General features: G+C 31.0%; 6 protein-coding genes across 22 annotated transcripts in view; all 6 read right to left on the reverse strand.

The window, feature by feature from the left end:
* LOC114184899 (villin-2-like) overlaps positions 1-2,093 on the reverse strand; it is a 14,121-nt gene extending 12,028 nt beyond the window's left edge. The window contains exons 1-3 of the mRNA XM_028072290.2: positions 1,787-2,093; positions 1,657-1,696; positions 1-7 (exon numbers count right to left, since the gene is read on the reverse strand). The exon at positions 1-7 is cut by the window's left edge and continues 91 nt beyond it. The gene's annotated coding sequence lies outside the window, so the exon portion shown is untranslated. The remainder of the gene's footprint in view (positions 8-1,656; positions 1,697-1,786) is intronic.
* A 10,949-nt stretch (positions 2,094-13,042) lies between these two features.
* Positions 13,043-15,217, reverse strand: LOC146888878 (uncharacterized). Its single transcript, XM_085666610.1, has one exon. It carries the CDS (start codon positions 15,215-15,217, stop codon positions 13,043-13,045), a length of 2,175 nt encoding a protein of 724 aa, XP_085522736.1.
* A 96-nt stretch (positions 15,218-15,313) lies between these two features.
* LOC146888879 (uncharacterized) lies at positions 15,314-17,173 on the reverse strand. Its single transcript, XM_085666615.1, has 4 exons — positions 16,442-17,173; positions 16,167-16,350; positions 15,434-16,097; positions 15,314-15,344 (listed from the first exon to the last, which is right to left on the reverse strand). The coding sequence occupies exons 1-4, from the start codon at positions 17,171-17,173 to the stop codon at positions 15,314-15,316; spliced, it is 1,611 nt and encodes a 536-aa protein (XP_085522741.1).
* A 9,956-nt stretch (positions 17,174-27,129) lies between these two features.
* Positions 27,130-33,860, reverse strand: LOC114196061 (DTW domain-containing protein). 13 transcript variants are annotated; one of them, XR_014994152.1, is made up of 5 exons: positions 33,025-33,860; positions 31,726-31,802; positions 31,591-31,640; positions 31,380-31,430; positions 29,990-30,690 (listed from the first exon to the last, which is right to left on the reverse strand). XR_014994152.1 is itself a non-coding variant. In XM_028086640.2 (2 exons), the coding sequence occupies exon 1, from the start codon at positions 33,765-33,767 to the stop codon at positions 33,030-33,032; it is 738 nt and encodes a 245-aa protein (XP_027942441.2). In that variant the 5' UTR covers positions 33,768-33,860; the 3' UTR covers positions 31,870-32,392; positions 33,025-33,029. The 13 variants fall into 13 exon arrangements, 1 of the variants encoding a protein (XP_027942441.2); XR_014994142.1 differs by having other exon boundaries at positions 29,990-30,874; XR_014994147.1 differs by having other exon boundaries at positions 29,990-30,874; positions 31,726-31,821.
* Positions 33,861-35,576: 1,716 nt separating this feature from the next.
* Positions 35,577-38,379, reverse strand: LOC114193048 (protein FAR1-RELATED SEQUENCE 6-like). 5 transcript variants are annotated; one of them, XM_028082760.2, is made up of 3 exons: positions 38,163-38,379; positions 37,734-37,831; positions 35,577-37,645 (listed from the first exon to the last, which is right to left on the reverse strand). In XM_028082760.2, exon 3 carries the CDS (start codon positions 37,640-37,642, stop codon positions 35,672-35,674), a length of 1,971 nt encoding a protein of 656 aa, XP_027938561.2. In that variant the 5' UTR covers positions 37,643-37,645; positions 37,734-37,831; positions 38,163-38,379; the 3' UTR covers positions 35,577-35,671. The 5 variants fall into 5 exon arrangements, with proteins under 5 accessions (XP_027938561.2, XP_027938550.2, XP_027938557.2 ...); XM_028082749.2 differs by having other exon boundaries at positions 37,730-37,831; XM_028082756.2 differs by having other exon boundaries at positions 37,730-38,002; positions 38,163-38,324.
* Positions 38,380-48,890: 10,511 nt separating this feature from the next.
* LOC114162354 (Adenine nucleotide alpha hydrolases-like superfamily protein) lies at positions 48,891-59,619 on the reverse strand. Its single transcript, XM_028046213.2, has 7 exons — positions 59,264-59,619; positions 58,769-59,117; positions 58,364-58,450; positions 50,893-51,014; positions 50,632-50,710; positions 49,959-50,353; positions 48,891-49,329 (listed from the first exon to the last, which is right to left on the reverse strand). Exons 1-7 carry the CDS (start codon positions 59,557-59,559, stop codon positions 49,281-49,283), a joined length of 1,377 nt encoding a protein of 458 aa, XP_027902014.2. The 5' UTR covers positions 59,560-59,619; the 3' UTR covers positions 48,891-49,280.
* Positions 59,620-60,948: the final 1,329 nt, after the last annotated feature.

Here is a 60,948-nt window from a genome sequence, read left to right on the forward strand (position 1 = left end):
CTAACACCTGCAAATTTCAAAGTAACCACTGCATCAGAGGAAACCGAGTTAAGAATGATTTAGCAGACAAAATTAAGTATTGTATCACTATCAAGCACAGAGAACAGCAGCAGCAACAATTTCAGTGGCATTTAGCAGGCACTAGAACAGAATAGAGGGTTGTTGTATTCTATGTTTGGTGACTCTAAAAGTAGAAGGAACATGGTGTTAAGAAATAGTATAATTTGATTCCACCAAAATGGGAGCAGCTAACAGAACAGAACGTAAAGTTTGATTGGATATACTTAGCAGTGCCATTGTGCTGTATATCAGAATAAAGCAAAACTAACTACTTAATTAGAGGTATAACTCGAAAAGTCATATCCACAACTCAAACACTTACGTATAGTGGCTGGAACATACATTTCAGTCCTATCAAATTAAGGTTGCATTACTATACATGCACTGAATCTATGGTATAAAATTTGTGAGCTAGCCTACTTCAGGACTACCATCATATAAGGCTTTGACCTGACATTCTATTTAGTATCATGCAGTATACAATTTCCAAATTACTATGATTACATGGTCTGGTTAGACTCAAGCCTATACAATGAATCTGAATGCTAATGCTCTCAATGCACAAGATATCTTGTTCCAATTCTTCAGTAATATTCTCTCACAATTACAGGAGAAATATGAATTTCTCCTTCCACTTTGCATTCTCCAGAAGATCTTCTAGCACAGCCCTTCTCAGTGAGATAAAATATCCGCTGTTTATTGATTAAATCCCTTGTCACACTGTGTATGTGCACGTTTTTCAACACTAAATGGATTTATAAAATTGGAAAGTACTGAAGTTTAACTGTTGAACAAACAGGCAAATAGATCGAACAAGGCCTCTGTCTATCAATTATCATCCCAACACAAGATTACTTCTGTATAATAGTAGGGCAACAACTGATCCTGTCACATTGCAAATTGTTCACCACTCCAATTAGATACTGCAAAATGGCAACAGCACTATAAGATTGAAGCACTCTACATGTGAATTGCTGCAAAGAGTTCAGCCAATATATTGCTCTTTCACCGCTTGCTCCTTCATATAACGTGTTTCAAATCAAGTCCGAGTCATTAATAACCAAATAGATTCAGCATTCCGAATTTCAGTATCTGAAATCCAAGCTATCTAAGATCAGAAAAATAGTTCATGATCGCCATAGCTATGCACCGGATAAGAGTTGTTCACTTAATAGTTTTTACTAAAGATCAAGAGATTTTGACCACACACTTGATCTGATTCTGAGCTGACAATTAAATAGAAAACACTGCAACTAAGCCGAAACGAATGACGAATTTTGGATCATAATGTAGGGGATCAACTTGATTTGTTGCCACAGAGTTGATTACTAAGATCTAGTGCTCATTTAGCCATTTATCAGTTCAATTAAAATCTAAAACAAAAAAGACAACAGTTGATGAAAGCTTGATTAACAGAACAAGAAGCAATGCACATGAACAAAACAGATGGACAGAGAAGTGGTGAGATCACCAAAAGAAGAATCAGATGGATGATCAAAGAGCTAAAAAGTGTAAAAGGGAGGGTGCCCAACAGATCAAAAACCTGAGTGATCACCAAAACAAAAGGCAAAAAGAAGAAGAAGCGATCAAAGTTACCAGAATATGGGGCCGAGCCAGATCAGCAGCAGCCAAGACACTGAATGAGAAAAAAAGCATGAGAAAGAGCATTCTGAGATAAGATGGTATAAGAAGAGAAAGAGTGAGTGATGAGAGGAAATGGACGTACCTGAGATCTCAATGCGTGATGATGGTTTGGTTAGTGTGTGTGAGAGAGATAAGAAGAAACAAGGTATGGGGGAGGACAAGGTTTTGAGCTGGCAATAAAGAGAGAGAAGAAGAGACTTGTTGGAAAGAAAAGTGAATTATTGCAGTGCCTGTGAGAGAGTGGCCTTCTCTCTCTCTCTCTCTCTAACTTTTTTCTTTATAGCCTTTTGAGATTTGCAAGAATTGAGAGTTGCAGAGAGAAGGGTATGGATGAATTATGACGACGAAGAAAATGAAAGTATGATGACATGAAAGGCCAAGGCCAAGGCCAAGTTGGTGAAAGGAATGAGAGAAAAGAAAAGAAAACCAAACAAGGAAATTTGAGTGTGTACAAGAAAAATGTTTTTTTTTTTTTATTACATTAGACGCATCAAAGAAAGTCGTTATTTTAAGGTAAAGATTCCTGCAACTGCTAGTTTTGGCCTTCTACTTGCTTACCTGGACTCTGGTTTGGATTTTCCTTTCTTCTCTCTCTCTTTCCATATCTATTCTCATTCACCATTTATCCACATTTTTTCACCAATTACTGTAATTTAAAAAGTGATTAAATTACTAGAATGAAATAAAAATAATGCTTGAAGATAAAAGGAGTAAAAATTAAGATATTTAGTTGAGGATTGAAGTTTACATATGTAAAAGTTTAAAACTTGTAAAATCATTTTATGTCTTACACGGTAGTGTCATGTGTAGGCCCTTAAACTTGATACACAACCTTCATTTGCCTCAAAAGGTATATCATTAATTCAATTCAAAATAAAAGCAATAACTCTGACTAATTCACCACTACTTTTATTGGTTTTGAACTGGTTTGGTCAGTTTTCTTTAGCTGGCAAGGTTTTGTGAGATGAATAAATTTCCCAATGAAATTTTAGGAATGGTTGATACACAAATTGACTGCAAATTTGAATGCTAATTAGAACAACTGATGGAGATCCAATTAAATACAAATGTCCAAGACATATTAAATAAAAAATAATGGAGATTCCACATTCATTTTTCCAAATTCTAATATAAGTGGCAGTGAAAGTCAAAACTATTAAAAATAAGACCGATTCATAATATAATATAATATAATATAATATAATATAATATAATATAATATAATATAATATAATATAATATAAATAAAGTGAATGAAGATCTTATTTTATAAATTGATTTTTAATAATTAGGTTTAAATTTTTTTTCTCTCTGTTTTCTATTTTGTAATATTAAATTAAATATTCACTTTTTAATACGGTTTTCTAATATGAATTAATTAAATTTACTTTATCAACAATTATAGAATTTTCTTTTATTTATATATTTCAATATATTTCATATCATGGATATAAAAGAAGTGTGAAGATTTCAAATCGATTAGAGTCGATTTTATAAGATTGAATTAAAATTTAATGAAATATCGAAAAATAAGAAAAAAAAAAGAATAAAATAAACTGATTTAAGTCTCTTAAAATAAAATAATTATGCATTGTAAAGTTACATTAAAGGTAAGATAGAAGGTTTAGTTTGTTGTGACATGGATTTGCCTATCTAATTTTGCGTATAAAGCATTGGAGTGCTCAAAGAAGCAACATGGTCCAACACTCACCCAATAGGACTCACATTTGTCTGTCCTCAGAATTTATAAATAGATGAAACTAATCAAGACCTTAAACGTTGGTAAAAATAAAAGGGGTGTAAAAACAGGGTTCAAATTCAATAAGTGTGGTAGGTTTCTAAACCTAATAAACCTACTAAATTAAATTCTCATGTGTTTGATTTTTCACAGATTGGGTAACTGAGTCATCTGCATGTGAAGCATCTAAATAGTGTTCATAAAGTTTTGGGGCATATAAATTTGGTCATCTAATGTGACACTTTTCGATTTAGTAATATGTTGCATAATAAAGGAAATTTTTATTAGATGAGTGCATATAAATATATTAATTTGTTCATTCTGAATTATTGAATACGATTAGATCAATTGTTTATGAAGACAAGTTAATATCCTACCTTTCAAAATGCTAGTTATTAGTTATTAACTTATAAGATTGGTATTAGCTTTGTTTTATTACTATACCATTTTGTGTTCCAATCAATATTTTGAGTTCCATATCAATCAATAATGTAAATTGACATCAAGTCATCTAAAAGATAGTTTGGTGTGTATTTTTTTTTTTTATAAACCCTAATTCTAATCTCCAATATTTGTATCGATGAGTAACATCATATTAGTTAATGTGTAATTAAAAATACTTAGAGAAAAAATTACACTAGTTATATTATTAGATTTTCAGATAATGAGACAAGCTATTAGTTGGAACATCATTAGTGGGTATTTTTATTTAATAATAGAAGAAAAAAATGTTAATAGAAAGGATGTTTAAAGCCTACGCACTACTAATTTGATTATAGAGTGAAATTAAAAATTATGCTATTTGTATCGGTCGATGTAAATTGTACGGAGTTGGATATAGTCGATCGAATGGTTGAGAAGAAAACCAATCCGTCATTGCTAAAATCAATTAAACACACAATTAATATAAAAAAGTCATTTAGCAAACTTAAAGGGAATTGGACTATAATTAGGTCATCTCAAATCAAAATCCTCTGGAGAAATTATAAATACATATTAAATGTATGATTGTCGGTACCTTCATTATGTGTTTATTATAACATTAACTGTTTTGATCAATTAATCTTAAACTGACTTTAGTATCGAAATATGTTTAGCATGTATCCCAATTGGTTGACGAACAAACTATCTTAGCACGGAAAGGATAACATTGGAGTGTGAATAATATAAAATTGTTTAAGGTGTATGTTTAACTCTACACCCAAACAAAAATATTTTAAAGTTAATAGATGTAAAATGCAGTAAAACCTTTATTTTGATTTATCTGTTTTGCAATGGTGGTTAGGTCAATAATAAATATGAAGTTCTGAAAAAATAAAAGAAGTGTGAGGATATTGGCATGTAGCAGAGAGTGGAGAGATATTGAAGAAAAGTGGAAAAAGGATGAAGAAGAAGAAGAAAAGATGAAGGGTCTACCATGAAGTTGGGAAAGATGCCTCATCAGACCACTAAAATCAAATGGGGTCAAAGAATGTAGCTCTTTATGTTAAAAGGAATACATCAGATAAAGTCATAAAGTAATTTGATGTGTATTGACTAAACAGTGTTTAATTATACAATTAATTATTATTTAAATCCATAAAATTTCTTCATGTTGGACAAACCATACATATAGATCTAAAAAACAGGTCATCAATCATGAAATTGAAATAGTGGCAAAACTAGTTAAAGGACAACCAAATTAAGGAAAGTTAGATAATCTTGTATTGTCAAATGTCAATAACACATTGGTTGGCAATGTCAACAAACTTTTTTGTTGCCCTTGTATTACCTTTTAGGTTCATCTATCTTCTTAAAATTAATTTCAATGAACACTCTTGAAAATAGTGTATGACCTTAGAAATATATTTATATATCAATGGCAATGTGTAAATGTTAGGAGAATTTTACTTTAAAAAATTATTGTATATTTTTTCTACAACAAACTTAGTTTCCGTAATTCTGTAATCCATATAGTTAAAATTGAATATAATTTTTTTTATATGAATTATACGTAAAAATTATATGTATATATACAAACACAGGTGGTCTAACTAATCCATCGAATTAAAATGTTTATTAGAAAGAAAGAAATGTGAGTCAAGTATTTTAGTCCTTATCAAAACAACTTAACCATATTAAACTTTTAGTTTGGTGTTCATTTTATCTGTGCAGAAATCATGGAAGATTTTGGTTCATGTAATCCTTATCATATTTAAATATACCTTAGAAATACCAACAAGATCAGATACAGAATAAATGTATATCAACAAATGGAAATCGAGAACTGAACAACATATTATAAATTTATTAGAATATGATGCTTGATTACAAACTTGAATTTTGAACCTGATGTAACTTTGTAATCAATTTATATAAGTGTACTAAACAAAGCATTAACTAAATTTTGTTAAATTTAAGTATATGATATCTACAATAAATAAATAAATAAATACTTTTGTAATAGAATAGTACAACAAAAAAAACTTTGTATTTTTTTATATTAGGATATCTATAATTCTTTGTTGATAAAAAAAAAATCCATCAAATTAAAAGAAGTTATTTAAAACATAGTACGCCAACATTGACTTCTGTTAATTGTTTAAAAACTTTTTTAGTGTATTCAGAGGATATTATAAATCTTTAAAAAACAATACTAAATTATACAATTTCATAAAATCTCATAATACTTGCGTAATTGAGTATTAAAATTAAGCAAAGATAACAAAATAAAGATAGTGTCATCTTATCATTTTTCTTGCACAGGTAGCACATGATCATGTGAAAGTGTTAATTTTTCACTTGGAACAAGAAATCACAAGAGAATTGCAGTAAAGTAATTTAAAAATAAAATAAAAGTAGCAAGAAGTCACGTGAGACTCGTGAGACTTGTTTACTTTACTACCTTGGTAGACACTTTCCAAACAACAATGAGTTGTTTTCTTAAAATAAATAGTTATTTTAATGTTTTATTATTTTTTTAATTTTATCCCCTTAATTTAAATTTTTTTTTAAAGAAACAACTAACATAAATAAAGAATAATAATCTGTCACAAGTTAAAATTGACCTTTTGACATAAGTAATACGTGACATGGGTAAGAATAACAAATGTGATGTGCAAATGTAGAAATATCGTTATCCAAAATTTGATGGTGTAAATATTACACTTACAACTAAATTAAGACCATACAAAATAGTGACTTTAAAAAATTATTACAATAATTAAAAACTAAAACTATTTAACTTTTTTTCTTATAATTTTTCATAATTGTAAGGACAATTAATTGAAAAAAAAAAGTAATAAAAACTAAATTACTATAATTAATAAATATTTCTATTTTAAATAGTGTGATTTTTAAGTTTGATTTACTCTGCATCAAGTTAACAAATTATTTTAATTTGATAAGAAGTAAAAAAAATAAAAAAATAAAGTTTATATAGAAAATTAAAAATAGTATATATATATATAATAATAATAATAATAATAATAATAATAATAATAATAATTGGTATATAAATTATAAGATAAATGTGTATTTAATCAAATATATTTTTTAATTTTTTATTATAATATTTTTATTTTTGAATATAGTTAATATTTTAAATAATGTATCCACTATAAATATAATGTCTAATTCAACTTAAACTCATTTAACTTACAGAAACAAACTATAACTCAATTATTTTTTTTAGGTTAACAAATTTCAAACCCGTTTTATAATTTTATTGGACTAATCTATCATGCTGAAACTATTTAACAACTCAAATTTACTAACAAAGCCTACATTTTGTTTATACTATTCTTTAGGGATAAACAATTGTCATCAAGAGTATTTTTTTACCTACAATAAGAGATATGTAAGTATACAAAAATAAATTAATAAATACCTACCATAAATTCTTGACCTTAAAGTGAGGTTTTGTACAAGATGCTTAAATTTGTATGCATCTCATTCTCAACCTTAAATTAAGTTACTCATCATTCATGATTTATAAATGATCTAAAATAATACAAATCGAATTAAATATATATATATATATATATATATATATATATATATATAATAGTTAAATTGAAAAGATTTCATACTTAAAATAATTAATAATTGATGAAAAATATATTCAGTCACGGTATATTGTTTGTTATCTGATTCAAAATGAATTTATTATCATTAATTAAAATAAATATTATTGAAAATTAATTATCATACATCTTAAAAGGTTTAAAAATATTTTTTTAAAGCGGAAGTTATAATAATTTTAATAAAATATTTTGTACTACTTTAACAGCATCAACTTAAAAGTAATATTAAATTTGTATATAGGAGGTAGGTTGATCCTTACTAGAATATTTTATGATATTTGATAGGGAAGTTTTATAGCATGCGTGCAACATATCTCTCTCATCGTGCTCAGACCACAATCATGAATACTAATTATAGTAAGAAATTAATATATAGCGCGAAAGGTATCTCTAATGATGTACTATGTTTGTTAATAATATATTTGATCTCTATTATTTTTATTGTATTTGTTTAAGTTGATTTTCATCTTATTTTGCATTTAATTAGATCTTTATCTTTAGTCAATTTAATACAAAAATGTTTAAAATCTATGGAGGCTTTGAAAAAAAATGAGAGTAGGAAAAATTGAGAGATGGAAACCCAAGAAAACATTGTCACTACAAATTTTACTCACAAAAATAAGTCACCTGAAAAATAGCATTTACCAACAAATTTTATTAACATGAAAAAATCATCGAAAAAATACAGATTTCAGAATTTTAATTATCAATAAATATTTTCGTAATTAGTGAATTTGTCAATAAAGTATGTTGGTAATACATAATTTTTTTATTGTTGACGGATATTTTTATTAATAAAATTTGTCGATAAAGATGTCAAAATTTTCTTTTAACTTTGATCATGTGGTGATGGTAAAATTCATTAATAATGATTTTTGTATATTTGTTAGTAAATCATTCGATAATTAAATCTTTTAAAATCTATATCAAATTCATCGGTAATTGAATTTTTGAGAATCAGTTAGTAATTACAATTTTTTAAAATTCATCGATAATTTAGTTGATAAATTTGTTAGTAAAACAATAGCCAATTATTTTTACTAAACTAACAAAGTATATGTTATAAATTAAAGGTATAATTAGTCGCAACGTACCCGTTCCAATGTGTCTAAATGGTACTCGCTTTTAACTTTGCATATACTTAGTACCCAAATTAGTTAATTTGCATCAATGTGGTCCCTTTTCATTAACTCCGTTAAATAAGATAACGTTTGACTGAGTTGACCAGTTAAGTGAGAAAAAAATGTTATGACGTGACACGAGAGTAGTGTGTGATGTGGAACAGTGCAACGTAAGAGGAAATTGAAAAGAAAAAAAGGCACGAATTGGGAACATAATAGAATAGGGGTTTTCTGGAGTTAGGATTTACGGAATTTGCGCCATTTCATGCGTTGTGGACGAAATTGAAGGTGTAATTGACATCAAATTGGCAGCTATTTGGGATTGCAGGTGCACAAACCATTTGTTTTTGTCGTTGATTGCATTATTTGTTGTTGGGGTTTAGGGTTAGTGGTTGAATGTTGTGTGTGGTTTAATTTAATGGTGTTTTGGGTATTCTGAAGGAGATGGGTTATGCCAATGTGAAGGAGATGTGGTATTTCACCCACGACCCAGATACAGAACTAGGAGAAGAAACGTTATGGTTATGTGACCCACACGAACAAGATGACCATGACTAAAACCATGCGACATTTCCCACTTCACTCGCCACCTTACCCCTGCAAAGAAGATGAAGATGAAGATGGGAATGGGAAATTAGGGCTTTTTGAATGGGGACAATCAATTCAAATAGGGCATGACACTTTATCCACAAATTGCCACTGTACAATTATTTTCATTGACACGTATCCGTTCTGCAATGCCACATCACTGATTTGTTAACGGCGTTTCTGAAAACTTAACGGGATGGACCACATTGATGCAAATTAACTAATTTGGGTACTAAGTAGATGCAAAGTTAAAAGCGGGTACCATTTAGACATATTGAGACGAAACTGGGTACGTTGTGACTAATTATACCTAAATTAAATTGAGATGAGTGAGAATAAGAAAAGAAGGAAAAGGAAAAAGAGGAAGAGGGACACAGGAGGTGGAGGAGGAGGAGGAAGAGGAAACAATAACGACAATGGCGGTGATAATAGATGTGGTAGTGGCGGCAACAACAACATCAACAATAGCGATGGAAGATGAGGAGGAGGAAAAAAAAAAGAAAAGAAAGAAAAGAATGAGGAAGAAGAAAAAAACTAAATCAAGATATATTGATAAATTTTACTAACAAAAAAAAATATTTCAATAGAAAGATGAAGTTTATGATATGTTAATAAAATTCATTAATAAATATTTTCTCAACAAATTTTTTATTGTCAATAATTTTGTTTTATTAACGAATTTCTACGTGCTCACACTTAAATTTTATTTGTCGAAAAATTTGAATTTTTTTTATAGTATGTGTAATTCCAACTATTCGATGACTATAATTTATGATTAATGCAACCTTTCACGTGTTTGAATTTGGTTTCTTCATGAAGTATAAATCTTGATAAAGTAGTGTCATTTCAACATTATAATTTAATATATGCTAATAAAAAATGGAGGATGTTAGATTAGTAGTGTCTTAAACATCAAGTCTAAATTTGTCAAATAAGTTCACAATCTCTTATCATGAAAAATATAGATTTTTTTTTTTAAAGTTTTTCATAAACACTAACTGAAATCTTCCATTATCTATTCAAGAGTTTGACAGAAGAAAAATAAAATATCAAAATATGTTAAAATTAAAGAAAAATAAAAAATTTGCGTAGAATCTAATTAACTTCAGATATACAAAATTCATCTACTATCCTGTTAACCTAAACACACCAAACATTCAATAAATGAAATACAAAATAATAATTCATGTACTAAAATTGATGGATCAATATCTTATCACTATTAATATTACAATAGTGTGATTTTTTAAAATATTTAAAAAAATTTCAAAATTTTGAATAAAATCTACACAAAGCTTACTTTTTATATAAAAAAAATTGTAGGAAAATTCGGAGAAATATTAAAAATTCTAATAGCCCTTCACAAAAATAAAATTAATTGAATTCTCATTATAAAAACCATAAAAGTTTTAAAAAAATTAACAATGAATGAGTATTTTGTTAGTGACAACGAAGTCAGCTTTAAGAGAGCACTAACACAGCAGATCATGTGGATTCTGCCATTTTTTCTTTCTTCCAAATAGCAACAATGGCCTACACTGCCCATTACTCTTGCCTCATGCAGAATAATGCAAATAAAATATGTTTTTTTTTTTTATATTTTATCATAAGATATTTAAGTTAAAAGCTAAAATGCTGCATCCAGCTTAATTTTCAAAGGATACAAGAAGAGAGTTGTTGGAACTGTAATACATTTGGCTTAGGTGGATGTTTACAAATTTAATTCCAACTCATTTTTAAATTTTAATTCAAGTGAAGTAAACATTGTTTTACTAATTTTATCATAAAAATAAATTTGTTGTAAAATAAGTGTTTGATATCGGCCAACAAAACATATACCTAAGTGTTTTATTTCTTACCGTTAAGAATTCAAAATGATTTAAAAGTTATATATATATATATATATATATATATATATATATATATATATATATATATATATATATATATATATATATATATACTGTGTGTATGCATTTCTTAAATATGCGTGATATTATATTAGTAGATGATAATATTATAATGTTATTAAGTTAATATATATATATATATATATATATTAAAATTATATTTATTAAAAATAAAGTGAAATATATCAGAACAGATAAAAGAATAATCATTAATAAATAAAGAAGAAGAGAAGAAATTATAAAAAGTTTATAAAAGTAACGGTCAATTTTTAAAAATTTATTAAATTATTATATTTAAAGGGTAAAATTGGTATTTTGAAAAGTGGACACAAAAAAAGGAATCCCCTTTATATATACTAGCGAACACATAGACGTTGTAATACTATTTATTAAAAATTTTAAAATTAATGGTTATTTTTACCTATTTTCTATAAAATAAAACTGTTTATCTTTTTCTCTTTTTTTCTTATTCATCAACAATTAATTTTTCTATTCATTTCACTTTATTTTTAACATTTCACTTCATTTTTAATAAATATACGTATAATATTAAGAATAATCGATTACAATTTATGATGGGTATAAGTAGATTGGTTGAAAAAGAAAACAGTAAATTACTAAGTCGTAAAATTATATATCAACTAATATTTAATACATTTGATCAAGAGTTGGAGTTAATGAGTTATATGTGATGGAGTCAATGGTAGTTGTTTATAAATATACAAACTATTTTAGTAGGTGTCTATAAATATACATTCACTAAAAGAATGAAATATATATTTCATACATACATGATGCAGAAAAAAATAGTAAATGAATGTATCATATATTGACATCCTTAAACATTTCTTTAATTGGGAGGCCAAATAAAGATTGATGTCTAGGATGTGTTTCAGCTTCCCTCCATTGTAAAAAAAGTAAATATTATTGCTAATATATATGCAAATAACAGAAATATTATGTAGCAATTGAATTATGTATAGATAATAAAAAAAACTTTATTTACCTTTGAAGCAGTCTTCTTAATTCTTTGTAGAAGACATGGTCCATAAGTTGTTGAGTTTTAAAGAACTAAAAAATATCATTGAATAATGTTATTTACTTATGAGTCATTAAATGTATATGTAATGGTATACAAATATTGAAGAAATAGTAATAACCTCATTGATGCATATATTTTGATAAACACAAAGATTGTTGTTGTAGCGAGTATGGATTGGTAATGATTTTTGTTGTTTCCTGATAATGGAAAGAAGTTAAATAAAAAAGAATAAAGATTTTTTTGTGGTATTATAGAAGAATAATGGAAGAAAGTATAATGGAAGAAAGTAAATAATTTTAAATGTGCATAATACCTGCATGTCTTTTGAGAAAGTAATTCTCGTTTGATTAGATTTGAAAGTTGTGTTTTATCAGTTATCACAATGGATCCCCAACCAATAGAATAAATTTTCAAATGATGAATCTACAATTGAAGAACAATATATGTAAACACGATGCACAATATAGTTGTATTGATATATGTAAACATGACATATTATAGTTGAAATGAATTAATTTGATTACCTTGTTGTCTATTGGCCTAACCAATGAAAGTGAATATTCATCCTTCCAAGTGTTCCATTGGTTCATAAATTTTGCATTCTACGAAGAAAATGTCAACTATTGCAAGATTGGGAACTAAACTTTTAAAACTACAGTTATCGCATATCACCTCTTGTGGTATAAATGTGTGGAAATGACTTACATGTAATTCTTCATTGAGGTGTAAGTTGTCCTTAGTTATTATCGTACCTGCAAGGTATAAAATAAATATGATGAATTTTATTATCGTAGTTGTAAATATAAGTATAATTAGGTAGAATATGAAAATATAGTCATTTTAATGACATAAATGAAGTAAAAAATGAACAATACCTAGTTTTGAGATAACAAAATTTCCTTATAAACAACATTCTTGGTAAAAATGCCTTCTTGTCCTTCAAGGTGTCCTTCTTTAATAAGGATTTTTGTGGAAGTTTGAGAAACACCTCTTGATAAAGCAACATATAATTGACCATGGCTAAAAACATGTCGTGGAAGGTAAATTCCAACGGTAGGTATAGTTTGTCCTTGTGATTTATTTATAGTAATTGTAAAACTCAATCTCACAGGGAATTGTTTCCTAATAAGCACAAAAGGAAGACCTGCACTCTCTGTTGTTTTATGTTTAATTCTTGGTAAGAAAGCTCTTTTTCCTGCATGGTGACCTGTCAATATTTCAACATCCAGCATGTTCATATAGAACCCACGACATAATAATCTTGTCCCATTACATAACCCAGATTTAGGGTCTATGTTTCGCAACAACATTAACGGTGATCCTTTTTTAACCTTTAAGTTATGTGGTGGCAAACCTCCTGGACAAATAGTGTGTAAGTACTCATGTTGGTATAAATGATATGTGTCTCCTTCAACCTCATCAAATGACAACAAATTACGATCTTCTCCTGGAAATAGATCGATAATTATGTCATTAAGTTTTTCTACATCTTCATTTTTTGGAGTTAGTATGGCTCGTTCAGCCATATAAGATGCATCCCATATATGAAATTGTAACTGAGGAAAAGTTTGGTGTATGAGGTGTTGTATTGAGGTTTCTCCTTCCCATGATATTGCTAGTTGTTGGGGTATTTTAACCATGTCATCAACTTGTGTTGGTTCAATACCATTTCCAATGCGCATGAGATATTCAACAAAATTGTGATCTTGTAATGATCTCATGTTTTGTTGTAAATGTAATATCTTTGTGTTACTCCATAAATGAGAGTTAATAATACAGGCAGAAATCATTTGTGCTTTTGTACCTTTTTGAACAACTGGCAATACCTGACGAAAATCACTTCCTAATATGATCACTTTCCCCCCAAATGGAGCATCAGAATCTAGAATGTCCTTTAATGTTCGATCTAGTGCCTCCAAAACATATCTGTTAATCATGGGTGCTTCATCCCAAATAATTGCCTTTGCTATTTTTATTAGTTTTGCAAGATCTGATTGTTTACTTATAGAACAAAACGAACCGGCCTCGACATTGATAGGTATTTTAAATCGAGAATGTGCAGTTCTACCACCCGGTAATAATGTTGCTGCTATACCAGAGGAGGCTGTAGCTAAAATAATTTGACCGTTGCTCCTACAATGTGCAATTAAAGTACGATAAAGAAATGTTTTACCGGTTCCGCCTGGTCCATCCACAAAAAAGACTTGACTTTGATTACGGTTGATTACATCTAAAATGGTATTGAAGGCAATGAGTTGGTCATGATTCAATCTGTGTACATTGTCAACATCTTCATTAGGTATCTGTATTGATAATTCTTCTTGTATAATTCTTGGTACTGAAGTAGTTGCCAATGCATCATAAGATAAAGGTGGCAAATCAAAATCCTTGATTGTTTTACCATGCTGAATTAAAAGGTCATTTAAATCCCTCAATAACATAGGAATCAAGTTCTCATTGACAGAAGTGTTGGTTGAAGTATAATCTTCTAGCATATAGGTGTGGAAGTGATTCCAAAGGCTTCTAACATCAGTTGGTTCACAAAAAAGTAATATGGTCACAAATAGTCTTCGTAAAGCATATGGCATTTGTAAAGTTGATGCTTCAACTAAGCATTCATGAATACTATTGTCACTTTCTAAAAATCCCCATTTCTCAGCCGCCTTTTTGAATGTGTGACAATATGTTTCATTTGGTGATAATAGATATTCCCAACTGGTTGGTCCTCTTATGTGAGAAAGCAAAACCCGCAAGAAGAACTTATCTCCTTCAGAAGGAGATACAGTATACATTCGGCCGATAACTTTCTTGTTTGACCTTCTTGGATACCATTCCTTATGTCTATTATTCCAACAATAATGCTCTGGAATTTCCCGATACAAAAATGTTCTAGATTGGGGATCTCTTTGATTGAGTGCAAAAAATTGTGTGAGCATGGCTTTGGAGTTGTTATCATCATTCAACACGTCATTGATGTTTTGGTGCTTATAAAATCGCACTTGTTGTCGATTTGGTAAATGAATTTGCAATCTTTCAACAGCTGGATTCATTCGATAGATTGTAAATCTGAAGATTTTCCATAAAGCCTCGGGAGCACAAATCCATCTAGCATCGAGATATTGCTGGACTTCACTATAATTGGTCCTCTATGAATCTCCATTGCTACTCGATCCGGTCCTTTGTAAAAATACTTATACAAATATTTAATACTTTTGATGCTGCTGCAGACCTCAACATTTATATTACAGTCGTATTTTAAGAGTAACCAAGGATTATAAGGAACCACCCATCTATTGTCAACAGTCACATTTCTATTTATGGAAATTGGTTCATCAAAACGTCTTCTATATTGTGGATATGAATCATTACCTTGTTGTGTTTCTTCCAAGAAATCCTTGGGAAATCTCTTTTGGCATTGATTGCGCTTCATACATGGTGATCTAGGATTGAGAGTTCCGCAAGGACCATGTATCATGTGTTTCAACACAGCTTCATGTAATTGTGGTTCTTCTGCCTTATTTGGTATTTCTGCCCTCACAATGCTATCATAATCTTGTGGATCACGTAACTTATCATTATTATCTAAGATCAATAGCATATGTACATGCGGCAACCCACGTTTTTGAAATTCAGTAACATACATATAACTATTAACTTTTCTGAGGACTCCTTTATTAACAACATCTTCCTTCAATTGCTCAAATTTTGCTCGAAAGATTCTTGTGAGCAAGTCAGGGCGATCTTGTGGAGTTTGTTGATTTTGTAGTTCAGAAGAAATTTCACTCCAAGATGGATTGCATGTCATTGTAAGAAAAATATCAGATTTTCCATTGTGAGCAACAATTGCCATACCATCTTGATATCGTTGTGTCAAGTCTCGACGACTACCAATAAATGACGATGGTAATATTGTCCTCTTTCCAACAGTATCTTCAAAGAAATGAAAGAGTGAATGATAATATAATTAGATGTAATAAATGTTGTTTTAAATATATTTACCTGCGTGAGTTTGTCCTTCATGCAAAGCATCCTGCAAACCTTGGTACACTTCAGCACGAATGTTGTTTTGATGATTACGAATCCATCGTAACCTTCCGGTCTCAATCTTAACGTAGTTATCTACAACATATTGTTGTAAAAGTCGTCCCGCTTGTAATATTACAGACTGATCATTTGGACGAATCTACATTAAATAATCACGTGTTTCTAAAATATGTTAGCCTTCTTAATATTACATAATTTAATGAAACTGGGATAATTATGATAGAAGTTACCTGAAGCATGAAACTATAATATTCTCGGCAAGAGATACTTTGGCCATTATGATTTTTTGTGTTGGTGTCCCAGCCATATGTTCCAAATGGAAATAATAAAGGATATTGTAAAGGATCATAATATCCTACGGTTTCTTGTATGTTTATTAAATTTCCATCATGACCTACAACTTTAATATCTCGGCCACGTGCCATTGATTCTGTGTCTGCAGTAACAATAATAGCTGCTACTTGAGATGCAGTTGGAAGATTATACTGTGGTTGATTCGCAGGACGCTCTTTAATGAGTAAAGAACATATCTGAATATTTGGTTCTTGAGCAAGTTGTCGAAATACATGCACAAAAGGATTACACCGGTGTAATATTTGTTGCAATTTATGAACAATAGTTTGATGAAGTTGAGGGTTTTCCAACATCCTATTTTGTAATTCATGTTCAGTGTCATAAATGTACAACTGCAAAAACCGGGGTCTGGACCCATCATTTGGATAAAATCCTCCTATCCTATGATAGATTGCACCTTGAGCACGAAAACTATATATACCACGACCATTTGCTACTATAGTTTCATCCATATGAACACCAAGAGAAGTGAATGAGAAGACATGATTGTAACTTCTTATATGTTGTCTAAAATGTCTACTTTCAGATGTTTGATCTGAAAATATTTGAAGAAGCTCATGTGGAGGAGGAACACGTGGAAGTAAGACTTTCCCACCAGAGCAACACATATCGCGCGATTCATGATAAAATAATCGTGCATGACAATGTGGACATGTAGTTGGTGTAGACAATTGAAATTTGAGCATCGGAACCGTATTTAAAAAATTTCTAGCACTATTATGTGTTCGGGGGAATCCATGTAGCATATCTACATTATTGTGATAAATTGGAGGAATAGTAAATAATGTAGTATTATAAATTGCAAAAGTATGAAAAGTGCATTCTTAAAGCACAACATGTATTAATTATGGTAGGAAAAAGATACAAATAAGGTTCAATGGTACCAAAATTAGTATTAACTATTGATGGAAATAATTTACTAACCATGTTGAAGGGCACTGACGTGTGTATTACTTTGTCCTGCTTCATTATGATTACATCCTTCCAATCTTTGTGTAGGAAAACCATAACCTGTGTGGTATTAAATCAATGAAAAAAAAGTGCATAATAAAAAACCAATATCACTGTAATAAATAAAGAGAAAATTAAAAACCATGATAGTTGGTAATAAAGTATAATCATATCTTGATACATAGAGAAAAAAAAGGAAGTAATTGCGAAAATTAATGATACTTAAAGGTGTTTTATTTTTCAACATCGTAATAAATTATATCAAAATCATAATTACAAATCCTATAATAGTAAATAAATAGAATGAAAATATTTTTTGAAATGGAATGTAAACAACATAAATTAACTATTGATGAATAAAGTTGTCTAACCATGTTCAGTGCCAGTAATGTGTGTATTACTTGGCCCTGCTTCATTATCATTACGACCTGGAAACCTGTCAGTAATGTGTGTATTACTTGGTCCTGCTTCATTATCATTACGTCTTGGAAACCTGTCAGTAATGTGCGTATTACTTGGTCCTGCTTCACTATGATTACGTCCTGGAAACCTTTGTGGGGCAAAACCATAACCTAATATTTAAAAAATAAGATAAATTATATTTGAATCAAATATATACTTTACAGGAAAGAACTAAAAAGAATGTAAGCATACTCAGAAGGATTTTCTCGACGAATGACATACAATAGTGATGAGGTGGGTTTAAACCTAAACAAAGAAGTTGTATTATACTTTTTTGTATAGGGTTAGATATAATTTTACATTTAAGCGTAAGTAAATGTAATTATTTATGAAGTATTTTTAAGATTGTTAGAATACATTATTGTTTATATATGTCTTTTACTGTTGTACATAATACAAATATAGTGTACTAACCACAATCTATGTTACTGACAGGTGAAGTACTTGACAATGCTTCATGTACATTATATTCTTCAAACCTTTGCGGTGCATGAGGAGAACCTGTTATGTGAAAGCATGAAGCATAATAAATATAAATATGTAAATATTTCATAAAATGGTAAGTAAATAACATGGATTAAATATTGATGAATAAAATTGACTGACCATGTAGAGTTTCAGTAATGTGTGTATTACTTGGTTCTTCGTCATTATCATTACGTCCTGCAAACCTTTGTGGAACCAAACCATAACCTAATATTTAAAAGATAAGTTAAATTTTATTTAAATCGAATATATAGTTTACATACAATAATGATGAGGAAAAATGTGATGTTACCTGCATTAGTTACGGACCGAGCCATTTGTCGAATAGATGTCATTCTCAATCGGGGAGCTCTGTTTGGCATTTGGACAATGTTGGTTGTGTTTTCAGGATTATTTTTCCTTCTTTTAGACTGTTCAATAAGTCTTTTAAACAAAAAATAATAAATAATAAATCCAAAATTAATATAAATTTAAAAATGTATTATTTGGAAGAAAGTAATGAATGAAAAGAAGGACAATGAAAGTAGTGCATAATATGTACAACAAATAAAACTAAAAGAAGATAATGATATAGGAAGAAATACCTAAATGTGTGAGTAGAAAGACTACAAAATTTGATTTGATGTAACAATGAAGAGCAGCAATGCAGATGATGACAGGCTAGTTAGCAAGTTACTGAAGAAAAAAAAATTTGTAATTAAAAAAAGTAATTTGTCAGTTTTAAAATAACACAGAATGTAAAAAAGTTGCTAATTTCTAAAAAAAAATTGCTTAGTATTAGTATATTCTATGTTCTGTTTGGACATAAAGCTAGGGACATAGAGATTTGTACAATAATAAGAAGAAAATTACATCTTAAATTTCATATTAATACATGATTATACTGTTATAATTTATTACTTTAACACTAATCTTATTATCAAATGACCATTGTGACCATTTACATTTTTTATTTGGTAAAATGATAAAATAAATAATACATGAAGGGGTAGTGTAATGTAAATGTAATTGTTATATCACAAAACAATACATTGATTAATTTTTATTATTATAATTTTAAAAACCAATATCAAGTGTCATAAATTTTTACGTGATAAATAACGAAATAAATTGATAACCACATTACAAAGAGACTAATGGATATAAAATGTAGGCTGAATTACAAAGTTTATAAAATATGTTTTAATTAGAACATTAAGATGTATACTGGCTAAATATAAATAAATCTAACATTAGTACCTTAAGTTTTTTTTGTTTCCAACCGTATTAAAATTGTTCAAGCATCTATTTTTAAAAATATTAAGTTTTATTGATTTCTATAAATAATCAAACTTAAAAACCGATGAAAACTATACTCTTCGATATTCTCTGTCACAAAATTGAACTTTAAAACATATTGTGATAACTATGGTAGCTTTTATGTCAAGTTTATATATGATATAAACAAACACACCCCTCTTATGTATAAGAATATTATTTTTATATTGAAAACCCTGTTATTTCATTATGCACCTGTAGTAAATAAAGTTTGATATGTAGTTATTTGATAAAATTAATTAAAAATAGATATAAGTTAAAAATATATTTATAATTGTTACTGTTTTCTAAAATGATGTTTCTCTTCTTTTTCACTCCTGCCAAACATTATTCTATTACCATCTTCACTCATCTTCCATCTCCACAACGAAAAACTTTACATTGTTCCTTTGCACAGTGCTTGATAATTTAAGAATTAATTAACTTTCAAATTTCAAAGTTAAAATAATTTAATCTAAATATATAAACTACAGCTTTTGTTTAGATAATTATCTTATAGTGGCCACGGTACTTTTTAAAATAAATTAGAATACATTGCGTTAATTTAATTTGAAAACAGATATGAAATATATTACAATGTTCCAGATATGAAGTATCCTTAAGTTGGCTTTGAATCTGGCATGTTTTGGAGGTTCCGAAAGTAAGTGCTTTTGTTGTTCCTTTGTTCATTCATCTCCTTTTCATGTTCCTTTGTTCATTCATCTCCTTTTCAGGTTCGTTTCGTAACATTTTCATTCGCTACTTTGTTTCATGAATTTAATTTAACATTTTGATGCGTCGTTGTGCAGAAGTGATGGTCAAACTTACTGAGTTTTGCGGTTCGTTCGTGATCTTGAAGTGTCAATTACCCAAGGGAGACTTGGAGACCCTGATTTCCATCACCAACGAAGAAGATCTCGCCAACATCTATAACATAAATGAAAAAAGGAAATTGGACAATTACCCAAAGCGAATAATCATAAATGAAAAGGAACAATGGAAAATACCGTTATTGTTTTCTCCAATGAAATCAAATGAAGATAAATAACATCGACAAAGTGAGTGTGAAAACAAAGACAATAAGCAAGGCAAAACAACTTCACGAAAGGAATAGAAATGATGTGGTTGCAGAGAAAAACAAACTGTAAAATAACGGTTACTTTTGAAATAATTTTAAAAATAATAAATAATTTATTATATTATTAAAAAGGGTAAAATAGGAATTAAAGAAAGTGGACACAGAAAGGGGAATCCCCTTTATATATTGTTATAGATACTAGCGAACACATAGACGTTGTAATACTATTTATTAAAAATTTTAAAATTAATGGTTATTTTTACCTATTTTCTATAAAATAAAACTGTTTATCTTTTTCTCTTTTTTTCTTATTCATCAACAATTAATTTTTCTATTCATTTCACTTTATTTTTAACATTTCACTTCATTTTTAATAAATATAAATTTATTTTATATATTAACTTAATAACATTACACTATTATCCATATCTATAACTATAATTATAACTATATATATATATATATATATATATATATATATAAAGAGAATTTTATTTGTGTTCACATTTCATGATTTCAACTTTATTTTACGATATAATTATTTGTAAAATTTTAAAAAATTAACGGTTACTTTTATAAGTTTTAATAAAACTATTTACTTATTTCTTTTTTTTCCTCCTATTCATCAACCGTTATTTTCTCATCTTTTCTTCCTAAATTTCATTTTATTTTTTATAAATATAATTTTATTTTGTTTATTAACTTAATAACATTACAATATCATCTATTACTAATATAATATCATCTATTACTAATATAATAATAATAAGAGAGATAAAAAAGAAAGTAAAAAGAATATATATATATATATATATATATATTAAAAAATACGTACACAATATCATCTATTACTAATATAATAATAATAATAGATAAAAAAGAAAGTAAAAAGAATATATATATATATATATAATTTTTTAAGGTTTAATACATGAGCAGGTCCCTAAACTAAGTGAAATTTTTTAATAATATTTTTAAACTAAAAAAATTGTAATTAAATCCCTGATGTTTTTTCCTAATTTGTGATCGCATTTGTGAAATTAGGAAAATCATTTTAAATTATTGTTTTTCAAGTGATTTCAAGCTTAATTACGCACTTTACTAATTTTGAATGGGAGAGAAATCTAACCATAAGTACTTTCACTTAAATTTAAATCCAATCATCTTTGAAATAATTTTCTTATAAGTGATCCTTCTTCTGTCTTAAAATATTTGCAATTTAAAAATCTTCACATAAATTTAACTACGAACTAAAACAAGTCCCACTTACTGAAAATTTTTATCAAAATAACTTCACTTTATCGATAAATGAAATACTTTTTATGTGTAGTAAACATAAATATTAAAGTAATTTATCTGAGAACAAAATCAGAAATAAACTAATTAATATTTTATTGAAAGCTAAAAATTTCCTAACACTATTTTCATTTTTGTAGACAAAGACAGTATATTGCTATATAATTGATACTTAATGAAGTTAATGATATATCACTATATATAATTGAAAAATGTGTTGGAAAATTCTACTAGCAATATATCAAAACTAACAATCTTTTTAATATCAGCTTATTGTCCTAATTTAACACCAAAAAGCAAGAACTTTTTCTCGCAAGCTACTACATTATTTTTTTCAAAATCAATGGAAAAAAAAAAAAAGCACAAGAAAAGAAAAACAGTAATGAAAGTTTGGTACTTGCCTTCCCTTCGTTATTTGTATTCTTTATCTATGTTGAAATAGAGATGTCAATTTGGTCTAATCCACAGAACTTAATCCTGATCATGTGGATTAGGGTAAAAAAATCCACATTAAAATAAAGTCCTTATCAAAAAAGTTTATAGGACTAAAACTCTCACAAAAGTCCTGTAGATCAGGATTAAAGGACTTTCTTCTTCAATATAAAAATATATATTATTTTTTAAATATATTATTATTGGTATCCGAACAAGAATGACTATCCGAATAGTTAGGGATGGCAAAATGGGTCGGGCCCGACGGGCCGGCCCGCTAGCCCGTCAGTAAATACATGGGCCGGGTCCAGAAATTCAGCCCGTCAACCCGAGATAGCCCGGCCCGTCAAGCTCGCTGGCCCGTCGGGCCAACCCGCGGGCCAAAACGGGCCGGCCCGCAGGCTGTATCACTTAATAAAAAAAACAGCACGTGCACATTTTTTCAGTATCCTTCCCTCACACACACTCTGCGCCGAGACACCTCACACACTATGCGATTGCGTCTCTTCTTCTCGACTCTTCTTTGCGCTCACTTCTCCTCCACCCACGGCGTTCTGGTTCCATTTCAACTTCGTAGCGTTCTGGTTCCATTGCAGGGCTATTTGTGTTGTGATAATTTTCTTGTTTAATAGATCATTGTTGTTGTATTCTTAATTGTAGGAGAATTTCTTTTGGTAATATAAAATTGGGACATTATTCAGTCAACTAAATTTGAAATGAAAAAAATTAAAATCTGATTGGGCCACAAATTATACAAATGAGAAAAAATTGGCGGGCCGGCCCGTCAGCCCGCCAGCCCGCGGGCAGGGCTCAAAAACGCAACCCGTTTTACCATGTCGGGCCAGCCCGGCCCGACCCGTTTAATACGGGCCAAAAACGGGCCAGGCCAAAACGGACCGAGCTAGCCCGTTTTGACACCCCTACGAATAGTTAAAACGACTAAGGTTAAGGCTATGTGATCCTTACTGTTGTGATGTGAACAGAGACATTGAGCATATATGAAGAAAAGAGAAATCACTTTCTTGAAGTGCTTTTATCCTTATGCATTTCTTCATCACGAAATTAAGCAAAACGGGAGAATACTTTATTCATTCAGTAATATTTTTTGCCTTTCTGGTTGAGACACCATGAAACTTTCCCACTGTAAGACCCTTGGCACGAGTACATATGAAACTATAAAAGCGTTCTTGAGTTTTCCCTCATTAAATATTATAATACTATTTTTACATGTTATTTAATTTATCTTTACTTATATATTTATTTTTTATTAAAATTATATTTATGTCATTTAATTTATTTTTAATTACGTTTTATTTTTTTATTATATTTATAATTACATTATTTAATTGATTTCATTCATATTATTTTTATTAAATTTATAATTATATTATTTAGTTTATTTATTTTATTACGGATTGATCTTGTATATTAATTTACATTTTTGTTAGTTTATTTGTTTATGATATATTAATTCATATATAACCACAATAAGAATGAGTATTAGCTACCATAAAATAGGACCGTACAAAAAGATATTATTAGAGTCTATTTGGTGGATTCTAAAACAACACAAAATAAAATATAAATAGCATGTGCTTAGTTATAAAAACATTACTTTGCGGAATGTTATAACATTCCGCAAAATAATGAAAAAAAAATGAATGTTCAAAGTCAATGATAAAAAAAATGATTTTTTATTAATATAAATATGACTCTAAGTAAGAAAATTAAATAAAAAGTAAGGATTTAAATATTTTGTAATCCTATTTTTATTGTATTTTATTAATTTGGTCATTTTTATTTTCGTCAATTTTAACCATTTTTTTATCAACCGTAATTAAATAATTAATGTTTGTTAGTGCATCGCGTAAGTTACTGGTTTATTATTATATTTTTTTAATTTAAAAAAAATTTGTCCACGTCAATTTCAGTAATTGTGTTATTTTTTTTAATGTAATTCTTATATTTGTTATTAATGTTTAATTCAATTCTAATTCTTATTAAAATAAGATGATTTTATCCTTTTTCAAATTGAGACTAAATTTAATTTTTATATAAACATCATATTAGTATTTTTATTAACATTAAAATTTATATTAATTATTTTTTAAATTTAATCATAAATTATTAAATTTGATAATAAATTGAATATAATTCCTAGATTTAATTATTAAATAGAAAATAATTACTTAAAATATTATTAGAATATAATTACTAAATATTTTTTCTAATAAATATATACAAAATATATTAATAATTTTAAAATTGATATTTAAAAATATTAAAAATATGAGAAATATTTTAGAAAAATAAACTAATATCTCTAAAATTGACATTTAAATTTAAAACATTTTAGATTTTAATATCTAAGACACGATGAAATATTAAATGGTTTAGATTTAAATGTCAATTTTAGAAATATTAGTATATTTTTCTAAAATATTTAATAATTATATTTTAATAATATTTTTAATATATTTAAAAATGAATTTAAGAATTATATTCAATTTATAATTAAACCTAATTATTTATAATTAAATTTAAAAATTAATTAATAAGAGTGTCAATTTTAATAAAAATATTAATATAATATTTATATAAAAATTAAATATTATCTCAATTTTGAAATGATAAAATTTTATTATTTTAATAAAAAATAGGACTAAATTGAAAAAAAAATATAAAGACTAATTTTAACAAATTTTAATGACACAACTATGAATTGACTCTAAATTAAAAAATATTAAGAAAAAAAAATCATAAACTAACATGTGGTATGCATTCTTTATAGCTATTTAAACATAACATGTCATGTAGGTTACTAATTTATTGGATCCACGTTGATTTAATCAAGAAAAAATAAAGAGGAAGTATTTTTTTATGGACTCCCAATCCATTATACAATTTAAAATAAATATGCAACCATTGCATTAGATTTTTTATGAAAGGAAACTGTGTGAAGAGACATAGAGATAGAAGTTGGGAATGCTTTTGGTGAGAAAAGAAAAGAACCTATCAGAGAAGGTGAAGAAGAAGAAAAGACCAATTAGTTTATCCTAGAAGAAGAAAATATTAAATAGTTTATTCTGTGCAAGTGTATGCAGAGAAGTTATCTTGGAGTAAATGTTTTATTCCTCATCTCATATATCAGGGTTCCTTCTGTTATTTATCTAGTGTACTCATTGGGGTTTGTTATCACCTTAGTTGGTAAAGAGAATAGTGCTATGTTGATATTTCGAAACTCCAAGAAAAGTTGTGGTGTATCCATTAATTATTATTGGAAGATTTTACTGAACTAGGTTCCATGAGATTTTTTCTTGTTTTGTGTTTGTTGACTCCTCTCTTCTTTATTTAATGTATTTTATTATTTTTCATATTATTTATTTAGGAAAGATTTGATCTAAATTTTATTTTCACTTATTTATTTTTTAATTTTAAAATCTTTCCAACAAAAATAAATTTATTAATCATAGCATTAATTAAGTACACAATAAATAGTGAAAAATAAAAAGTTAAATATATGTTTTGGTCCTCGGCTATAAAGTAAAAATGGAATAGATCCATATCAGAAAAAACTTTAATTTTATTTAGTCTTCTGACCTTTAGAAATGATTGGACTGGTGTCTCTCGCTCAATGGTGCTAAATTTTCTTTGATTTATCAAATTGCATTTCCATCGTGGCATATAAACGGTTTACACACGTGGTAACCTTCTTCTTTATCCCCTACCATTCTTACACACAGAAACAATAGCCATCACCATTCACCTCCATTTCTCCAATCATCATCTCCATTATCATTCACCTTTATTTCTCCAATCATCCTCTCCACTACCATTCACCTCCTCTCTTCTGCTTTTCCCCTTCACCATTATCAAATTTCCACTTGTCTTCCTCACGCACATCACACACAGAGATAATAAGAACAACATCAACCAATGTAATTAAAATCAAGATTACGATCGTAAGAGGTTTATAACAAACAAAATGTTTTATTTTAATTGGATTTTATTTTAATCGATTGAAATTCAATGAAAGTGAATGGAATAGAAAAAAAAACACCCTTTATTTTTAATTGGATTTAAATTTTGTTTTAATTAAAATTCTACTAAATTGAATTTTATTTTAATTGTAATTGGTAGTGACAATACCAATAAAATAAATTTCTAATTGTATTAAATTCTATTTAGGTTAAACAAAACAAAACATGAATTTTAATTGTATTTATTTTTAATTTGGGGTGTTGCAATTGATAATACACATTACAATGAATTTTTAATTGCATTAAGTTTTAATTAGGTTTATTGATAATTACAGTAGGGAAAGAGAGTATATTGCTATATAATTGATAATTAATGAAGTTAATGATATATCACTATGTACAATTGAAAAATCTGCAGGAAAAATTCACTAGTAAATCAAAACTAACCATTTTTTTACTTTTAGCTTAGTGTCCTAATTTAACACCAAAAAGCAAGAACTTCTCCCTAGCTACTACATAATTTTTCAAAAGCAATAGACAAAAAGAACATGAAAAAAGAAATACAACAATGAAAGCTTCGCACTTGCTTCCTTCAGTATTTCTACTCTCTTTGTACATGATACTTACACTTCTGATGTGAACACAGACATTGAGCATATCTCAAGAAAAGAGAGATTACTTTCTTCAACTGCTTTTATCCTTATGCATTTCTTTATCAGTAATTAAGCAAAACGCGGTAATACTTTATTCCTCTAATAAACTATAAGACCCCTTGCCACTGGTTCAGATGAAACTATAAGATCATTGTTGAGTTTTCCTTCATTAAATATCATAAAACAACCCAATCTTGTCCCTTTTTTTCTCATACATGTCAACCTCACCTTCAACAAATGTTCAACCACAGGTTAACTCTACATTGAACATTCCTCCTGACCCAGGAAACAGCTCCCAAAACCCTACTAATTTCTCTTCAAATAGCCATGCCACTACTAATCCACAAAATCATAATCTAAACCAAACCAGAATCACTTTTACACATGTATTGCGTTACTATTGGAAGGGTGTTAATCATAACATTCATTATCCAACCCCACCCCAGATATGGTTAGCACAAAATGTGTATCCTCTGGTGACCCCAATGCGTGTACTTTGTTTCATAGTGAGTCTAATAAGCTTCATGTTAGCATGTTGCTTCTTCATGGAAACCGAGCTTTATAAAACACATGTTAGTGGTGGCCATAACCATGCAAGTCTTGTGGTTTTTGCTGTGATTGTGGTGCACTTTCTCTTCGTGTTTTTTCTTCTCTTCTTCAGCTTCTTCACTTCAGCATACGAGAGGTTCAAGAACCACTTCTTCCTCAAGTCCATAGGAGAATTTATAGTTATGAGGGTCATGTCCCTTTTGATTTCGGGAATTGAACAGAAGCACCAAGATGGGTGTTCTGAATGGCTAACATGTGCTTTTCTCACCATTGATTCACTCTGCATAATCATTTTGCTGAAGCCTGGCCATAACTACTCTCTGCTTGATGCCTTTTTGACATTAACATTGCATTTGGGGTTGGAGGGAGAAGGAATATATGCCTTCACTGCTGATGCTTTTGTCTTTGTGATCATGGCCATCAAGAATTTTCTATGGCTGCACATTGCCAACATGCATGGTAGAGATCAAGAACAACTTCAATTGGTTTGGTATGATTCACATCAAATTGATCATTTCTCTTCAGTGTGAAAGCAGGAGCAAGTAGCAGTAGATAGCAGAATGAAATGTTAATTTGGGTTAGAAAATAACAGAAACAGTGTAGTATTCTATGTAAGCTCTATCTTTAATGACATGTATTATTTGTTGAAATTTATTGAAAATTAAATAAAAAACTTTATAGGTTTGAGTCTTTGTTTAATGACTGCATTCATGACTATGTAATTCTTTTTATAAAATTTCACTGGTAATAAAGTGTTCCTAAAATTTCTCTCATATATGTGCTTTATGAAAGTGTAAACATTAAGTGATGTAGCCACAACACCTTTGAAAAGAAATCAGAGATAGGAAAAAAATTAAGTAACGAGTATGATATGTGGTAGGAAATGAAAGAGAGATACAATGGAGATGTCAATATTAAGCTGTTTGAAAAAATTAGAGAATAGATAACTTTGACTCGTATATATATTTTTATTTACTTATAAGGTGTTACGTTGCACCTTAACATAAAATAATCAGTTTACAATCTCTGAAACTGATTGGTTTAGGAAATTTCTGAAATGAAAAGTAAAAGCATAATTATTAATTAAATGCAAATCGTCATTAATATCAATAAAAAAAACAATACAAGAGGATATTGAACATTAAGTTATAGAGAATTCTTTGGTGTTCAACATTTTTCTTTTTAACTTTTAATTTTAGAATACTGTCTAAATCTTAACATTACAAGTTGAGTCCCGCGTAAGGTGGTATAAATTGAAGCCAATGAATATAAAATTCTCCGTGTTGTACTTTTCGAATTATGCTAACTGGAAATCAAAGTCTGGAAAACTTCTAGGTTGAACAATCTAAAAATTTAAAAGTTTTAAATTATACAATATGGGGATTATTCTTTTCTTTAAAAATTACATAATTTAGAAATAATTTTTTTAATACTTTTATATTACATAATTCAAAAGTCAATCCAGAAATTAAAATTGATTAATCTATAATTACATATAATCTGAAAACCATAATGGTTTCCAAATTGTACAAATCTAAAAGTTAACTTTTACGTTCAAATTACACAATCTAAAAACCACTTTTTACAACAAAAATGAAAATTTTAATATTTGCGGAGTACTGGACAAAAATATGAAGGTGTAGAAAGAATTTGCCTACATTGGATGTGAATATGGTTTTTTTTTCTAGCTTTGGGGATACCAAATAGGCCATTCTTACCGTGCAAGTTACATAAAATATGTTTTGGTGCTTTCTCCACGTGTCACCATTCATCATCTAACATGTGTTTTCATTTATACGTCATTTAATTTATTTAAAATATTGAAATTAATCCCTTTTTATGAAAAATTAATAAAAAATCAATTTTATAGATAACATAAAAGGTGAGTATCTCTGTATTAAAAATAATATGAAGGTAAGTGTCATTTCTAAATACTCGAAGACGTAGACTTATATAAACATTATAGAGTATGAATGATGAATATTAACTTCATGTAAGTGCAATTTTTCCATAAAAGAAACTGAAAGACAAATGCTAAAAGTAGAAGTACACATGCATCTGAAAAGTTAATAAAAGAAAACTAAAGCAAGAATATATATTAAAAAGTAAAAAAAAATGAAATGCTGGTTTGACAACTTTAATAAGAGCTTTAATATTATAGATAAGTAGATAGATGCAAATTGTAATTAAAATTTTTAGAATTTATATCTTAACTAGCACTAATTACAAAAATAAAAGAAGTGGCCATGCACGTTACCCGATTCTACTCTCGAATAGTCCTGTCCTTAGGAAAAGTATAGCATGGTAATCACATTCTAGACTTTGCAGCTAAATATTTGGGATTTGAATTTTTACAAAACTTGGAAAATGGAGACACAAAACAAGCACCTGCACCTCCTTTTCGACAAGTATCAAGTATTCATTATTCCTTTCCTTCAGATGTTGATTTAGATTTATACTTCCCTTCTCGGTTAGTATTACGGTATAAGATGCTGATTGCTCTACAACAATTATAAAAACCTACAATAAAGACGTCATTCAACACACATCACAATTTCCTAAGCCTAAGCCATACACGCACCTTGGTAACACATCCAAGTGAATCCAACTCAACCCATTTCGTATGCCACGTCCAAACCCAAACTATGATGGTTTTCTGCAAACCATATGCAACTCAACCCAAGATCATGTTAGGAATGATCCAACTTTTCACTAAAAGGGAACGAGTAAAGTGTTTTAGGAATGGGTGGCTCTGGCAATTTTTAGTCCATTACCATAGTTTGGCGGCTAATTCCAAGTATGGTAATGTCTCTGGAACGAAAGATCCAGTCATCCTCTGATGACCCCAATGCGCATATTTGAATTCTTCTGTAGTTTGTTGGGCTTTCCTGTGGAACTTTCATGGAAACCGAGCTTTAAATATCAATTATCAGCTGATCTGCCTAGTCATTGTAACAAGCAGGCGGCATCAGGGACATCGCTTCTATGATGGCAGACACCAGTGGTCTATCTTTGAACAACTATGGTATCTTCATCTAGTTTTCTGTTATCAATTATCTCTTTAGCCTCAGCTTATTACGAATGGTACATGTGTGGGTTTTGACAGATCATCCATCACGAGTGTACCTGGTGCAATATACATAAGAAACCAATTCCCCAGCTCCTTCATGAAGTTGATCATGTTTTTTCGTTTTTTACAAATCCTGAATATGGTATCTCATGCCATAGATTAGTAGCGAGAATATGAGCTTTTAGGACTAAGTTGATTTTGACTTATACAGTGCCTCATTGTTTTCTTTCATTTTTTTGTCTCTCAAAAAAATTATGTATAACTGTCTTGGAAAAACATTAACATGCAAAAGTAATTAACCTACGTTATTACAAGTTATATATAACTCTCTCTCCCTCCCTCTCTTCACACACACACATACATATATATCACTTATTCAATTTTCTCCACTATCCTTTCCTTCAAAACTTGTTTGACACTATCTGTAAATGCAATGACTTCATTTCTTATTTGACAAAAAAGGCACAAGTTAGAGGGTTGCCCAGCACCTCAGCTTTGGAAAGATTGAACTATATACATAAGGAATGTACAATTAGAATGAGTAGAGATCTAAAAAAATACCTGAGGAAGTCGATGTCAAAAATGGTCTGCAGTCTCCTCTCATGTCTTAACCTACGCTCCACATTCATATTGATTTTGATCAGTAAAATTTGTTTTTTCCTTCCCTATTTTTGAAGTGTATATATTCATGAAGTGATGAAGAAAAGCAAATAAGAGGAATAAATAGTTAGAGCACCATATTACTCAAATCAACTTAGTCCTAGAAGCTCACATTTTCACCATCTAAATTCTTCCATGTGAAATCTCAGCTTCATGAAGAAACTGAAAAACAATGAAGATTCTTGAGTTTCACTGTCACCCGTATCATATCTTTTCTAGAACACAAATTTATTTCATGTTATAATACCTCAAAATGAGACGAACTACAACACTAGTAGGCACAGCCCGTGAATCCCAATTCCTCTCTGTTTTGTTAGCTTATCACTGCAAACGGGAATGTAAACTGTTTATTTGTTATGAGGAAATAGTAAGATTTCTTTTGCCATAAATGTTAATGTAATTTTCAATTGCAATCCACAGCACTAGCTGGTAATATTCTCTCTTTCGAGTGAGGATGAAAATTACTCTGTTTCTACATTAAGTGCAAAAGCTTAAATTAGCAAACCATGGCCATCCATTTATTTGGTGTGTGCACATGATATAACTTCAACATATTTATACCTTCCTATAACCTTTGTAAGCTGTTGTGTGTGACTTTCAACATAATTCAAACTTAGTTTTGAACCACTCGAGTTTTAAAAATGTAGGTCATCAAGAAATTGATGATTTTGGTTTGAGTGTAATGTGGAACTTCAAAACTATATCGTGTAAAATTTTAGGCCTCTCTATCAGCACATCAACAACACACAGGAAAACTAGAATCCATTTACCAAACATGCACTAACAAGTGACATAGCGTGACTTCCAAATAATGCATACACTCTCTTATCTCGAGTTCAAATGTCAGTATGCAGATATCATTGAAATCCAGGACCATATGAAGGATTTGACTCCTCTAAGCTGAGGAGATGCGCCTAACAGAATAAAGGGCAATAACAAATCACAGGTTTAAAATTAAAATTACATAAGATTAAAGATATATTTAACAAAATTTAAAACTAACTATAATTATAATCACAATCTTTAATAGTCAACTACTAATTGCACTTTGATTCTCCAAAGTGCAGTTCCATCACTTCAAAGGAGCCAAATCTCCATAAGAAATCAGATAATGGTTGATGACCTTGATAATGATGCATACAACTATCAACTAGATTGTAATGCAATGTAATAAATATTCACCCCCATAGTATCATATTTCATAATGCCTAGGAAATTTTGAGGAATACCAGCAACACACTCGTAATACACTCTTCAGAACACAATAATTTTTATCAGTTGAAATTTATTAAAAATCTCAAAATTTTATGAGTCTCTCATCTTAACGATCATTTTCATGATAACTTCTACTTCCTTTTACCAAACATCCATATGGACAACAACTACCATAATAAACCAAGTTTGCTTAGTTGAATTGACCTAATGGCATCTATAATCTATAATTATTTCTAAAACACAAAAAAATGTACTCATCACATAAATCCACAAATCCAAATGCTACGATTACAAGCAACCCCAAAAGAAAGAAAGAAATCTACTAACTAACCTCGATCAGGAACCCTCCTTCTTTTCGTTTTCCTCGGTCTTCTTCTTCAACAACTTCGGCCTGGGCTTCACGGGCTTCAAGAACCCAGCCTGCAACCTCACCATCTCCCTCAAAACTCCAACCAGCTTCTCTTCAATCTCGGGCCCATTGGGCTCAAGCACGCGCAAGGCCCGAGCCACAGCCTCCATTGTGCTAACGCACCCCGCGAAAGGCTCCTTCCTCAAAATCAATTCGGAGTCATAAATGCTTCCGCCGCCAACACTCTCATCCACGTCCAGACAAACCCTAGTGGCGAACCCGGAGAGGAAATCCTCGCTGGCCCGCACCATCTCTCGAGCGTGCTGCCACGTGGCGTCGAAGGCGATGAGGACGAGGTCGGCGGAGGGGTGCACGGCGGAGATGTGGAGGGCGGGGGTTGTGGAGGAGCTGGAGGAGGGGAAGAGGTAGAGGGCGGCGGGAGAGCGGTCGAGGATTGGGGAGAGGCCGCGACGGAGGCGGCGGGAGGTGACGGAGGAGGCGCGGAGGAGGGACTTGTTGAGGATTGGGGTGGTGGAGAGCTTGTGGCGAGCTTCGTGAGGGTGTTGCACGATGAGGATGCGAGTGGCGGTTTGAATCGGAGGAAAGGGAAGCGCGTGGCAGAGACAGACGCGCGTGGGACGGTCGCAGTTGGAGCAGATGGAGCGACGCTGAGGCTCCGGCGAAAGAGCGTCTTCTTCTGCTTTAGGCTCCATGCAATGTAACATTATAACACTTGCCCTTCCTCCATCTACACACTCCTCGAAACACAGGTCATGTAACAGCCTAACAGCACAACGCTCCGCAAGACATTATTAACTTTTGTTCTAACATTTAAAAAATAATTATTTTGAGATGTATCTAACTTCGTTCAATTTTATAGAATTTTAGTCATCTTTTTAGATGTATTAAACTATCTTATATTAAACTTGCACAAAATATAAATATAAGTATAAGATTAAATATGATATAATTATATGCGTTTAGAATTAAATATGTTTTTATAAAAATCCAAAATTCATTGTTATTTAGTTTTTAAGTTTTAAAAATTTATATATATATATATATATATATATATATATATATATATATATATTCTTTTTAATATTTCAATATAATTGTAATTATATTAACATGTTAACCAATATTTTTTTACATAGCGTTGGAGTTATTTATAATTTTTTTTACACATTAGTAATTTAGAACTTTATTTTTAATACATAAAAAAAATTAATATTCTTAAATCAAAATGATTATATCATTTTTAAATTGATCAACATAAATGTGTTAGAGTTTAAAAATATATTAAAATTTAAAAATTACGAAATTTAGTATCATGTTAAAATTTATTATAAATTATAAATATATTTAATTCATTTATTTATTCTGATAATCTTTCTATATCTTTTATGTTCTTTTTTAGAATTTTGTATAACTTATTATATTATTTATTGAGCTTTTTCTATTGTGTCACTTAATTAGTTAAGATCGATGATTAGGATTGAATGATTCGTATATAATTGTAAATTGTGAAAACGTAACACGGATCCCAGATTTTACTTTTTATTTTTATACAAACATAATACATATTATCACACGCACATCCATAAAAATAAAATTAATCCTTTGTCAATATTTAATCAGTTTACAAATTCATCCTTCTCTACAACTTCATCAAGCTGAATTCGTCTAATATAAATAATTCAAATTAAAAGAAAAACTAAAAGATTTTCATTAGTTCTATCTCCTTTCCTCCATGAAAAAGAGGGATAACAAAAATATCATCTTCTTGACCACCGAAAGTTTGACCATCATCTCCATTTAATTTGGGAGCATCATTTAAATATATATTTTCATTCTCTCCTCCTCCTTCAACATATGTCAAGCTCAAATATACATTGTCAAGAAATATTGATGACCTGAAGTTTAAGTAGTAAATTAAATAATTGTTTAAACTTAATTCATTCATTGTTAATGCAATTTTCGTTTTTTTTTTCATTTAAATATTTATGTTGAATGGTTTTAAAAAATTATGATGTTATTCTTGCATTTATATTACAGAAATTATCAATCATAATTGATTATTAGGCTTAATATTTGTGGTTTGTTTTATATATTTCATTATTAGGCTTAATATAAATTTTATAATTATGAGACATTCATTAAGTTAGAATTATGACTAACACAAATTTATAATCATCAATGTAAATAATAAATAGTGTGGTAGAAAAGGTATGTTAGTGAAAACATTGTAAGTATTTTGTCCTTGTTTTGCTTGATGACAGTTCAAAATTAGGCTCTAAGCTTTATTTTTGCACTTTGTGTATGCTACATTTATTGTTTTATGTTCCATTCCTTTGTGTGCTAAAATTAATTTTGCAAGAATTTTAATTTATTCTCTTATTAAGTTTAATATATAGTACAGTTGCTAAAGCATCTTTACACATTCTTTATGTCTGTCTCGTTGTACTGCACAAGAACTAGTTAAATCCATTTCATTAAAAAGTATCAACAGTAACCATTAAAAAAGTATAGAATTATGATAACCAAAATCCATAAGACAACTTTTGCAACTAAAGTTAGTCATATTTACATGAATTCAAAAAATATTTTATCCTTAAAAACTTCATGTTCAATGTATCATATTATTGTGTTTCTCTACATCCACAAGAGAAGAGCTTATCGGTAACGATGTCCATGAGTCAAGTTTCTCCTTCAAGTTGCAGAGGGTATCCTTTACAAAAGAACTTGTACCCTCAAATTCAGCAGCAGCAGCAGCAATACTGTTGAATTGTTTGCATAACAGATCAAACCTCTGCACTTGAGGTTCAAAATGCACAACACCATAGCTGGTTTTTATACAAACATGCTTCCTCAGAATATTTTTCTTCCATCTGTCTAAAATATATTTACAGGGCACCTCCTTCACTCTCTCTTGTGACAGTACTGCAAGCGAGTGCCTACAAAGTATACCTCTCAACTCAAACAACCGACAATTGCATTTTATATCACAATCTTCCCTGTTATATATGACTTCAACCACGGATTCCTTAGGCTTATCCTCTGTTATCATATCCTCTATCACATTGTAGCGACAAATAGAACCATCTTCACAAGCAACAAAAACGTTACAATCAGCCTTTCCAACAAATTCACGTTGAACCTCCAGAAACTTGGCATGAGTGTAAGCAGATTGAAACTGCCTCTCAAGTGGAGATTTGGTAACACAAGTCTGACTGTTACTGGATGAATGTATGTCAGCTATATACTCCTTCTCAGCCTTATATTGCAAGGCATTATTGTACTGATCAACAAATTGCTTCAAAGTTGTTTGTTGGTTTATAAATCCGTCAAAAATTGCATGCCTACTTTCACTTTGCGGATTAGTACACATTCCAGCCCAAAAACCACCTCGTACAAAGGAAGGAGCCCAGCGATGTCGCTCAAGGAACAATTCCTTCAACCATTTATTGTCTTTGAGGCCAAAATCCTCCACAATCTTCTTCCATTTCCCCTCAAATTCATCTGTTGTTGGTGTGTCATAGACTACACTATGCATACGATCTCTTAAGGACTTGCAATTAGCATACTCATGGATCAGTTGGGGAAGCTTTTCCATTATATTTGACAAACACCACCGATGTCGAATGGAGGGGTATACAGTGTCAAGTGCTTTCTGCATGGCCCTGCAGCAATGATCTGTTACGATTCCTTGTGGGGGTACACCAGACATGCAATGCAACAATGATTCGAACAACCAAGCAAATGCCTCTGAGTCGTCAGATGATAACAACCCACAACCAAACAGCACAGATTGCCCATGATGGTTAACTCCAATGAAAGTTACAAGTGGCACTTTGTAGTGATTGGAAAGGCATGTAGTATCAACTGTCACCACATCACCAAACGATTCATATGCAGCTCTACTCCTTCCATCAGACCAAAAAACATTCTTCGCGCTGAACATATCATCCAAGTCAACTGCATAGAAGAAGTTTCTATCTTGTTCTTGCATCCTCACCAAATACTTCTGTAGGGCATCACCATCTCCATTTTCTCTAATCCAATGTCTTTCTATCTGAAGGTAATTTCCGCAATTATTTTGCTCTGAGATCTTCTTAACACCCATGTCAATAACTTCTGGATCCAATTTCCTTATACACTTCATCTCAATAGTAATTCTCTGAGAACCCAACTCATGATTATGACCGAGAGTAACTGCACTAATTTGATAGGTTCCATCTTTGCGTAAAGTCAAATTTATCCTAGCAGTACAATACTGTTTCTTTGATTCATCAATAGCAGTTCTTGATCTCTCGGAACATACAAGTATCAAATATTTAACTTTGCCTTCACCTCCCCTTTTTGAGGTTCTAGTCTTGACGCTGAAGCCCATTTGGTCGGCATATTTTGTGTAATACAGTCTTGCCTCAGCTTCTGACCTAAAGATCATTCCAGGTCGTGGCACAGGATAATCATCATCATTTTCATCCAAACTAATGGATCCAATCTTACATTCTTTTGGCAAACGAGAGATCAAGTGTTCCTCATTCCCAATGGAAATAATATCTAACGGAGCATCTGAATGACATCGTTCACCCATTTCCTACAGGAAAAGCAACCTAGTCAAAATTCAAAACCATGAATTTAGGAATGTAAGCATGTAATTACAATTCATTATATTTTTTACCTACAAGGTTTTAAGGAACACACTGCAATTAGTATTTCAGCCACAACCCCTAGGGTTTCAGAGTCACTGCAACTGCAATTGGTCACATTTATCCGTAATTTCCTACAATATAAAAATCTTTATGAAACTGTAACTGGCACTGTGATCACAATTTTAAACCTTGTTTACTCAAATTATACTCGGATCTAGAAAATATCTTCTTAGCACCAGGATGAGGGCTACAGTATATAAACATTTTGTTGCGGATGCTATTCAAAACACAAATTAACAATTCTACAAGCAAGAAGCAAATACAGGATTAGATAAAATAGTTAAAAAAATCATCAAAATTTGCAGAATTTGCCTTACCAAGACGTGTAAAATTCTTTAAGGGACAATGAAACTGAAAATTGTTTTAGACAAGAAGAGTAAAAAGGGAGAAGTTCATAAATACCCAAAGCTCAAAATGGTGCTGGTTTGGCCTCTACCCTAATTAATATTAGTCTTCACTTCCTCTGAAACTCTCTCTCAAAGCAGTGTTTTTTCGTTAGGGGAGAAGGGAAGGGCTTTGACGCACAGTTTCTAAAGTTTTAGGGCATTTTTTGTTTTGACTTTTTTTTTTCGACTTTACTCTGAGGATCGAATGTTTTTTTTTTTATCAACAAAAACATGAGGAGTGAAAAAAAAGTGAGTATGGTCAGTATGAAATAAAATCAGAAAAAAAAAAAAACAGTCTCGTTAATTGTGAAGGAACACGTAAAGACAGTAATTGAATTTTGTAAAGATTTAAATATATTTTTAATATGTATAGTTTTACATATTTTATTTCGTATAACTTTTTTACTGTAAATTTGATTCTTTAATTTTTTAAATTAAATTATTATAGTAAATCATGAATATACCATTCAATCCAATGTTTGACTAAACTTCTTTTTCTTCTAAAAAATAAAAATAACATTAAAGCATCTAATTTTAAAAAGGCAAATACTTATATGAAGAAGAGACTAGTATTTCAAGATACAAGCTCTATCAAAAAATCTATTTATCTCTAAACAACAATAATAATAATAATAATAATAATAATAATAATAATAATAATAATAATAATAATGCAATTTTCTTTCTTCTCTTGTCCATATTATGTTTTCATATCAATCTTAATTAACATTACTAGTTTTAGCATATTTAATATCTGTTGTATAAATTTTCTCAACAGTAGTTTATCTGGAATGTTTATGGATTAAAATTCACAAATATGTTAATGAATAGTTTTTTTAATTTAAAATTGGTAGGATATTTTCTACTCTGTTTTTTTTAATCTTTAAGATAGTTTCTTATGAATTTTTGAGATCAAGAAACTTTGGAGGTAATTTTCTATACAGTTACAATTCTCAACAAAATTAGGTGACTTTTTACACATTCTTAGCATTAAGTAATTTTCATGAGAATTTAAAGTTTATAATAAATTCTCGAAAACTTTTTGTAAGAAAATTTCGAAATCTTTATTTTTTTCACTACAAATTCCTAAAATATTGAAAATTGCTTATGTTTGGCATACAATCTACGAAGTATGTTTTGTATATACATTATCTAATTAGCATACATGTACATTTTCATGGGACTTACTGGACATTTTGATAGAAACATTATCTAATTTTTCAAGTTTTTTTTTTAAGATTTCTCTTCTTAAGTTGGGTGAGTAGTAATAATATGTAATTTAAGAAGGTAAGAGAAGAGAATATTTTAACCAAAAAAAAATTAAACTGGTCTGTTTGTAATTAGCAACCACTTGAGTTTTAGTAAGTCAACTAATACCGTAAATATTTAAATGACATGTATTTAAAACCACTTCATGAGTTTGAATTAAAATCGATTTAAGGATAAAGTAAGTAAAATATTTGTTTTAGATTTTCAATAAAAAGTCTAAAAAAAATTTACTAATATTTTTTTTATTAAATTAACTACAAAATTATATTTAAGAAAAAAATTATCAAAAATATTTTTTGGTATTAACATATCTCTATTAAATTAATTACAAAATTATTTTTAAGAAAAAAAATCTAAAAAAAATATTTCATTATTAATATAGTTTTATTAAATTAATTATAAATTTATGTTTGAGAATAAAATTTAATTTAATTATTATTAGTTTTTTTTTTTATTTTTATTGGTATTAAAAATGATATTTAATGGGTTATAACCTTTTTCTAATAAATTATAATTTTGTTTACGAAGAAGAGAATGATTAGTTATATTTATTATCTTATAATGAATTTGGACATCATTTTCTTGATTGATCTCTATGTGCCCTTTCTTGCCTTTCTTGTGTTCTATAATCTTTTTTTAGGGTTAGTTGCCATATTTCTTTTCTTAAATCTCATATTTAGTATATTTTTTCTTTTTGTTAGTGTCGTTGTTCTTTTAATTATATTTGTTGAATTTGTATTGTTATAACTAGAAATGTGTTTATTTTGTTTAGTTTTGTTTTTCGATACTTTTCGATTTTCGAGTTTTTATAATTTTTTTTGTTTGCATAAGAAATTGAAATTTTTCTACAAAACTATTAATTAGATTAAGGTTAGTGTAATGATGAAGCTATTAAACAATTAAAAGTTCTTCTTTCATTTTTTTTAAGTACATAGAAAATGGATTTGAAAATACATTGATTTTTGTCAAGGAAATCGCTCTTGAAATAAATGTAGAACCTAATTTTTGTTAAAAATGTATTAGACGCAAAAAGAAATAATTTGATGGAAAGTTTGAAAATGAAATGGTAAAATTCCTTCAAGAATCATTTAAAATTTATTACTTTTTTTATATTATAGATAAATTAATTACCACACTTAAAAGTAGATTTAAATAATTTAAAATATATGAAAATATTTTTGGTTTTTTTATGTAGTGTTAAAAAATTAAAGTCACTAGATTGTGCATTTTTAAAAAGAAAAGTGCTTAAACATCGAAAAATCTTTCAAACATGATAATTTGTTAAATATTGATGAATTTGATTTATTTTCAGAATTAAATATCTTGAGAAAAATTACAGGTTTAGAAGATGATAAACCAATTGACATTCTTAATTATATAAAAAAAATAGATTTTTTTTTCAAATACATATATAACTTATATAAAATAATGTTAACAATTTCAATGTCAATTCCTTTAGTTGAAAAAAAGGTGCTTCAGCCAAAAGAGTCTTTCAAAAGCCAAAGATAATAACAATTTACTTAACATCAATAATGTCTCATAGAAAGATTAAACCAATTAATAACCTTTATTATCTATTGAAAAAAAAATATTAAATAAAATTAATTATAACAATTTAATAAATAACTTTGTATTAAAAAAAATCTCAAAAAATAAATGTTAAATAGAAAAATATCATTTTGTAAGTTTAAAGGTCTCCAAATTTCTTTAACCACCCCTAATTCAAAACGCAACCAATTATCATTAAAACATAAAATATTGTGTGGAAGATAATTACTTAAGGATTGTAACGAGAGTCATCTAAAATATCACAAAATTTTTGTTCACCTTGAGAAGTTGAGATAATATTAGTTGCGATTTTTTTTTTTTTTTTTATGTTGATGGTGTTTATTCAAATCTCCTTATTTACTGTTTTATTTATTCACTAATGAATCAGAGATGTATTAATATGACCTATCAAACCTTTTATCCAAATTGAGAAAAAAAAAATGTAAGATTATATAAGGCAGATAGTTGTTTCACAAAGTTGTCATAGGCTATTTTAACACATCTTAGAAAAACAAATCTTAATATTGACTTATACATTGTGAAATCTTGTTGTTTGAATTTGTCATCTTTAATTAATTTTAGAAATTATATTTGGGTATCTCCACACAATTAATTGGTATGAATTGATTTTAGAAATTGACTAAGGATTTCTAAAGTAAAACCAAACAGTTATATTATATTATCTTTTGTATAATTCTTGTGTCTCATTAGAAACATTTATGTTTTAAATTTTTTTTGTTTCAAAAGCAACTAATCTAAATACATAAATATGGTTACTTATTTATATTACCTATCTACAAATTTAGACAATACATAATGAAATTGGATTTAAAAATGTTTAAAAGAAATTCTTTTGTAGACTTAAAATAATAATTAAGAAATATCCTACAAATTTTAAATCTGCAAAAAAGTAGATTCATTAATGTGTGATTTATAAATTTCTATACAAAAGAAAATTGATACTAAATTAAAAGTATATACAATAGTTGGTAAAAATAATTTTCCTTAAAATTTGAAAATTTTTATAAGAAAAATTTACATAATATTCTAAAATGAGAAGATTGCACTCCATTTTTATTCATGTATTTTTAGCTTTATTCTTTCTTCATCTAGTACCTAATTAATTTCAGCTGTTCATCTAAGAAAAAATAAAATAAAAGGTACAGATTAAGAGTACATACATATAATACCTATTAAAATGTCTCCAAGTTTAAATATGAAGTAAGTTGAATAAAATTATATAATTCTGTATATAAATTGCAATTACTATATATAATTTTATAAAATTATAAATTTTGTATTATAATTATAAACATATATAGAGATTATAAGTTTATATATAATAATTATACAAATTTATTATATAAGTTATATATTTTATATCAATATTTTTATAACTAATTTCAGTGCTAGAACGAAAATAGTAGATTAATGTAAGTATATGAATCTCATTAAATATGAGAATGAATAATAAAGTAAATAATTTCCATTTTCATTTGCATATCTTTCAAATGATTAAAATATTCTCTTTAGGACTTCTGTATACTATAAATAGGTAAAAAATTGTATTTAGAAAGCAAATGAATCTCAATCACTTTAGTAAATAACTCATGCAAACCAACATAATTTAATGTGTGACCAAAACCTCTCCTCTCATATCAATAAGAGTCTTATTTTTATATAATGTCTAACCATAATTACATATTGTTAAAATGGAAATATAAATGTTTTTTTAAGGTTTCTCTTATAAAATATATTCATTTAAACCTCATTTGAAGTATGATTGATGTCCTATGTACACATGAGATCATCACCTACGTCTGCATCTATTCAAACATTTCTGTATTGTCTTGCTCAAGACATAGCAATAGTAGTAAACTCCAATTAAAGTAAGGAAAGTAAGGAAACCGTTAAACACATTAACATAACATTAGACAACTTAATGAAGGTGATTATTCACGTGGATCAGGTTTATCCAGGTAAAAAGTCATAAACAAACTATAAATAGAACGAGAAAAATTAATTATAACATTTATTATCATCTAATACACATTGTTGACTTAAGCATGTCTTATATAGGCATATTTCTTTCGAGCCCTTCTTTGAAGCAGAATCTATATCTTGGATATCTCGACTTGAAGGTTAGAAGACTTTGACATGGGCGGATCTTCATATAATTATAGGGAAGTCATGGTCCCTCCAAAATTTTTAAGTTTATTTATAAAATATATGTAGTATATATTATATATTGAATTAGATAGATTTTATTTTTTTATAAAGTATAATATTTAATGTTAATAAATAATAAAATATAAAATTAAATATAATAAAAACTAAAAATATTTGTTGAGATATATTTTTTTGTTCTTGCTCATTGTCTTTTAAATTTTTCAACTATTGTAGTCATCTTTCACTCTTGTATGTCCTTTTTGTTTCTCAAAAAAATAAAATTAAAATTAGAAAGTTAAACACACATTTATTCTTTCTACTCCCATTTCTCATTATTATCATAAAGAAAAGAAAGTTTTGAGAATAATGATATATGCAAAAGTCATATTGAAAGACATGTAGAAATTGTGATGAAGTCATAAGAATGAAAATTCTATGTGAAACTAGAGCTAGAAAAGATTTAAATGGTAAGTGGAAGAGAGCTCTAATACACCTACATCATTATCATTTGGGAGACTTTTGAAATTCTCATAAAAATGTTTTCTCCATGTGATAATCGATTATCACTTTTCACAATTGATTACAAATAATTTTTAGGGTTAAGATAATCGATTATCTCTATAATAATTGATTTTTCTGGTAGAAAATAATTTCTAAATTCACTTTGGAATAATCGATTATTTTGGCCTAATTTTGAATTTTTTTCCCTAAAATGGACCAAAGTGTGTATTTCTTCTATAAAATAGGCACAATTCTATGTTTTCAAAAATCAAGAAGTTAGATTATGAAATAACACTTGTAACAAGCTTTGGTTTAACTTAGCTTTTAAAAGAGAGAATTTTAAAAGCTAATGATCTTGTCCAAGTGTGTTCTTGTCTGCTTTTCTAATGATCTATTTTTCCTTTCAGGAACCTCATTTTGTTCATGAATTATACAAGCTTAAAAATTATAAGAAATCCCATTTTTTTCACAAAAAATTTCAAAAGTTTCATTTTGAAATTCCCCTTCATAATTAGTTCTTAACCTTGTGTTTGGATAAAGCATTTCAACAATGCTAAGGAATTGAAATGCATTGTATTTGAATTGCTTAAAATTAAAATCTCTTCATTTTCTAAATAACTTATTTGGATAAAGAAATTAAAATACATTACTTTTCAATTTCTTATTTGGATAAACAATTGATTTCTTATGAGATAGAATTTCATTTTAAGTTTAATTATGTTTTGAATTCATGATAAATTTGGAAACGGGCTCGAGAACTCAAATGGGTTGGGCCAACCCAACTACATAGTCGAGTTGGTTTGACCCAACGAACTAGACGGACCAGGTCGGTTGAGAAACCCTGACGGGTTAGGCCGACACGATAATCCAAACAAGCCTGACCCGCTTGACAACCCATACGGGTTGGTCATGCCTGCCAAGTTCGTCGACTTGGCTTGGCTCGACTCATCTGGATCATTGAGCCGACTTGGTCCCACTAGGTCGTCGTGCCCACCCGACCTATTTTGGTGGTCAGGCCCACCCGACTTGTTTGTGTCATCAGGATCGCCCAACCTGTTTGTATCGTCAGGCCCATCCAACATGTCTTGGTCGTCAGGCCCGTCCGACACATCTTGTTTGTCGAGCCCTTCAGATCTGTCTTGGTCGTCGAGCCTGTCTGATTCGTCTTGATCGTTGGACTCGTCTTGTCCGTCTTGGTCATCAAGTCTGCCGAGCATGTCCGGGTCGTTGGGCTCGCCCAACCAGTTTATGTCGTTGGACTCGTCCACCTATTTTTGTTATCGTGCATGTCCGACCAGTCTTTGTTGTCGAGCTCGTTCGGCCTGTCTTGGTCGTTAGGTTTATCTGGCCTGTCTTGGTTGTCGGATTCGTCTAACCTGTCTTGATTGTCAGGTCCGTTCGACTCCTCTTAGTCATCGGGCCTGTCCGACCCGTTGTGATCGGCAGACCCATCTGATTCGTCTTGGTCTTTGGGCATATCCGACCCGTCTTTGTCGTCTAGCCTTTCTTGGTCGTCGGTCTCGTCGGGCCTGTACGACCCGTCTTAATCGTCGGGTTTGCTTGACCCGACTTAGTCGTCGAGCCTGTTCGACCCGTTTTAGTTGTTGAGATCGCTTGATTGTCATGCCAGCTCAATACATGTGAGTCATCGGGTTCGGTGGGGTTGTGTGGGTCATCGAGCTAGCCTAACTCATTTGTGTCGTTGGGCCTGCCTGGCCTATTTGAGTCGTCAAGCCAGCCCAATCCGTCTTGGTCGTCGGGCCCACTTGACTCGTCTAGCTCGTCGAGTCGTCAGCCCGACTCGAGTCGTCGACCCGGCTCGTCGAGCCCACCTTAGCCAAAATGATAACTCTATTAGAGATGTCTAGAGCGTAAGGTTGAGTGAGAAGAATTTCAAATTTCACTTATTTTAGGGTATTTAAATTTGTATTAATGGTTATAATATCAGTTTAAAATACTTTGTATTAATGATTATAATATCAGTTTAAAATAGTAATTTATAATCACTCTCCTTGTAAAATTGAATGACTTTTTCCATTCATTATTCTTTTTATTCCGTTGCTGATTTTGCACGATAAATTTTTACATACTTTCCAAATGTCTAATTCTCTGATATTTGCTACTGATGGTTTTGTTCAGCCTTCCCTTATATTCTAACATAGATTTACTTAGATTTGTTTACTGAAAAATTGATTAGATTTCTAAATTTGAAACTTCTAGTGAAATCAAAACACAATTAGATATATACCTACTTTTTGTAGTAACAAGGTCCATAAATATCCATTTTACCGCTTCCAACAGTTCATGACAGCTAATGGTATTTATCATAAAACACTGTATCCTCATAGTCTTCAAAAAAAAATGAAGTAGAATACAAAAACAGACGTCTTATTTAAACTACTCATACACTTATTCTTCGCAGTCACTTTCCTCGTCATTTTTAGATGTTATCCTAACTATATGTTATCTTACTAATTAGATATCATCATTTGGGATAATTTTTTCCTTAATCATCAAATGTGTGTTCATAAGATATCATCATCCTCAAAAAGATTAATAATGTTTTTTTCTTGATCTTAATCAATATTGTGTCTCCTGGTGTTTTCTGAGTTTTTTCAAACTATACATTTGTTCCCTCTAATAAACTCATGCACTCACTTTCTCACTTTCTTAAGTTCGCTCCAAATATATACCTTCAACACATAATGTTACAGTGGACGTTATACTTTATTCTTCCCTAATATTGTCTCCTCTCAAATGATTGACATGTTGTCGTCATAAAAGGTATACATTCTACTTGCAACACTACTACTCACTATACTAAACCTCAGTTATTGACAACTTTTTATCATTCATTATACTTGTTTGTTCATAAAGTGAAGTTTTATCTCACCTAAAATCGCAACAAGCAATGCTCATCAAATTAGTTGAATTTGGAAACTAACTCATCAAACCTCAGTAAAATTGATACCTGTAAAACTTCTAGTTGTTAAAAAGATGCACACAAGTCAATTGGGTTGAGAAAACACAATTAATATAATAGATACAAGATAAATAAAACAGATATGATAAATTTTAATAACAAAAATATGATACGTGAATAAATAAAAATATTCTCAGTTTAATATATAGAATTTAAATACTCTTATAAACAATGTGTAAGCCCCATTTTCCAACTTATATGTGTATGGGTCCGGCCCTTTTCGTAGGCCTAATGCCGGCCCATGAAGGGACCCCCAATACCTCCTTTCCAGCCACTCACACTCACTTGTCTCCTTTTTAGAAACGGTTCCCCTCACTCACACTCTCTTCACTCCACCAAAGTGCTCTACTAGGGCATAAGCTCCTCCCCTTGCTAGTTTGCTAAATTGATTTGTTCTCTCGGGTAAGTTGAACTTCAACCTTGTTCTTCTCCTTTTCCAGTTCAGAGACTCTAGTTTTGTCTTGGGTTCTTTCTGGAACCTCATTTCTCAACTCTGTGTATGCTTGTTTTCAGCTTCGTAGCTTGCTCCAGTGCCCTATCGCTCTTTCTTGGGTTACCATTTTATTTGCTAGCGTCTAAAAAGGTAAGAGAAGCTAGGTCCTTTTTCGTGTCTTGAAGTACGTGGTCTATTTCTGCTTCTGTTGTATGCTTAAAGTGATTAAAAAATGCTTGTACCAATTTTTGGATGAACTGTATGGACTGTACTTTGTTGTTTTTAGGTGCTGCATGCGTGAAACAGTGAGAGAGCTGGTATTCTCGCCCAAGCGAGCTCGTCTCGCCTAGGCGAGAATAGCAGAAGCTCGCCCTGGTTCTACTCGAGCATCTCGCTCAGGCGACCAACTCTTGTTTTGAGCGACACATCGTCTCGCTCAAGCAAGAATAGCTCGCCCAAGCGAGCCCTCGAGAAAAACCAGTTGTGCTTTGCTCGCGTCCTCGTCCAGGCGAGGGACTTTAGTTTTGGGCGAGTGGTGATCTCGCCCAGACGAGCTGGTCTCGCCCAAGCGAGGGCTCACAGAGTGCCATTGTTACAGGCCTCGCCTAGGCGAGAATGTCTAGCTTAAGCGAGACAGTTGTTGTCGCTTAGGCGAGGGCTTCTAACCTAAGCGAGAACAGTGCAGGTTCACAGTTTATGTTCCTGTTTACGTTGTGAGTGGCTATTTATCTCGAACATACATGATTTATGTGAATTTGCATGAGTTGTATGAGTTGTATGAACTGGAATTGGTATGCTGGAAGTGATTATGGCATGGAACTGTTAGTTGGTGGTTTGTTGGCATGGGAAGTTGATGTTTGAAATGAAAGTGGTGGTTAGGGTATGAGAAACATGAATTTGGTGTGAGATAGGCGTAATTCCATTAGTCTCGTGGGAGAGACCTCATGATGGTGTGTAGTATATATAATTAATATAAGGATTCAAGTAAGGATCGCATCTCGAAACTCTAAAGGATCAATTAGTCTCACGTAGAACAAATGGATCCAAATGCTGAGAGTAGCGGGAGACCCTAGTCTTGGGCAGGATAATGGCATTAGATGCTTAAAAGCTAACTTTGTGTGTGGTAGGGTGAAACCCATTGACAATGGCTCTGCAGAGCAGTAGAGACCACCATAAGTGTAAGCGTGAATCCGATCTTATTATATGTATCCGGATAATTAAGTCATATGGTCTTGCTTGTTTGCTATAACATGACTTTGTGCCTACTTTGTTGCATGCTTGAGAACTGTTTTACATATCTGCTTGCTATAATATGTTAAAAATCATTCTACACTAGCTTACCCTTTCATTTGTATCTGTTTCTTGTATTGCTTTCTCTTTTGCGATGATCACCTTATTGGTGGGAGCAGATGGGAGAAATGCTGAAGGTGGATCTGATGGTGATAGCGGTGCCGTTTAGTTGAACCTGTTATTTGTGATTCTTAAGAGCAGTGTTATGGTCCTAGTGCCTTTTTGTAGTTCCTTGATCTAGGAGCAACCTTTTGCAAACAACTTCTAAACTCTCAGTATATGTTCTTTTTATGGCATCCTTGATATGCCTTAGTATTATGTTAAATATATTTGTGGATGACTGTACCGATGAATTTCGATATGTATATTGCTCATCTGATTGCTCTTTATTATTATAACTTTATGATGTTTTAATTTAGTAGATTTAATCTATTTAATTGAAATGTCACACAATGTCCCTATATCTTCAAAATAACAGTCTTGTCTCAATGTCTCTATTTTCTATAATTAAACATTGATAAATAATTGTCAATTTTTCACTCACACGAATCTAATATAAATATACGACAATTTCTTCCATAAACAATGTCATACTAGTCACAAGTTGCAAAATGATTTCTTTATATTTGTAGAGGGGCAACACTTCCCATTAAATAGGCGCAAAATCAATGCTAAAGCAGTATCTAAATAACCTTGATGTTGATAAAACAATTATAAACAACCTGGATGTGCCCAACGAGTATCCGTAGTCAGCTTCATCACTCTTTGAATTGCCAAGGATACAAAAAATTATCTAATCTATTCCCGCCAAAATATGCTCTCAAATAGTATCCCGGATAATCAACAGCCACGATCCGAATGAGGCCAGTGGATCTCCGTGCTTTATAACTCTTTGTATAGCCACAAGCCAAAAGAAACCTCTAACACTCAGTCAAGTAATCTTATTTTTCGTCTTCACCATCAGAAAGCAGAAAATCTTGTATTTGCTCCCTGAAAACAAGAATATTGCCACATAATCTCTGATATCATGAACAAAGGTCAACACATTAAGTTCCTATCATAAAATAAATAGCATCTTTCAAGCATACTTCAAAGAAATCCATAATCACAATTAAAATATTGACCATAACTCGAGCAATTAAGTGTGCATACACCAAAAAAATGCATAGGTATATCAAGCAATGTCTTCAGTGTAACCAAAGGCATCAACAAGAGAAATAATCCTTTACGGTAAAAAACCCCAAAGACTGGACAACCTGACCTAAATTAAAGTACGGCTGTTTCCTAATGATAGTCAAACCAATTTGATTCAGGAATTTCATTATCACAATTTATTATAAGACATGGAGTCAAGGCGGGTTCATTAATTTGACGAATACTAGCAAAGCCAAAGAAACAGGTTATCCAAAATTCTGATATTCATATAATTTCTTTTACCATTGCTTGTACTTTCATTTAACAATGACATATACTAGTCAAAATTATCGATAAGAAAACAGATTATGTCGACAGATTTGTAGGAATCAACAAGGCTAGAAGTAACAAAGGTCTGAGTGGTACGAGTTATTAACAAATTTGAAATACAATCAACTGATATTGATAGCAAAACAAACTCTTACCTTAGCAGACTCAAATTACCATCGCTAGATTGCTTTGCTCGGCCAACCATTGATTGAGGTAAATCCATATAAAATTGTTCAATTGATGTTGAATCACTTGGGAGAATCTGAAACTGACAACTTGAACAGCAGGTATTGTAAAAATTGTCACTACTTCCGTGGCTATCCATATTGCTCCGATCAACAATCTCACTCTTGTTGAGTGGGCTGTTGCAGAGAGTACAAAAAGATTCAGAGGAAACAGACTCATTTGATTTGAGATTATATCTCTTCTGTCGTCTTCGAGTCGCCAAAGGAACATTTCCATCAATGATCTCTGGTATCCTATTGAATTGAAAAGGAGTGAGTTTACCAGCTGTTCTTACAATTGTGCTCTCTCGAGATGGGTTTTCTTCCTGCAAAATAGGTATTCATCTACTTTAAGTTCCTGCTAAAGTAAATCATAAAAACAAAAAAGGCATCTTCCATAAAAGCAAGCATTAAGCCACACAATATGCAAAACCATAGCCTAAAACATCAAGTGGGAGAACTTGACGCAAAGGCCGAGTTAATGGAGTCACAAAAAACCGATGGCTCATATTAAAACACCCACAGTCACAAGAACTGACTTTCTTTATATATCATTACATGTCTCCAGGATATATAAAAGGGTCAAGGGCACACCAAATTATACCTGCAATAAAGACACAAAAGATGATACCAAGCTATTAATGCTAGAGCACGGACCTGTAGACAACTTCACAGTCTTTAGACTGCCCTGCCAAAAAGAGATGAGACATAATACATTAAGTAAGATTTATATAATTCAGTCCGACAAACATAAAAGACCACACATGCAAAATAAAGTAAAATTATACAAAACTTATAACATAAACAAACAAAAACACCAATCTCTATTCTCGTCAATGTTTAACATGTCTGGAGGACTACAAACCCATCAAGGTGGCAAAGCATGTTGATCTCTTGGGCAAAACAGTCACGCAGAGGAAGTACAACAGGAACTTCCCATCTAGCATCAACATATTGTATATCTGCAGGCAATGAGTATCCTTGACCCTGTTAAAACAAGACATCTGAATTGATTATACAAGGCCATTCCTTATTTAGAATGAAAGAGAGAGCAAGAATATAGACAAGGTCCCAAGGATTACTAGTATAATTTTATCAAGAGCAATGAGCCAATGACACAAATCCTAAAATAATCCACATAGTTATAGAAACCTTAACTTGCAAAAAGAAAAAACAGAGAGAGAGAGAGAGCTAATAGTATTAGACTTTCTGATTTCATATGTCACCTTTAACTCAGATTGCTTCATTCAATACTTCAAATAGGCATAGTTAACACTCAGCATGCATTTTCAATCCAATCATATCGAGGATCACTTTTCAGAGAAAGCTTTTTTATTGCAGCTCAGGCAACCAAGAATATAACAGCTGAATTCTACTAACCAAATGAAGAAAAACAGCAGTGATACTCCCCATCAGTAAACACAGCAACCAGATAACATTTCTCCTTAAACAAAACTTTTAACTGTCTAAGAGACTCTTATAATGCATCAAATGAGAAGCATATAAGAGTATGTGTATAATTTCAACAACTAACTCTTTAAATATAATGCTTCAAAATCTATAAAGCTTGGTTGCGTCAATGGGAAGCCGTTTCCTCACTTCCAATGCACCACTTACATGGAGACCCTACAGGTGCAGTACAACATGATGTCAGACACATTATCTTGTACCGCACGTGGCCTAACCTTTGAACTGCTGGAAGTGACGCAGCCAGTCCTTGAAAACGCCGAAAGTGATGCAGCTCAACTCTTTGGATGTATTGCAGTGGCACAGGAAGCGACAGAAGTGAGCCTTTTTGGTGGCAATGGAAGTGATGGTGGTAAGCCTTTGCAATGGCTTTGTTGTGTCTCCTCTTCACATCAGTGGCTGATAAGTGTAAAAAGTACTGATTATTCATGTTTGATTAAACCTCTTAATTGTATTCATTCATGTGTTTTGTGGAAAGATTTAGGATGTTTTTAGGTTTCTTTTAAGATAGATATACTTTGTCTTTTTTTGGGGATTATTGTATAGGAAAGTGCAGGATTGGAGAAGAAGAGAGAGTTGCACTGTCAGGACCTTGTCGCCTAACAAGCTTTTCAGTTCCCCCCAGAGAGAATCTCATCTTGCCCATCGAGAAGACGATTTCTAAAGTGGTTAAAGTTTCAAAAGTTACACGAAATAGGAAGTTATGGAGTGTGGGAATGCAAGAGACTGAATTTATAAGTAATTAGGACTAGTATGCTTATGATGTGGATGTTTGAGCAAGATAGAGATATTGTGTAGGAAATATTGCATTATTATGGTTCATGATTGTTTGTTTTTGTTTTGTCTGATTGTGTTATTTATAAGTTTAGGCTTATACACTCATTTGTAAATTCATCTCTTTTTGTATTTGTGTATATATGTATTTTGTATATGCTTACTTGTCTTTTTAGTGTTTCTTGTTCTGCATGAGAAGTAGGACTAAAGCTGATAATCTACTATTTAATCTTGAATTGAAAGAAGAGCTCTTAGGAACAATAGTAGAAGAAGAAGAAGGCAAAATCAAAAGGTTAAAGAGGAAAATGAGACAGCATCTACTTTTGAACCGTCTATCTTCTCCTCAACTGATCAAGAGGAGGAAGAAATGGTCGGTGATGGTCATGGTGAGAGACAAGTCCGACGTACTATGGAAGATTATGCTTCATTCTTTGCACTGATCAAGAGGAGGAAGAAATGGTAGGTGATGGTCATGGTGAGAGACAAGTCTGACGTACTATGGAAGATTATGCTTCATTCTTTGCACCTCATAATTTCAGCAACATTACAACTTGTGGTAAATGCTGCCAACATGGAGATGAAGTCGGCCTTGATTCATTTAGTCTAGAGTAACCAGTTTACTGAACTTTCACATGAAAATCCATACACACATGGCCACTTTTTTGGAGATATGTAACACAGTGAAGATTCACCAAATGAGGCTATTAGTCTTTTCCCTTTCTCTTTGGCTGGGAATACCAAGGTTTGGTTGAACTCCTTCCCTAAGAATAGTTTAATTGACTAGGAGGATGTTCTAGCCAAATTCTTGAACAAGTACTTTCGACAATCCAAGATCAATAAAGGGAAGCAAGAAGTCTCATCCTTTCAATATGAGGCTTACAAGTCAAACATGGAATAGGTTCAAAGGTTTGTTACGGAAAACCCCTACTCATGGTTTTGACATGCCTACACAGCTTAATCTCTTCTTAGAAGGTTTGCAATATCATACTAAGTTAATGTTGGACACCTCGACTAGAGGCAACACCCCCCCACCAAGATTTTGGCCTGCCCCCCCAAGGCCAAGATACTTACTCATCAAACTTGGGTCCCGTCATGAGAAAATCATCAGGTGTGTTAGGAATAGCCAAAGACAACTTATGTAAGTTGTCCATGAGACACTGTGTACTTCGTCGAATTGCCTGCTATCTAGCAAACATTTGGCCCATAGCTGCTTGAAAGGAACCTTCAGGAAAAGTAGAGGAGCCACAAGATGAACTCAAAGGACGTGATCGAGTAGTAGCTCTAGGTGTAGGAACAGGATTAACTGGTGGGTTCACACAATGCTAGGAGATGAATCTGCTAATTATGGGGGTTGGAGGCTAAGCAGCACTGGTGTGTCAGAAATAACACCTTTCGTCTTAAAGTAGTGATGAGTGTTGGAAAACCCAACTTGGAAGCAGTACTAACAATGATGGCAATCTCCTGTGAAATGATAACCCTAATATCAATGTCAACAACATATATGATCCCATAAATCAAATAAGAGCGCTCAAGATTGATGTATGAGTATTGGGAGAAATGTTGGTATAGGAGAAAACACTCAACATTTGTGTCAAGCGAAAAGTTAATTACGGATCTTCGTCTCATGCTTCTCAAATTGATTCCATGGACGAAGACGCTGCCTTTTAGTATGACACATAAATTTACAAGATGTTGCAAAAAGATTTCATGAGATCATACCTTTCAGGATCTTACCCAAGAGGCTTGTCAAATTGAAGGAGGGGGAGTTTGATGACTTCAGGAGGGAGTTAGGGAGACGACAATAGCATCGAGTGTTGGGGAACCTTCCCAATGAGATTGATGAGGTTCTAGTTAAAGAGTTCTATGCCAATGCTTACAACTCTGATGGTTATTTGCCTCGCCAAGCCAAGGTCAAGGGTGAAATGATTAAATTTTACTTTAAATACTTTCTTGCGAACTCCTGTATTTCCTGCTGATAGGAACACATCATATGAGGATTTTCTAAATGGCATCATGGTCCTTCTCTCCATTTAGAAAATCCCCATATGGTGTGTTCATATCAGCAGGAAATACAGGAGTCTACAAGAAAGTATTTAATGCCTTGTAGTAAAATTTAATCATTTCACCCTTGACCTTGGCTTGGCAAGGCAAATAACCATCAGAGTTGTAAGCATTGGCATAGAACTCTTTAACTAGAACCTCATCAATCTCATTGGGAAGGTTCCCAACACTCGATGCCATTGTCGTCTCCCTAACTCCATCCTGAAGTCATCAAACTCCCCCTCCTTCAATTTGACAAGCCTCTTTGGTAAGATCCTGAAAGGTATGATCTCATGAAATCTTTTTGCAACATCTTCAAATGTAAATTTATGTTGGTCATACTAAAAGGCAACGTCTTCGTCCATGGAATCAATTTGAGAAGCATGAGACGAAGATCTGTAATTAACTTTTCGCTTGACACAAATGTTGAGTGTTTTCTCCTATACCAACATTTCTCCCAATACTCACACATCAAATATCAATCTTGAGCCCTCTTATTTGATTTATGGGATCATATCTGTTATTGACATTGATATTGGGGTTATCATTTCACAGGAGATTGCCATCATTGTTAGTACTGCTTCCATGTTGGGTTTTCCAATGCTCATCACTGTTTTATGCAAGACGAAAGGTGTTGTTTCTGACACACTAGTGCTGCTTAGCCTCCAACCCCCCATAATTAGCAGGTTCATCTCCAAGCATTGTGTGAACCCACCAGTTAATCTTGTTCCTGCACCTAGAGTTGTTGCTCGATCTCTTCTTTCGAGTTAGTCTCGTGGCTCCTCTACTTTTTCTAGAGCTTTCTTTCGGGCAACTATGGGTAAAATGTTTGCTAGACAGGAGGATATTTGGGATAGCCAGGAGGCAATTCGACGAAGCACACGATGTCTCATGGACAACTTACATAAGTTGTTTTTGGCTATTCCTAACACACTTGATGATTTTCTCATGACGAGACCACAGTTTGATGAGTATTTTCTTGGCCTTGGAGCAAGCAAGAATCTCAGTGGGGGTGATGGTGTTGTCTCTAATGATGATATTGATGATGATGTTGTTGTTGAGGAGGATCCTCCTGAGGATGATGCCTAAGATTTCTAGGGATAAAATTTGTTATTTTTAAGACTCTGTTTAACATGCTCCTTGGTGGTGTTTAGTTATGTGTAGTTTCGTTATGGGTTTAGTACTTTGTGTTTTCGAAATGTTAGCGCGTAGTTATGTGTAGTTGATGTTCGTAATGACATTGTGATCTCTGTTCATATAATCTTGCATGATCTTGGGTTATTTGCTTGCAAATCTGAATGATGAAAAATGTGGATGTGGCTGCAATGTGATTCATTCTTTATCAAAAGAGTGAATATGACTCAACTAATGAGATATTTGAGTGTTGACAAAATGTGTTTGGAGAGAATGCTAGGAAAGTTGAAGTGAATATTTGCATGATTCTTTGAATGCATACACACCTTTGGTTAGGGATGAAAAAGGCACTTGTTTGTTTTGGTAAAATGAAACTACTTGGCCAAAAAGCTTTCCCTTGTGCATATCATGAAACAATTGGTGAACCCCTTTGAGCCTTAATGTTTTGTTGAAATACCCTAAACCTAAGGGTAATCATCTTACCTTACACCATTTGAAGAAGAGAACAAGTATTATGCTTGGAACATGGGTAAGGGTTGAGATTAAGTTTGGGTGTATGATTGTTGAGAGTAAGGAGTAAATTGTTTGATGATGATTGAATGTCTCTCAAAATAAAAACTAAAAAAGAGAGAAGCAAAGCAAAGGAAAAATACTGAAAAGGTGCGTGAAATGAAAATTTCAAGTTTGAGTTGAAACAAAAATATGGTGAACGGTTGTTTTGTATATAGGAATTGAGGATGCTCATGAATAATATGCATAAAATAGTTCTCTTCTCAAGTGGTGACTTTGAATCCATGAAAAACCATAATTCTTTGTAACCAAGCCAAGTTTCAAGCCTAGAAAGACCTTTTGATCTAATTCAATGTGTGAAGCGTGTGATTGAGATGATGTACAAAAATTTGCTGGACAAGTTTTTTGATATATGCTAGTTGTGAGATTGTATTGATAAACACATGTGTGAAGAAACACCGACGATTGTGTGCCTTAGTGATTCTCATCTCTGGTAGTCATATTTAATTGTGAATTGAGGCCCTGCTTTTGATGAAAGCACCATGTCACATTTTTTTGACTTATAGAAATGCAAGTGAATTTCCTCTTATATGTGTAAAGGGGTTATGTTGAGAGATCATGTGTCTTTGGTTCATCTTAATTACGGTGTTTTTGTTTCATTTTTATGTGTAGTCAAATTTTCTTTTCATGAGGACATGAAAAAGTACAAGTTTGCGGGAGTTTGATAAGTGTGAAAAATATTTATTATTCATGTTTGATTAAACCTCTTAATTGTATTCATTCATGTGTTTTGTGGAAAAATTTAGGATGCTTTTAAGTTTCTTTTAAGATAGATATACTTTGTCTTTTTCTAGGGATTATTGTATAGGAAAGTGAATGATTGGAGAATTAGAGACAGTTGCACTGTCAGGACCTTGTCGCCCAGCGAGAGCGGCTTGTCACCCAATGGGCTTGTCAGTTCGCAAGCAAGAATCACATCTCACCCAGCGAGAAGGCAGTTTCTGAAGTGGTTAAAGTTTCAAAAGTTACACAAAACAGGAAGTTCTGAAGTGTGGGAACGCAACAGAGATTGAAAAACATGGGAAAGGCTACTCTAGGACAAGAAATACTCAAATTCCTTCATTCGTTCCATCAATTTCATCCAACTTTTGCGCCCTATATGTTTAGGAGTGACTAAACTCCTTTTTCATTGGGGTTGGATGTAACGAACTTGCACTCTTTGTAATTTTCCTATGCAATATAATCTTTGTCTTTATTCATATGTTTTATCTCAATTATTCATGTGCATGATGGAAATCTTTGCTATTTGGTGGTATCTAATCATTGTAAAATGAATTGGAACTTAAACTTTGATTAAACAACCATGAGATTGGGTTCTAGGAATAGACGTAATCTCTAGCTAATTCTAGACATTGTATCTTAATGCAAGTCTTGTGTTAAAATAGTTAAGAAATTAATGTTTTGGCACATTGACTTAGAACTTGTCTCTAAGGAATTAGGACTAGTATGCTTATGATGTGGATGTTTGAGCAAGATAAAGATATTCTAAGGAATTAGGACTAGTATGCTTATGATGTGGATGTTTGAGCAAGATAAAGATATTTTGTAGGAAATATTGCATTATTATGGTTCATGAAATCCAACCTTAGTGAAGCATACCCTAAATTATTTTATAACTTTAATGTTTAGTAATTTTGTATGTTATTCTTGAGAATAAAATTAACCATTAATGTTTGTCACCGTTGCTAAAATCAGTAAATAATTATAATTAGACAAACAAAAGCAAATCCTTGGAAAAACGATACTTAGACTTCTATTTTACTACTTGTAACGAATTGGTACACTTGCCAAAGAGATAACAGTGGCAAATGCTGCCACCGTGGCTCTCTTCTTGTGGGAAGGCGTAGTGTCCTTAGATTCAAAGATGGGACTCCAATGGGACTTGTTGTGACATGATCTAGGAAGGTAGGGACGATGGACTGCATGATGGCAGGGTGGTCGCTGGCATGTAGGAGCTAGAAACCAGGGTGGGGTTTCTGCCCACAAATTCCTCTTTTATTTACATTTGTTGCCACTATTTGTCCTTTTATATGTATTAAAAAATTAATTTTACTAATTAATCTATTAATTATGTAAAAAACTAGATAAATGACTAATTCAATATGTTGTTATCTTCTTAATTAATCTTTGAAGGTAAAGAAAATCAAATAATTTATGAAATAGATTTTATTTAAATTATCCGAGCTTCTTAGGTCAAAATTGACAGAACAAAGCACATGAGAAACTCCTCAAGCAAGCAATGCTTAGAGTGAAGAACATTCAATTTGGCAAGCTGATTCACAAATCATGAAAATAATTCTTAATCAGTCAACCGACAATAATGACTGACCAAGTAAAATCCAGTAACAAACCTTCACGGTGGCTGAAATGACATGGCAAGCAATCCTAGAAATGCATGATCCCAAAACGATCCTGTTATACCCACATTCTGAAGCAACCTGTACAAACATCATAAAATTTTTCCAACAAACTCGTTTTCATATAAACAAATGTATGTCTACTAGCTTCATAGGCAACAATAGTAAGCTATGATGTACACAATAACAAGCTATGATAGACGAATATGATACATGTATTGTATATGATATGTACAAGATACATTTATTTTAAAAGTAATAGAATACATGATAAAGATACAATTGTTATTATGTAAATCCAAACTAAAATTAACAAATGTATGAAACGTTGTTGTCAAAATAATATATATATATATATAAATTATTAAGTAAGACAGTCATCCAGAACCAGAAACATACCTTTTGCAGCGCCAACATTCGCATACACAGCAACATATCCTCCCTTCCCGTCGGATCAGTGACCGTGTTCATTAACTTCATTAGCCTCTCCTTCCCATCACCAGAATCCGACGAGTAAATCGTGTCAATGGGAACAATATGCAACTCCTTCCTCGGCGGAACTAAACAAGACACAACCTCTCTAATAAATTCAACAGCTTCCTCCATTTCACTGGAAGGAATAGACAAGACGGCACTCTCATCAATAAACACAACTCCAACACTAAACACCGGCAAAGACCTATCCCTACTCGCATCAAAGTTCCTCTGAGCCCTCTCTTGCATGTCATGCACAAATTGCAAAGCTACCCTAAACAGAAAAAGAAAGAAAAAAACACATTTTATTCTCCATTAAATACAATAATCAAAATTTAAATTAGCCGAACATTTCAAATAATAAATTAAAGACATTTAAAGAGAGAAAAAAATTAAAAAGGGATTGGGTTTTGAACTGACCTGGAAGAAGGGCCACCTGAGAAGGCAACGAGGACCTTATCGGTGGGCGTGATCATGGCGTTTGAAGTGACAGCGAAACGAAACTTTCCGAATAAGTTGGTTTTGAAGCAATCGGCGCAGAAACGGCCGTCGTCGATTCCGCCGTAGCCGGAAACAGCGTCGTTGATCTTGCACTTGATGCAGACATTGGTAGGGATTGTTGAATCGGTTTCTTGGGATTTGATTGGTTGGTTAGATGTTGCGTCTTCGTCTTTGTAGCAAGAACCGGATTGGCACCCAGAGCCATTACACGCCATCGCGGTGATTGCACTTACCTTGTTAGGGTTTTGCGGGGTTTTAATTTCGACTATTTTAAGAAAACAAAATTAGGCATTGCAGCAGCAAATATTACAAATTTTTAAGAGACGTTCTTTCCTATTATTTTAGTTTGTATTGAATCATTAATAATTTGAGTTCCATTAATTTTTAAATGTTTTTTAAAAAATAATTTAAGTCTTAAAAAAATAATTTAGGTTTATTTTGGTTTAATTTTTTACATTTTGTTATCTCTGTTTATCCTAATTAATTATATGATTTGTAATTATAATGATAATCGTATAAATAGAAGTAATTGATGTATATAATGTAAGAAATTTAAATTGAAGTAGTTAATTTTTTAGATATTTAATTTTAAAACGATTGTTGATTGCTTAAAACAAATTGTGTGAAAACTCAGTACTACTCTTATGGTGATTACATTTTTTGTTATATGATTGATCAATTATATATAGACAACAAATAACATGATTATTATCTATAACAATATATAATGGGGATTCTTTTTTTTTGTCCATTTTTCAATATACCGATTTTATTCTTTAAATATAATAATTTATTAAATATTTAAAAATTGACCGTTATATTTATAAACTTTTTATAAAATCAGATGTCTCTGTTTATTCCCTTTTTTATTTATCAATGATTATTCTTTTATCTATTCTAATATATTTCACTTTATTTTTAATAAGTATAATTTTAATATATATATATATATATATATTAACTTAATAACATTATAATATTATCACCTGCTAATATAATATCACGCATATTTAAAAAATGTATGCACACAAGTGCGATAGCCTGTGTTACGCTAGTTTTTATATGGCTTAAATACCTTTTTGTCTTCAGTTTCGTAGTGTTTGTTGCGGATGGTCTTCATTAAATGTGGCACCCTGCCATTAAATCATTAACGGAGCATTGTATAGGTGGCACTGTTTGTATTAGGGTGTGTTACGTGTACTGTACATATGGCTAATTAACGTTAATTTATCAATTTAGGGAAAATTTTGCAATTAGGGAAATTTCTTCATTTTCGTCTTTCTTGAGCTCGGATTTGCAGAGGAAACAGCTAATACTTGTCATTTCATCCTTGGATTGTAGTTGCGCTCTTCATTTCAATTTTCCAATTAATCATCATCAACGAGATAAGTGGGTTTAGGGTTTTATGGGTTGTGTTTACTTGTGGGTTAGGATTTTCGTAATTCTATTTTGGGGTTTGTTTGTCTTTCGATTGTTGTGATGTTCTGCATGGTTTCTAAATTACTTCCATGATGGTTGTTTTTTAAAAAGAAAATACGGAGGTGAGTTGTTGAGTGTTGTGGGTAGAGATGCTAATGATCAGTTAATGCCCTTAGCGTATGCTG

Source organism: Vigna unguiculata, chromosome 1 (genome assembly GCF_037176805.1).
Source record: "Vigna unguiculata cultivar grain cowpea cultivar isolate G323 ecotype 2 chromosome 1, ASM3717680v1, whole genome shotgun sequence".
NCBI classification, from domain to species: Eukaryota; Viridiplantae; Streptophyta; class Magnoliopsida; order Fabales; family Fabaceae; genus Vigna; species Vigna unguiculata.

What these genes read in the sequence shown, in the direction of transcription:
- LOC146888878 (XM_085666610.1), bottom strand. Translation starts at nt 15,217, where the DNA reads ATGAATCCAGCTGTTGAAAGATTGCAAATTCATTTACCAAATCGACAA.
- LOC146888879 (XM_085666615.1), bottom strand. Translation starts at nt 17,173, where the DNA reads ATGTGTTGCTCTGGTGGGAAAGTCTTACTTCCACGTGTTCCTCCTCCA. An exon ending in ATTATAGTTTCATGCTTCAG is followed by an intron (nt 16,351 to 16,441) that starts GTAACTTCTATC and finishes TATTTAATGTAG; the next exon opens with ATTCGTCCAAATGATCAGTC. An exon ending in TGAAGGACAAACTCACGCAG is followed by an intron (nt 16,098 to 16,166) that starts GTAAATATATTT and finishes ATTTCTTTGAAG; the next exon opens with ATACTGTTGGAAAGAGGACA.
- LOC114196061 (XM_028086640.2), bottom strand. Translation starts at nt 33,767, where the DNA reads ATGTTACATTGCATGGAGCCTAAAGCAGAAGAAGACGCTCTTTCGCCG.
- LOC114193048 (XM_028082760.2), bottom strand. Translation starts at nt 37,642, where the DNA reads ATGGGTGAACGATGTCATTCAGATGCTCCGTTAGATATTATTTCCATT.
- LOC114162354 (XM_028046213.2), bottom strand. Translation starts at nt 59,559, where the DNA reads ATGGCGTGTAATGGCTCTGGGTGCCAATCCGGTTCTTGCTACAAAGAC. An exon ending in ATGCTTTGCCACCTTGATGG is followed by an intron (nt 50,711 to 50,892) that starts GTTTGTAGTCCT and finishes TTGGCAGGGCAG; the next exon opens with TCTAAAGACTGTGAAGTTGT. An exon ending in CTTTTGTGTCTTTATTGCAG is followed by an intron (nt 50,354 to 50,631) that starts GTATAATTTGGT and finishes CCTATTTTGCAG; the next exon opens with GAAGAAAACCCATCTCGAGA.